Consider the following 72,089-nt stretch of genomic DNA (forward strand, 5'->3'; position numbering starts at 1 on the left):
AGTTTTTAAAACTGCCATCCTGTCTGCCACTGAACTGCCACTCCTAGATGGGCCAGGTGTTTGTGCTGCCCACTTGTGTCACTTAGCTTAGTCATCCAGCGACCTTGGTGCACCTCTTTTTCTCTTGTGTCCAAGAGGATGCTGGGGTCCATTTAGTACCATGGGGTATAGACGGGTCCTTTGGGAGCCACTGGCACTTTAAGAGTTTAATAGTGTGGGCTGGCTCCTTCCTCTATGCCCCTCCTACCAGACTCAGTTTAGAAAATGTACCCGGAGGAGGCGGTCACAGCTAGGGGAGCTCCTAGGAGTTTTTCTAGTTGTATTATTTTTTTCTAAGAGTTATTAGGTACAGGAAGGCTGCTGTGGGACTTAGTGGGGGAGTAGGAACCAACTCTAGAAGTTAATGGTTCTCTATCTCCGCTGACAGGACACTGAGCTCCTGAGGGTGATGCTCGCAAGCCCACGAGGTGACCGCTCACTCCCGCAGCACGGCCGCAACCCCCTAACAGAGCCAGAAGACAGAAGAGTGGTGAGTATGACGCCGGCGGCCCAGGAAGCGGATTGCCAGCGGGAATGGTGGTACAAGGATGGGAGCGCAGCTCTGACAGGCTGTGCTCCGGAATGCTCGGCAGTACTTGGTGTACGGCGCTGTGAGGGGCATCCTGGGCCAGCGCACATACCCTACACTGGTCAAAATATGCTAACAGGGGCTAATCCCGATGTTAGCAGCACAAAACCTCAGGCCAGTATAATCCATTAAGTGCGGAAAGACATGCCATTACAGTGGGCAGAGCTTCTCCTCAGAGCGGATCCAGCACGTTTATTCTATAACTGCCCACTGTGGCGCTGTGTGGCTGGCTCCTTATACTCTGTGACTCTCTGAAGGTACTCTGGGGTAACTGTGTCTGACATTTTCCTGTGTGTGTGTGCGTGCGTGTGTTCATTTATCCCCATTACCATGTCTAAGGGCTCTGTATCCTGTGCTGCAGAGTGTGTATCTTCTCCTGAAGAGTCTATCCCATGTACTCAGGACTGCAATGTGCTTTCCCAACCTGTCAAATCTGAGCACCTATGGGTGGATACTTTAAGGGAAATTATATCACAGATTTTATCTAGGATGTCACAAAATGAGAAAGAAACACAGTTTTTGAGGAAGTCTGTAGAGGGGTTACAGCATTCAGCTCCTACTCCCTCCCATACCCTACCTACATACCCTAAGAAATGTACACTTGCCCAAATAATGCAAGTTGACACTAATACCAACTCTGATACAGGAGACGGTGATGGGGATATGCAGGGGGGGGGGGGTGCATCCCTTGCTAAGGGGGTGCAATTGATCAATGAAGCCATTAGGGATGTTTTGCACATTACTGAGAAGGTACCTGAGCCAGAAGAGGAATCTTATTTTACAGAAAATAAGAAATCCTCTCTCACCTTCCCTGCTTCTAAAGAGCTGAACTTTTTATTTGAAAAATCCTGGGAAAACCCAGAGAAAAAATGTCAAATCCCTAAGAGAATAATCATTGCTTTTCCTTTCACTGAAGAGGATAGGAAGAAATGGGAAACACCACCTATAGTAGACGCTTCTGTATCTAGGTTGTCTAAAAAGGTGGTTTTACCTGTCCCTGGTTCAACTGCCCTAAAGGAGCTGGCTGACCGCAAGATTGAGACTACGTTCAAATCTATATACACTGCTACAGGTGCGGCTTTAAGACCCACTATTGCTTGTGCGTGGATTTCTAAAGCCATAGTGAAGTGGTCAGGTGGGAGCAAAATTTCAGTCACATCTGGGCATCATCAGGCCTAGACCCCTGGGTGATGGAAATTGTTACCCAGGGCTACAGACTGGAGTTTCTGGAACTCCCACCTCACAGATTCTTCAAATCAGGCTTACCAGTTTCGCTGACAGAAAGTGCTATCCTACAGGAGGCCATTCAAAAATGGTCAAAACAGATGTTATTGTCCCAGTTCCACCTACCCTACACCACAGGGGTTATTATTCCAACCTGTTTGTGGTGCCGAAACCGGATGGTTCGGTAAGGCCGATTTTAAACCTAAAATCATTGAACCCCTACTTAAGGGAATTCAAATTCAAGATGGAATCCCTTAGAGCGGTGATATCAGGTCTGGAGGAAGGGGAATTCCTGGAATCCCTGGATATCAAGGATGCGTACCTTCACATTCCAAACTGGCCGCCTCACCAGGCTTATCTCAGATTTGCGCTACTGGATTGTCACTATCAGTTCCAAGCACTGCCGTTTTGGCGTTTTGAGAGTGTTCACCAAGGTCATGGCATAGATGATGCTACTCCTCCGCAAGCAGGGAGTGAACATAATTCCATATCTGGACAATCTCCTGATAAAAGCTTCTTCCAGAGAGAGGTTGTTGCAGAGTATTGCTCTCTCAACTCGACTACTCCAGGGTCATGGGTAGATCCTGAACCTCCTAAAGTTACATTTGGAACCGACAAGGAGACTGCCCTTCCTGGGGATGATACTCGACACGGAGGTGCAGAGAGTATTTCTCCTGGTAGAGAAAGCGTTGGTGATCCAATCAATGGTACAGGATGTCCTGAAGCCAGCCCGGGTATCGGTTCATCAGTGCATTTGTCTTCTGGGGAAGATGGTAGCCTCCTATGAGGCTTTCAGTACGGAAGATTCCATGCGAGGTCCTTACAACTAGATCTCCTAGACAAGTGGTGAGGATCACATCTTCACATGCACCAGCGGATATGCCTGTCACCGAAAGCCAGAATTTCACTCCTCTGGTGGCTGCAAACTTCTCACCTACTCGAGGGCTGCAGGTTCGGGATTCAGAATTGGATCCTTCTGACTATGGATGCAAGTCTCAGAGGTTGTGGAGCAGTCACCCAAGGGGAAACTTTCCAAGGAAAGTGGTCAAGTCTGGAATCCATACTTCCGATAAACATTCTGGAACTAAGGGCCATATACAACGGCCTTCTACAAGCGGTACATCTTCTGCAAGATCAGGCCATTCAGGTTCAGTCGGACAATGTGATGGCAATGTCCTACATAAACAGGCAGGGCGGAACGAAGAGCAGAGTGGCAATGACAGAGGTAACAAGAATCCTCCTCTAGGCAGAAAGGCACACGGTGGCGCTATCAGCAATCTTCATTCCAGGAGTGGACAACTGGGAAGCGGACATCCTCGGCAGACATGATCTCCATCCAGGAGAATGGGGCCTCCACCCGGAGGTGTTCGCAGAGGTGACAAGCCGTTGGGGTGTACCTCAGGTAGACATGATGGCCTCTCGCCTCAACAAGAAGCTTCGCAGGTACTGCTCCGGGTCGAGAGACCCACAGGCAGTGGTGGTGGACGCACTGATAACTCCATGGGTGTTCCACTCAGTGTATGTGTTCCCTCCACTTCCACTTAACCCAAGAATTCTCAAACTAATAAAAAGAACAAGAGTTCAGGCGATCCTCATTGCTCCGGACTGGCCAAGGAGGGCTTGGTATGTGGATCTTTTGGAGTTACTCCTGGAGGATCCGAGGCCTCTTCTTCTTTGCGAGGACCTTCTTCAACAGGGGCTGTTCGCCTATCAAGACTTACCGCGGCTACGTTTGATGGCATGGAGGTTGAACGCCAGATCTTAGCTCGGTAGGGCATTCCGAAAAGGGTCATTCCTACCCTAATTCAGGCTAGGAAGGGAGTTACATCTAAACATTACCATCGCATTTGGAAAAAGTATGTGTCTTAGTGTGAATCCAAGAAGTATCCAACGGTGGAGTTTCAACTAGGACGGATTCTCCTCTTTCTGCAGGCTGGTGTGGATGTGGGCCTACGCTTGGGCTCCATTAAAGTCCAGATTTCGGCCTTGTCCATTTTCTTCCAGAAACAATTGGCTGCCTTCCCTGAGGTTCAGGCTTGCTTGAAAGTGGTTCTGCACATCCAACCTCCCTTTATGCCTCCTACGGAACCTTGGGATCTTAATGTGGTGCTGAAGTTCCTGCAATCAGATTGGTTCAAACCTTTGCAGGAGGTGGACGTCAAGTTTCTTACTTGGAAGGCAGTCACACTGTTGGCATTGACATCTGCTAGGCGTGTGTAAGAATTAGGGGCATTGTCATGCAAGAACCCCTATTTGAGTTTCATTGAAGATAGGGCTGAGCTCAGAACGCGTCAGAAGTTTCTTCCAAAGGTTCTGTCGGCTTTTCATATCAACCAACCTATTGTGGTGCCAGTGGCTACTGACTCCTCAATTACCTCAAAGTCCTTGGATGTGGTGAGGGCTTTGAAGATTTATGTGAAGAGAACCTCTCGTCACAGGAAGTTGGACACTTTGTTCGTCCTTTATGATCCCAACAAGGGCCCTCATTCCGAGTTGTTTGCTCGCTAGCTGCTTTTAGCAGCATTGCACACGCTAGGCTGCCGCCCTCTGGGAGTGTATCTTAGCTTATCAGAATAGCGAACGAAAGATTAGCAGAATTGCGAATAAATAATTCTTAGCAGTTTCTGAGTAGCTCGAGACTTACTCCTACACTGCGATCAGCTCAGCCCGTTTCGTTCCTGGTTTGACGTCACAAACACGCCCTGCGTTCGGCCAGCCACTCCCCCGTTTCTCCAGACACTCCCGCGTTTTATCCTGGCACGCCTGCGTTTTTCCGCACACTCCCAGAAAACGGTCAGTTTCCGCCCAGAAACACCCACTTCCTGTCAATCACACTCCGATCACTTCAACAATGAAAATTTTTTGTTCGGACGTGAGTAAATCTACTAAGTTTTGTGCTAAAATACTTAGCGCATGTGTGCTACGTACCATGCGCATGTGCATTTTTGCCTTAATCGCTCCGTTGCGAAAATCGGCAACGAGTGAACAACTCAGAATGATCCCCAAGGTTGGGTGTCCTGCTTCTAAGTAGACAATATCTCGCTTGATCAGGTTTACTATCCAGCATGCTTATTCTATGGCAGGCCTGCCGTGTCCAAAATCTGTTAAGGCCCACTCTACTCGTAAAGTGGGGTCTTCCTGGGCGGCTGCCCGTGGTGTCTCGGCTTTACAGCTTTGCCAAGCTGCTACTTGGTCAGGGTCGAACACGGTTTCTAAGTTCTACAAGTTCGATACTTTCGCCTCTGAGGACCTAAAGTTTGGTCAATCAGTTCTGCATAAACCTCAGCACTCTCCCTCCCATACTGGGAGCTTTGGTACATCCCCATGGTACTAAATGGACCCCAGCATCCCCTTGGACGTAAGAGAAAATAGGACTTTAATTACCTACCGGTAAATCCTTTTCTCGTAGTCCGTAGAGGATGCTGGGCGCCCGCCCAGTGCTTCGTATTCTTGCACTGTTACTTGGTTCAGTATTGTTATTTCAGCCGTTGCTGAATTGTTCCAAGTTGGTTAGCTTGGCTTTCCTTTTTAGTTATGTGTGAGCTGGTGTTAATCTCACCACTATCTGTGTTTTTCCTTCTCTCGAAGTATGTCGGTCTCCTCGGGCACAGTTTCTAGACTGAGACTGGTAGGAGGAGCATAGAGGGAGGAGCCAGCCCACACTATTAAACTCTTAAAGTGCCAGTGGCTCCCAAAGGACCCATCTATATCCCATGGTAATAAATGGACCCCAGCATCTTCCACGGACTACGAGAAAAGGATTTACCGGTAGGTAATTAAAATCCTATTTTTTCCTTTGCATGATGTGCTCTTTGGGGCCTAGTTTTTAAAACTGCCATCCTGTCTGACACTGCAGTGCCACTCCTAGATGGGCCAGGTGTTTGTGCCGCCCACTTGTGTTGCTTAGCTTAGTCGTCCAGCATCCTCGTTACATCCTTTTGGCCTACAAACAATATTGTGAGGTGTTTAGAATAGACTGGAAATGAGTGGAAATGAATGTTATTGAGGTTAATAATTCCGTAGGATCAAAATTACCCCCAAATTCTGTGATTTTAGCTGTTTTTATGTTTTGTTTTGTTTTTCAAAAATCATCCATATCCAAAACCAAAACCCGAAAGGGTGGTTTTGGGAAAACCAATCCAGATCCAAAACACGAGCGGGGATCTAGATCCAAAACCAAAACACAAAACCCGAAAAGTGTGTGTATATGTAGCTCTAGTGTGTGTGTATATGTGGCTATGTGTGTGTGTGTGTGTGTGTGTGTGTGTGTGTGTGTGTATGTATATGTGTGTGTGTGTGTGTGTGTGTGTGTGTGTGTGTGTGTGTGTGTGTGTGTGTGTGTGTGTGTGTGGCTGTGTGCATTTTCATTTTTCATATGTGGCTGTGTGTTAACTGGGAGTGGCACACCATTGTCTATTTTGTCTACGGGCATCTAGATTGAATTTACACCACTGCCTCCTATCGCAGGTTAAGGTGCGATTAAAGACACCTGGACATGTGTGTGACCTATGTGAGGCAGTAGAAGGGATGAATTAACAGAAGAGCGGTCTTCTGTCAGTCTTCTGGGGTAAATGAGTTATAAAGTATTTACAGATGAGATCTTACTTGCTAATGCGCAATCCACTGGATCGCATGGTGCATATGAAGGGGCATTTTAAGAGAGGAGGGGGCCCATGTGCATACTCCAGGCGGGCCCTCTCCCCTCCGTGGTGCCGGAGTCATCTCCATATCTCCATGGTCCAGAGACTAATTATGTACTGCGTATGCGCTGTGGCCATTTTGGGAGTGATATTTTTTTGCCGTGGCTGCTGCAGCTGCAGCACCCATCGCGGGACTCTGGAAAGATGAGTATTAAAACAATATGGGTGCAGTGTGTGCAGCATGGGCCCCCCTGGACCCAGGGGCCCATGTGCATGCACACATTGCACTCATGATAGAAACGCCTATGTGCGTATGCTCCAACGACTGGACCGCAGCTTGGTGCGGCTAGTCGCAGATTGCAATGTGGCCACTCGTGGGACCCGTTCACGGGTAGGATGATAGTGGCCACATCTGTATTTGCTGAATAACTATGTAAACTTGTACAGTGTCTATATTTCACATTAGTCTCTCAGAATATGCATCCATGCTTTCAACATCTATCTCTCAGATAGCTCAGATTCAACTGCACTATGAGCTGTTAGTGTTCTAGGCCCAAATGTATTAAGCCTAAACAAGAGATAAAGCAGAGATGGAAAAAGAGTGATAAATGACCGGCCAATCAGCTTCCTAACTGCCATGTCACAGGCTGTGTTTGAAAAATGACAGGAGCTTGTTGGCTGGTAATTTATTACTCTTTTGGCGGGATGTACTAAGCGGAAAATGCGGTAAATCCCTGTTTACCGCATTTTCCCAATTTACAAAGCGCTGGCCACCAGGTCAGTGTCGCGGAGAGGGGATCGCCAGCTTTTGCTGGCGATACCTCATAGAAGCCTATGGGCTTCTCTCCGCAGTGCTGGTGTGAGGGATCTGATCAGATCCCTCCCAGCATGCCCTGTGGCCGGCCCCGTCATTCTGCACATGTAGAGATGTGCCCTGTGGGCACATCCGTGGTGCTGTCCCTGGCTGTGGACAGCGCTGGGGCAGCTTGTCTGTCCCCGGCGCTGGGTGTGCGGCGGCGGGTGTCTGGTGCAGGGATCGGATGTTTCCCTGCACCAGGCTGTCAGCGGTGGGTAGCGGCGCGGCGGCGGCGCTTTAAACTTGGCGCCGTTCTGGCCGCCAATCAGAAGCGTCGCCCACGGGTTTTTGAATCCGGCGCCGTCCGCGAGCCAATCGCGGCTCGCGGGGCGCCGGCCAATCAGAAGCGGGCGCGGTGAGCCAATCGGCGCTCGCCGCGTCATAGGCCCCGCCCCCGGCGTCTGACGTCAGACGCCGGGCGGAAGCCAAAGAGAAGAAGCACGCGGAAGAGCGCAGAAGAGCCGGACGGGGAGCGGAGGCGGCGTGGACGAGGAAGACGGCGACCGTGGGGAGAAGAGCTCCGGTGGCCGCTGAAGAGGCCGGAAGACGTCAGCCTGCAGGAGGAAGATGTCCAGCGGCGGCTGGACGCGGAGGAGAGACGGCGGCGCCGCTGGCCAGGACAGGTCAGCGGCAGAAGAGAGTGTCGGAGACCCCACAGATCAGGTGAGGCCTCAGTGAGGCAACTTTCACCCCCTCCCTTTTCCTCCCTAGACCACCGGGTGTTCGGGTATTAGGCCCGTCGGCACAATCAGGCCCTTCCGGCATGTGGGCATTCAGTCGGGCCCTCCCGGCCCGTGGGTATATTTGATCGGCTCCTCTGGGACTGAGGCTGCACGTAGTCGGGGTTCCCCCCCTGCCCGTGGCCCGGTCCGGAGAAAAGGGGCAACATACCCAGTCGGTGGTTTGGGCGTTAGACCCAAGCCACCTAAGCGGCGCAGTAGGCGGGCACTAGGCCCGGGGGCAATCCAGGCAATAGGCCTGTGGGGACATTAGAGGGCATTAGGCCCTAGTGTACTTTGGCCAAGTAGGGTAATATAAGGTGACCCTGGGCACCAGGCCCAGGTCACCCACGAGTGACGAGTTAGGCGGGCACTAGGCCCGTGGGTGAAGTCAGGCCTCCGGCCTGTGCGCAGTCAGGGGGCGCTAGGCCCAGTGAATAAGTGCCCCGAGGTGAATAAAGGTGGCACTGGGCACTAGGCCCAGGCCACCCTGAGGTGTTAGGTAGGCAGGTCCGCTTGACCTGAGCCCCCGGAAGTGTACAGGAGGTGGGCAGGCTGTGTGGCGCCCACCCCCTTCCAGCGGTAGGTAGGGAATTAAAGGGACAGCACCGTTTGATGATGTACTCCGATGTGTGTGTTGTTACCGTGCAGGGCAAAATGTTGTTTTAGAGTTTGTGCATAGTTTGTGTTGCACAACTTACACTTGAGCCAGTTTGAGGGCTTTGTTATGCAGCTAGTGTAGCGGACGCACACTAGGTTAGAGTTAGGCCCTGCACGGCTGTTTCTCTCTTTGCCTCCTTACAGGGACCTGTAAGTGGAGAAGATCGGAGTACAAGACGTAGGACGGTGAGTAACATCGGTCTGTGTGTTCCTTCTGTGTTCGTCCCTATCTGTCTCCCTTCCTTCAGGGCGAGCAGTGAGCCTTGCACGCCGGTGCAAGGTAGAATTTCCACCTGGTGCGAGAGTGCCAATAGGTGAAATTCGGGCTCTGAGGCGGACGCCTGGGATGACCCTCACCTAGCCCGAAAATACTATTTTCCTCGGATCCGGAGGGCGTTTCGTTCCACAGTCAGGAGGACAGCACTCAGCAATCTTTTTCCTCCTAGGTCATCGTGTCCGGGTCCGACGGAAGATTTGCCAGGTCCGTTGAAGGTTCCGGTACCTGAAGGTGAGAGAGAGCGGCGCCTGGTGAGTACCGAAGCTACACCTGCACGGCAGCAGGCACCACCACACGCACCGCCGCACCTCTTATACACATGCGCAGAATGACTCCGGGGGCCGAAACCCTTAAGTGAGGGAGCCACCGGGGATCGCAAAGGACAGCTCTTATTGGGAGAGCTGTCCTTCGCAATACAAATGGCATATGCGATTAGCATTGTGATGATTGGCGGTGATTTCTATTAGTACATCCCGCCCAGGGCCGGTTCTAGACCTTGTGGCTCCCAGGGCGAAAGTTTCCTTTGGCGCCCCCTCCCGACGGCGAAACAGGGTTAGTGCACGCCGGGCGTGGTCAGTTTTGCTCCCTGTAGTTTTGCCCCCTGTAGTTTTGCCCCCAGTAGAGTTGTGCCCACAGAAGCTGTTGTGCCCCCTGCAGCTGTTGTGCCCCCAGTAGCTGTTATGCCCCCTGCAGCTGTGCCCCCAGTATTTGTGCCCCCTGCAGCTATTGTGCCCCCTGCAGCTGTGCCCCCAGTAGCTGTTGTGCTCTCTGCAGCTGTGCCCCCAGTAGTTGTGCCCCCTGCAGCTGTTGTGCCCCCTGCAGCTGTTATGCCCCCAGTAGTTGTGCTCCCGCAGCTGTTGTGCCCCCTGCAGCTGTGCCCCCTGCAGCTGTGACCCCATTACTTGTGGCCCCAGTAGTTGTGCCCCTCTTAGTGTGACCCCTGCAGCTGTGCCCCAATTAGTTGTGGCCCCAGTAGTTGTGCCCCCCTTAGTGTGCCCCATGCAGCTGTGCCCCCAGTAGTTGTGGCCCCAGTAGTTGTGCCCCTCTTAGTGTGCCCATCAGTAGCTGTGCACCTAGTAAAAAAATAAAAAATACTTACCAGCCCCGTTCCTGCTTCCCGACCACTGTACTCAGTCTCCGCCACCGGCGCCGCTCCTCTGATCAGTGGGAGAGACGTCATGATGTCTCTCCCTTAGCGTCGCACAGAAAGGTCCTCTCCGCGAAAGGAAACTAGATGCTACCTCACTGCGTGTCTAGATTCCCTTCGCGGAGAGGACCTTTTCCTAACCAAAGCCGATGCCATCCCAGTTAGTAGCGGCGGCGCCCCCAGGACAGCAGCGCCCCAGGCAAAAGTCCTGCTTGCCCACGGCAAGAGCCGATACTGATCCCGCCCTTTATCTGTCTCCACTTTATCACTTGTTAAGGCTTAATACATATGTTCTAAGCTTGGAGAGAGATAAAGTGGATGGATATAAAGTACCAACCCAGCCAAACAGCTCATAACTACCATGTTACAGGCTGTGTTTGAAAAATGACAGTTGGAGCTGGATGGTTGGTACACTATCTCCGTCCACTTTATCTCTCTCCAAGGCTTAGTACATAGACCCCTCACATAAGATCTACTATAACCCTCTCTCTTTAATTCCCACCTATTTTTCTCACAGTAATGGCCTCACACTTGGGGGGGGGGGGGGATTTATTAAACCTGCTAAAGACAACAAACTTGCTGCTAGCTAATGTTTTTCCAGTACATTCTGGGCCTAATTCAGCATGGAATAGGGGCATTGGGGGGGGGGGAAGGGGTGATCTGGACAATGAAGGCATGTCCAGACTGTTTGCAGAGCAGGCCGCAACAGCTGTGTGACGTCACACGCAGCAACTGCGGCCCGAAACATGTAGCTAAGCAGAGGGCATGGGGCAGATTGTCCATAGGATTCTCAGATGGTACTGCCCATCTGAGGCCACTTTCAGTTCCCAGTAATAGAGTATGATAGCACTACATAAATGTTAAAAAATAAATGAATATACTGTATAGATGTTACAACCAAGAATGATAAAACCTCTTGGTGTCACTGTGCCATTCAAACAGCAGTTGAAAGTTTGAAACAAAATGTAATACCAAAAGCTATATTATACAGTTTTTCTTTTTCTCTGTGGGGGCCAATTTGTTTTCTGTGGGGACCAATGTGTTTGATTTTTTTCTTGTGCAATGTTTTTCCTCAAAGCTTGCATCTGAGTTGCACCGCACGTGCATGCACTGTGATGGTGTTTGTACAGAGTTGCAGTGCAGAGTATACGAAGAAGAGTATTAGAAATAAGCATCTTGCTGAAAGTGGTTACGTATGAGATGTTCATTTGCTCACATTGGGGGCCATACTGAGACAGAGGATCTGCACCTAGCATAGGGCTGGTGAAAGTTACATTGGTTCAGTTGATGGTGGTGTCTAAAGTAGAGATGAGCGCCTGAAATTTTTCGGGTTTTGTGTTTTGGTTTTGGGTTCGGTTCCGCGGCCGTGTTTTGGGTTCGACCGCGTTTTGGCAAAACCTCACCGAATTTTTTTTGTCGGATTCGGGTGTGTTTTGGATTCGGGTGTTTTTTAAAAAAAACACTAAAAAACAGCTTAAATCATAGAATTTGGGGGTCATTTTGATCCCATATTATTATTAACCTCAAAAACCATAATTTCCACTCATTTTCAGTCTATTCTGAATACCTCACACCTCACAATATTATTTTTAGTCCTAAAATTTGCACCAAGGTCGCTGGATGACTAAGCTAAGCGACACTAGTGGCCGACACAAACACCTGGCCCATTTAGGAGTGGCACTGCAGTGTCACGCAGGATGTCCCTTCCAAAAAACCCTCCCCAATCAGCACATGACGCAAAGAAAAAAAGAGGCGCAATGAGGTAGCTGACTGTGTGAGTAAGATTAGCGACCCTAGTGGCCGACACAAACACCGGGCCCATTTAGGAGTGGCACTGCAGTGTCACGCAGGATGTCCCTTCCAAAAAACCCTCCCCAATCAGCACATGACGCAAAGAAAAAAAGAGGCGCAATGAGGTAGCTGACTGTGTGAGTAAGATTAGCGACCCTAGTGGCCGACACAAACACCGGGCCCATTTAGGAGTGGCACTGCAGTGTCACGCAGGATGTCCCTTCCAAAAAACCCTCCCCAATCAGCACATGACGCAAAGAAAAAAAGAGGCGCAATGAGGTAGCTGACTGTGTGAGTAAGATTAGCGACCCTAGTGGCCGACACAAACACCGGGCCCATTTAGGAGTGGCACTGCAGTGTCACGCAGGATGTCCCTTCCAAAAAACCCTCCCCAATCAGCACATGACGCAAAGAAAAAAAGAGGCGCAATGAGGTAGCTGACTGTGTGAGTAAGATTAGCGACCCTAGTGGCCGACACAAACACCGGGCCCATTTAGGAGTGGCACTGCAGTGTCACGCAGGATGTCCCTTCCAAAAAACCCTCCCCAATCAGCACATGACGCAAAGAAAAAAAGAGGCGCAATGAGGTAGCTGACTGTGTGAGTAAGATTAGCGACCCTAGTGGCCGACACAAACACCGGGCCCATTTAGGAGTGGCACTGCAGTGTCACGCAGGATGTCCCTTCCAAAAAACCCTCCCCAAACAGCACATGACGCAAAGAAAAATAAAATAAAAAAGAGGTGCAAGATGGAATTGTCCTTGGGCCCTCCCACCCACCCTTATGTTGTATAAACAAAACAGGACATGCACACTTTAACCAACCCATCATTTCAGTGACAGGGTCTGCCACACGACTGTGACTGATATGACGGGTTGGTTTGGACCCCCCCCAAAAAAGAAGCAATTAATCTCTCCTTGCACAAACTGGCTCTACAGAGGCAAGATGTCCACCTCATCATCACCCTCCGATATATCACCGTGTACATCCCCCTCCTCACAGATTATCAATTCGTCCCCACTGGAATCCACCATCTCAGCTCCCTGTGTACTTTGTGGAGGCAATTGCTGCTGGTCAATGTCTCCGCGGAGGAATTGATTATAATTCATTTTAATGAACATCATCTTCTCCACATTTTCTGGATGTAACCTCGTACGCCGATTGCTGACAAGGTGAGCGGCGGCACTAAACACTCTTTCGGAGTACACACTTGTGGGAGGGCAACTTAGGTAGAATAAAGCCAGTTTGTGCAAGGGCCTCCAAATTGCCTCTTTTTCCTGCCAGTATAAGTATGGACTGTGTGACGTGCCTACTTGGATGCGGTCACTCATATAATCCTCCACCATTCTTTCAATGGTGAGAGAATCATATGCAGTGACAGTAGACGACATGTCCGTAATCGTTGTCAGGTCCTTCAGTCCGGACCAGATGTCAGCATCAGCAGTCGCTCCAGACTGCCCTGCATCACCGCCAGCGGGTGGGCTCGGAATTCTGAGCCTTTTCCTCGCACCCCCAGTTGCGGGAGAATGTGAAGGAGGAGATGTTGACAGGTCGCGTTCCGCTTGACTTGACAATTTTCTCACCAGCAGGTCTTTCAACCCCAGCAGACTTGTGTCTGCCGGAAAGAGAGATCCAAGGTAGGCTTTAAATCTAGGATCGAGCACGGTGGCCAAAATGTAGTGCTCTGATTTCAACAGATTGACCACCCGTGAATCCTTGTTAAGCGAATTAAGGGCTCCATCCACAAGTCCCACATGCCTAGCGGAATCGCTCCGTGTTAGCTCCTCCTTCAATGTCTCCAGCTTCTTCTGCAAAAGCCTGATGAGGGGAATGACCTGACTCAGGCTGGCAGTGTCTGAACTGACTTCACGTGTGGCAAGTTCAAAGGGCATCAGAACCTTGCACAACGTTGAAATCATTCTCCACTGCGCTTGAGACAGGTGCATTCCACCTCCTATATCGTGCTCAATTGTATAGGCTTGAATGGCCTTTTGCTGCTCCTCCAACCTCTGAAGCATATAGAGGGTTGAATTCCACCTCGTTACCACTTCTTGCTTCAGATGATGGCAGGGCAGGTTCAGTAGTTTTTGGTGGTGCTCCAGTCTTCTGTACGTGGTGCCTGTACGCCGAAAGTGTCCCGCAATTTTTCTGGCCACCGACAGCATCTCTTGCACGCCCCTGTCGTTTTTTAAATAATTCTGCACCACCAAATTCAAGGTATGTGCAAAACATGGGACGTGCTGGAATTTGCCCATATTTAATGCACACACAATATTGCTGGCGTTGTCCGATGCCACAAATCCACAGGAGAGTCCAATTGGGGTAAGCCATTCCGCGATGATCTTCCTCAGTTGCCGTAAGCGGTTTTCAGCTGTGTGCGTATTCTGGAAACCGGTGATACAAAGCGTAGCCTGCCTAGGAAAGAGTTGGCGTTTGCGAGATGCTGCTACTGGTGCCGCCGCTGCTGTTCTTGCGGCGGGAGTCCATACATCTACCCAGTGGGCTGTCACAGTCATATAGTCCTGACCCTGCCCTGCTCCACTTGTCCACATGTCCGTGGTTAAGTGGACATTGGGTACAACTGCATTTTTTAGGACACTGGTGAGTCTTTTTCTGACGTCCGTGTACATTCTCGGTATCGCCTGCCTAGAGAAGTGGAACCTAGATGGTATTTGGTAACAGGGGCACACTGCCTCAATAAATTGTCTAGTTCCCTGTGAACTAACGGCGGATACCGGACGCACGTCTAACACCAACATAGTTGTCAAGGCCTCAGTTATCCGCTTTGCAGCAGGATGACTGCTGTGATATTTCATCTTCCTCGCAAAGGACTGTTGAACAGTCAATTGCTTACTGGAAGTAGTACAAGTGGGCTTACGACTTCCCCTCTGGGATGACCATCGACTCCCAGCAGCAACAACAGCAGCGCCAGCAGCAGTAGGCGTTACACGCAAGGATGCATCGGAGGAATCCCAGGCAGGAGAGGACTCGTCAGAATTGCCAGTGACATTGCCTGCAGGACTATTGGCATTCCTGGGGAAGGAGGAAATTGACACTGAGGGAGTTGGTGGGGTGGTTTGCGTGAGCTTGGTTACAAGAGGAAGGGATTTACTGGTCAGTGGACTGCTTCCGCTGTCACCCAAAGTTTTTGAACTTGTCACTGACTTATTATGAATGCGCTGCAGGTGACGTATAAGGGAGGATGTTCCGAGGTGGTTAACGTCCTTACCCCTACTTATTACAGCTTGACAAAGGGAACACACGGCTTGACACCTGTTGTCCGCATTTCTGTTGAAATAGTTCCACACCGTAGAGCTGATTTTTTTGGTATTTTCACCAGGCATGTCAACGGCCATATTCCTCCCACGGACAACAGGTGTCTCCCCGGGTGCCTGACTTAAACAAACCACCTCACCATCAGAATCCTCCTGGTCAATTTCCTCCCCAGCGCCAGCAACACCCATATCCTCCTCATCCTGGTGTACTTCAACACTGACATCTTCAATCTGACTATCAGGAACTGGACTGCGGGTGCTCCTTCCAGCACTTGCAGGGGGCGTGCAAATGGTGGAAGGCGCATGCTCTTCACGTCCAGTGTTGGGAAGGTCAGGCATCGCAACCGACACAATTGGACTCTCCTTGTGGATTTGGGATTTCGAAGAACGCACAGTTCTTTGCGGTGCTACTGCTTTTGCCAGCTTGAGTCTTTTCATTTTTCTAGCGAGAGGCTGAGTGCCTCCATCCTCATGTGAAGCTAAACCACTAGCCATGAACATAGGCCAGGGCCTCAGCCGTTCCTTGCCACTCCGTGTGGTAAATGGCATATTGGCAAGTTTACGCTTCTCCTCCGACAATTTTATTTTAGGTTTTGGAGTCCTTTTTTTACTGATATTTGGTGTTTTGGATTTGACATGCTCTGTACTATGACATTGGGCATCGGCCTTGGCAGACGACGTTGCTGGCATTTCATCGTCTCGGCCATGACTAGTGGCAGCAGCTTCAGCACGAGGTGGAAGTGGATCTTGATCTTTCCCTAATTTTGGAACCTCAACATTTTTGTTCTCCATATTTTAATAGGCACAACTAAAAGGCACCTCAGGTAAACAATGGAGATGGATGGATACTAGTATACAATTATGGACGGACTGCCGAGTGCCGACACAGAGGTAGCTACAGCCGTGAACTACCGTACTGTGTCTGCTGCTAATATAGACTGGTTGATAAAGAGATGTCGTAGTATGTATGTATGAAGAAGAAAGAAAAAAAAACCATGGTTAGGTGGTATACAATTATGGACGGACTGCCGAGTGCCGACACAGAGGTAGCCACAGCCGTGAACTACCGTACTGTACTGTGTCTGCTGCTAATATAGACTGGTTGATAAAGAGATGTCGTAGTATGTATGTATGAAGAAGAAAGAAAAAAAAACCACGGGTAGGTGGTATACAATTATGGACGGACTGCCGAGTGCCGACACAGAGGTAGCCACAGCCGTGAACTACCGTACTGTACTGTGTCTGCTGCTAATATAGACTGGTTGATAAAGAGATGTCGTAGTATGTATGTATGAAGAAGAAAGAAAAAAAAACCACGGTTAGGTGGTATACAATTATGGACGGACTGCCAAGTGCCGACACAGAGGTAGCCACAGCCGTGAACTACCGTACTGTACGGTGTCTGCTGCTAATATAGACTGGTTGATAAAGAGATGTCGTAGTATGTATGTATGAAGAAGAAAGAAAAAAAAACCACGGGTAGGTGGTATACAATTATGGATGGACTGCCGAGTGCCGACACAGAGGTAGCCACAGCCGTGAACTACCGTACTGTACTGTGTCTGCTGCTAATATAGACTGGTTGATAAAGAGATGTAGTAGTATGTATGTATAAAGAAGAAAGAAAAAAAAACCACGGGTAGGTGGTATACAATTATGGACGGACTGCCGAGTGCCGACACAGAGGTAGCCACAGCCGTGAACTACCGTACTGTACTGTGTCTGCTGCTAATATAGACTGGTTGATAAAGAGATGTCGTAGTATGTATGTATGAAGAAGAAAGAAAAAAAAACCACGGTTAGGTGGTATACAATTATGGACGGACTGCCGAGTGCCGACACAGAGGTAGCCACAGCCGTGAACTACCGTACTGTACTGTGTCTGCTGCTAATATAGACTGGTTGATAAAGAGATGTCGTAGTATGTATGTATAAAGAAGAAAGAAAAAAAAACCACGGTTAGGTGGTATACAATTATGGACGGACTGCCGAGTGCCGACACAGAGGTAGCCACAGCCGTGAACTACCGTACTGTACTGTGTCTGCTGCTAATATAGACTGGTTGATAAAGAGATGTCGTAGTATGTATGTATAAAGAAGAAAGAAAAAAAAACCACGGTTAGGTGGTATACAATTATGGACGGACTGCCGAGTGCCGACACAGAGGTAGCCACAGCCGTGAACTACCGTACTGTACTGTGTCTGCTGCTAATATAGACTGGTTGATAAAGAGATGTAGTAGTATGTATGTATAAAGAAGAAAGAAAAAAAAACACGGGTAGGTGGTATACAATTATGGATGGACTGCCGAGTGCCGACACAGAGGTAGCTACAGCCGTGAACTACCGTACTGTGTCTGCTGCGACTGGATGATAAATAATGATATAAAAAATATATATATATCACTACTGCAGCCAGACAGGTATATATATTATATAATGACGGACCTGCTGGACACTGTCTGTCAGCAGAATGAGTTTTTTATAGAATAAAAAAAAAAATACCACACAAGTGAAGTCACACGACGAGTGTTTAACTTTTTCAGGCAATCACAATATAGTATACTACTAACTATACTGGTGGTCAGTGTGGTCAGGTCACTGGTCAGTCACACTGGCAGTGGCACTCCTGCAGCAAAAGTGTGCACTGTTTAATTTTAATATAATATTATGTACTCCTGGCTCCTGCTATAACCTATAACTGGCACTGCAGTAGTGCTCCCCAGTCTCCCCCACAATTATAAGCTATGTGAGCTGAGCACAGTCAGATATATAATATATACATAGATGATGCAGCACACTGGGCTGAGCAGTGCACACAGATATGGTAGGTGACTGTCTTGTACTCCTGGCTCCTGCTATAACCTATAACTGGCACTGCAGTGCTCCCCAGTCTCCCCCACAATTATAAGCTGTGTGAGCTGAGCACAGTCAGATATATAATATATACATAGATGATGCAGGCATGCAGCACACTGGGCTGAGCAGTGCACACAGATATGGTATGTGACTGAGTCACTGTGTGTACCATTTTTTTCAGGCAGAGAACGGATATATTAAATAAAACAACTGCACTGCTGGTGGTCACTGTGGTCAGTCACTAAACTCTGCACTCTCTTCTACAGTATCAGCCTCAGGTCAATCTCTCTCTCTCTCTCCTAATCTAAATGGAGAGGACGCCAGCCACGTCCTCTCCCTATCAATCTCAATGCACGTGTGAAAATGGCAGCGACGCGCGGCTCCTTATATAGAATCCGAGTCTCGCGAGAATCCGACAGCGTCATGATGACGTTCGGGCGCGCTCGGGTTAACCGAGCAAGGCGGGAAGATCCGAGTCGCTCGGACCCGTGAAAAAAAGCATGAAGTTCGTGCGGGTTCGGATTCAGAGAAACCGAACCCGCTCATCTCTAGTCTAAAGATGCACAAAGCATGATTGCAGCATATGCAGACACTGGCAGTGGGCATCTGTCTTTGCATTTTTGGATGCACGGATGCATACCAGGGAATTGCATTGTAGCATCATTAGCATAAAGTCACAGACCCTATGAGGGGGAATCCAGCCCCCAAAACAGACCCCGCCCCCCATTAGGGATGCTTCAATACATTTCCCGCGCTGATTTGCCATCCTTATCCGCCCCTGCAGAGGGCTACCATAAACATGCGAAAGCATCATCGCTTTGTGATGCCTTCGCATGTGTGCAGGAAGGGCTGAATCTGCATTGCGGGGCGGACTTGCCCTTTGCTGGACATCCCCCCGCATTGACAATGCTAAATTCCTTTGTCGTATAACAACCCTTTATGAAGCTAAGAACACTGTACGCTGTTTACTTAAGAAGTACCGTAATGGTACGCTAGTTGCGTAACGATCGCTCAGCCGTAGGCGAGACGCTCAAGCGTCACGTTCGCTCACGGCCCAGCGATCACAGGACACGTTATTGGTTATGTCTAGGGTAATGATTCGCTATGGCGTAGCTTACGCTCGAGACCACGAGGAGGTCACCAGCGGCGCAGACGCTCACAACGCTATACCTTAATGTTTAAACCTTATACCAAAGAAATACACAGAATACCTTAATGTGAGTACAGGGTGTAAGTGCAACCTTGTGTAACCTGACTAACTACAAAGCTGCTTGAGCGTCACCGACACTCAAGTGAACACTTAACACTATAGAGAATACACAGATACTGGTTTAGGTTCCAAAGCCTATTAACTGTATTATATCTAATATACTTGTAAAAGGGGATAACAGTACAAATGATACACTACAATATAACAGAGACTTCCTAACCACAGAACTAAACAATAAATACAAAAAGACAATACTACACTGACCTAAATGCAATACAATACAATACTATCTAATACAATACAATACTAGCCTAGTCTAGGGGAGATATGAGAGAACAGGACAGAGAGAGAGAGAGCGAGAGAGAGAGAGAGAGAGAGAGAGAGAGAGAGAAATTGGCTCACAGAAAGACAATGATTACGGAGAGAAACTTACGCACAAAGGGTATGATCGCCTGCGCCTCGATATCCAGCTCCCGGCTATCAGCAGATAACCGTTGATGAGAGAGTGAGAGCTGGATGTGGTCGGTCTGCCTATTTATGCCCCACACACAATGCAATCTCCTGGTCTTACAATCCCATTGTCCATTGGCCGAAGGAATTCGGCCCTGCATCATAACAAAAGGTCATAGGGTGATTCATACAGGTGGGCTGTGACGATTTCCAACAGCTCAGGTGGGTGGGAAACTGGGTTTCCCGCCGCATACCTGAGTATGTGTAATTAATAGAAATGGACATAAACTTCTTATGTCCATAACTATTCGCACGAGCGATTAATACGCTCCAAACCAACACCGGAATATTGCTAATTAAATACTCTTCCGATGGGTACCAAACACTGCTGTATGATTCCTGTTAGACCCTTCGTACGATATAAAGAGGGATTCCTCAGCTCTGGGACATTGTATTTTAACCAAACTTTCAGAATCTATCAAAGGGACCATGATCTATAAACTACATTAATTGTGAAAACATGTAACGAATGAGTCGCACGCTACGACTATATAAACTCTACCGTAAATACGCATACCGCGCCTGCGAGTGCACGCTATTGCGGGTATGCGCCTCCACGGGAGAGCGTACGCACGCGCAGCGCGGACCAGTGTGTGGTGCAAATATGGCAACGTGCATTGGGACATTTTTCTGACTTTGACAGTCCACCCTTTGGCAGTCAATAATAACTGCCACAAAACATTTAAGGAGAAAAATGTAAGTCAGGGGTTAATTGATTTCCATGGTTGGGTAGGGGAGGAGAGAGGAGAAGGTGTGAAGAGGGTATGACCTAGTGAGATAGCAGAAGCATGTGTGTATGAATCCATGTTTGGGGGGTCATGTATCATCGTGCCGTACGTGTTGTAAATCAAGCTTCGAGGTATTGCGAAGTATACATTTGAATTCCTTCTTATCCTGTGGTACAGGTCTGTGGATGGGCTGTCAAACTTTACCGAGCTCATTTCGGCTGTGGTTGTAACAAAATGGGGATGCACATTTTAGTTGATGATACATGAATGGGGGAGGTATGTGGTTGCTGATATCTGTGCCTGTATTCCCTATCGTCTATGTGTGTCGTTACCTGAGGGTTGTAGAGATGAAGATAAAGAACACTTACGAAAAAATGCAATGATATTCTATGTCAGGGAAATGTACATCTGTTGTTGAAGTTGTGTTCGGTATCTGTTGAGAGTCGTCTTCTTTGCGCTGTTTTGCTCCTTAGGCATGAGCAACAAGCTTTGTCAGTGCCATCAGATTTACAAAAATGTTGGGCTAGCGTGAGTTTAAAAATACTAGGGAAACTGGGGATCCATGGCAAAGTTCATCAAGTGTCCATATTTAAAGTTGTCAAATCTTCTTCTTTGGTCAATCCGTTGTCTGTATACATCTCGTCTCGTCAGCTTCCTCGTCCAAGGGGGTCTTTGTATCTTGGAGAAAAGCAGAAAAACAGGTGAAAGAAACGGACCGTATAATCGCATTTTCATCACATCCTGGTTTCTATCATTGGGTCATAAATCAAATCCAGGTTAATTACGGTTTCCTCACTCCTCAAGCTCATCACTTTTGTACTTTGTTTGCACCTCATTAAAGCCTGCCCGCATCTAAATATCAATCCAATCGATATAACGACACCCAAGATACATAGTAGAAACTTTCCAACATCCATTATGACTCCTTGAGCCCACTCTCCCAAACCGGAGAACCAATTTCGCGGGTTCAACCATGACACCCAACTAGTCAGCTCATTACCTACAGCAGCAAGGGTGAGATTGTGTTTTCGACGAAATTCCCACTTCAATTGGAGAATATCGTCCATCTTTTGGTCTATGACCTCTACCGGATCCTCGGTGCTATTCGTGATATACGTGCAACACTTTATGCCGTACTGTGTTGCCAATGTAACACAATATCCGCCTGTTACTGCTGTAAGATAATTAAGAACCATTCTATGCTGTACCAGTTCTGTTTTGTAAGCTTGAAGTTCTCTTCCAGTGTATCTAAACGTGTCATCATACATTTCAGTGATATTATCTAACAAATTGGCGAGTACGGAAATGTATCTATAATTCATCACCCCTCGAGCGGTACGAGTGAAATCTAACGCTACCAGAACCTGAATCCCAGTGGATTCATGGATAAGATCGGAGGCCGGATGCTCTAATCTTTCTGACAGTTGTCTTTTAACTCGGTGCTCGTAATGAGTGTGAGTATAAGGAGCTTGGGCACCACGGTGTATGTCCTTCATTTTGTCATGTGTAACAGTCATCACTTCAGGCAATACTTTTCCAATATAACACAATCCTTCAGAGTTTGGGGCAAGCCACTTGTACGCCTTTCTCCCGCATATGAAATATGCATCATCGGGGAGAACATAAGGGACGGAGAAGGACATGATCATGTTACAAACCATCCAGGTGAAATCTCCTGACCCTAATTCTTCCATCTGCTTAATGCACGTATCGGTTTGTACGATATGTGCACAGTATCCTGGTGATACCTCTCCAACTCTAGTAATCCTATTTCCTAAGGTATATCGATACCGGAAAGATTTTCCTCTACTGGCTATGTGGCGTACGAGCTCTGTATCTGTAGGCATTCTATCTGCTCTGTGTGAAAAGGTCATGGTAAGGTTGCTCCATGACACTTCCCAATTTCCCGGTTTTCTGGGATTGGAGATGTTAAAACATAAGAGGGACCTATCCACATGGTATTGGTGGAGCTTCAAACTAGGAGGGCTGGAGATGTTAAACCTCCGGTCCACCGGTCTCCCACCACTTAGCTCAAGTACCTCCCCTAACGTTAAAGGAAATGGTACTAGCCCTGATTTGCTGTGACCCTGAGGTACTTGAGAGCATACCCAACAATCTGTTTGGTTTAACACGTTACCCACTAAGGAGTGATAGTCACTCAATGGATGCCGGTCTATATGGATATTAAAACTAGATTGGCATTTCTTTATGCATCCATCTTCAACCAGATTATCACAGAGCCTACAGATACAATTTTCTTCAGCTAACAATCCATCACAATTTCTTCTATCGGATCGTTTTCTGATACTCGCCTTTGCTTGTTGGTTTGGTTGATCTTGGAAAACTACGCCTCCATCATCATAATCGGAACCCATTCCAGAACCTCTTTCGACCTCTATGGTACTCTCGCCGGAACAGACTGCTCTGGTCAACATCATGGTTAACATCAAAATCCGGATCACAGTCTCTTGGGGCAAGTCCATCTTTGAGGAGGAAATAGAGAAGAATGAGAAGGGGGAAAAAGAAATTTTAAGGGAGAGGGGCTGGGAAGTGGAGAAAAACAATAAAAGGGAGAAGGGAGTCGACAACTGCTTTCGGTCTTCAAGGCTCAGGTGCCGCCTCAGTCCTCCTGGAACAGACACTCCAGTGATACAACCTCTACCGTCTGTTCCTTATCACGGGACTTCTCTGGATCGGCCACCTTTTTGCAGTGGGATGAATGGACCCAAGTCTCTCTCTCAGCAACCTTCAATGCTGTGGTGCTAGTCAATAAGACCTGGTATGGTCCTTCCCATCTATCAATAAGACAACCTGAGCGTAGAAAATTTCGTATCATTACATAATCCCCAGGTTCAATGTCATGACAATTACTATCTGGTAAATCAGGAATCATCAACTTCAGATTATCATTTTGATTCCTCAACTGCTTACTCATGTTAATCAAGTACTTTACAGTTACTTCATTGTTACATTTCAAATCATCCTGAGGGTTAATCATGACATGCGGTTGTCGACCAAACAAGATTTCAAAAGGGGACAGATTAAGAGGGGACCTGGGAGTGGTTCTGATGCTATACAAAACAATGGGTAAAGCTTCTGGCCACGTCAATCCTGTCTCTGCCATTACTTTACTCAATTTATTTTTAATAGTGCTGTTCACTCTTTCGACCTTCGCACTCGCCTGTGGACGGTACGGAGTGTGCAGCTTGCTATCAATACCCATCAATTTACACATTCCTTGAAAGACATCACCTGTAAAATGGGTACCCCTATCACTTTCAATGATTCTAGGGATACCATATCTACATACAAATTCCTGCACAATTTTCTTAGCTGTAAACATAGCGGTATTTGTAGCTGCTGGAAAAGCTTCGACCCAATTCGAGAAAACATCTATACAGACAAGTACATATTTCAAATTTCGACATGGGGGTAATTGAATGAAGTCAATTTGTATTACCTGGAAAGGGCCGCCGGCAGGTGGGATATGGGATGGTTCTGTAGGTATTGCTTTTCCAATATTCTTTCTCAGACAGGTAAGGCATGACATTGCTCTTTTACCCGCATGAGAGGAGAATCCTGGGGCGCACCAGTATGCTCTTACCAATTTGCACATCCCCTCCTTGCCTAGATGAGTCAGCCCGTGAGCTGCTTCAGCCAGACATGGAAGGTATGCCCTGGGGGCCACTGGTTTACCATGTCCATCCGTCCAGAGCCCTGAGGACTCCTGGCCATATCCCTTTGCCTTCCAGACTGCTCTTTCCTGTGTGGAACACAAATTCTGCATCTCACACAACTTCTGTGTGTTGATGGTATTAAATACCATCAACTGTGTGGTGTTTGTCCGTGTGGGGGTAGCAGCTGCAAGCTTTGCGGCTTCGTCTGCTCGGCTGTTACCAAGGGATATTGGGTCTTGGCTATATGTATGTGCTTTACATTTGATAACAGCCACTCTGTCGGGTTCCTGTATCGCTGTTAGAAGCCTTTTTATATGAGCTGCATGCGCTATCGGTGTACCAGCCGCCGTCATGAAATTTCTGAGCCGCCATAGCGCTCCGAAATCATGGACTACCCCGAACGCGTATCTGGAATCGGTGTAGATATTGGCTGACTTACCCTTAGCCAATTCACATGCTCTGGTTAGGGCGACCAGTTCAGCAACCTGGGCTGAGTGAGGTGGGCCTAGCGGTTCTGCTTCTATGGTGTCTTGGTCATCTACGACTGCGTATCCAGTACACAAGTCTCCCGAGTCTGACTGTCTGTGACAACTACCGTCCGTGTAGAACGTGAGTTCTGCATCTTCCAGTGGATTGTCACTGATGTCAGGCCTTGCGGTAAAATTTTGGGTCAAATATTCCATACAATCATGTGTATCTTCCTTTGCATTAAATCCTCCTTCCCCATCACTCTCACCTTCCACCCTTTGTGTCTGACCAGGCACACCTGGGAGAAATGTTGCAGGATTTAATGCGCTGCATCTCCTTATGGTGATGTTTACGGGGGCCATTAATGCCAATTCCCATCTTGTAAACCTTGCTGATGAGACGTGTCTGGTTTGGGCAGAATTCAATAAGGCAGATACCGCATGCGGTGTATGGATTGTGAGGTTGTGGCCTAGCACAACATCTTCGCTTTTTGTCACTAGCAATGCTATCGCCGCAACGCTACGCAAGCATGTGGGGAGGGATCGCACTACCGTGTCTAGCTGAGCGCTGTAGTATGCAATTGGCCTGCTGGCATCACCGTGTTTTTGTGTTAGTACACCTGCTGCGCACCCAGCACTTTCTGTTCCGTATAGTTCAAAGGGTTTCCCATAGTCTGGCATACCTAGTGCTGGTGCCTGCGTTAGGCACTGTTTGAGTCTCTCAAATGCTGTTTCAGATTCGTCTGTATGCGAAATCCGATCAGGTTTGTTTGAAGAGACCATTTCCTGCAAAGGTAGCGCCAATATGGAAAACCCTGGGATCCAATTACGGCAATACCCACACATTCCTAAAAACGTCCTGATCTGTTGCTGGGTTTGTGGCAGTGTCATGTCTCTAATGGCTTGGATTCTATCAGCGGTCAGGTGTCTCAGTCCTTGTGTTAGACAGTGTCCCAAATATTTTACCTTAGCTTGGCATAATTGCAACTTGTCTTTGGAAACCTTGTGACCTGTGTCTGAAAGATGAAACAGGAGCTGTTTCGTATCCTTCAGAGATGCTTCCAGTGAATCTGAACACAGTAATAAATCGTCCACATACTGTATCAATACTGATCCACTGTCTGGTTGGAAAGACTGTAAACAATCATGCAAAGCCTGAGAAAATATACTTGGACTATCTATGAAACCTTGGGGTAACCGAGTCCACGTGTATTGGACTCCTCTGTATGTGAATGCAAACAAATATTGGCTGTCAGGGTGCAGAGGTACCGAAAAGAAAGCGGAGCAGAGGTCAATAACAGTGAAAAATTTGGCAGTGGGAGGAATTTGCATTAGGATGACAGCTGGATTTGGCACTACGGGGAACTGACTCTCAACTATTTTGTTAATCCCCCTTAAATCCTGCACTAGCCTGTAACCCCTCCCCCCACTCTTTTTAACAGGGAAGATGGGACTATTTGCTGTGCTGGACGTTCTTACTAGAATGCCCTGTTGTAGCAAGCGCTCTATTACGGGAAAAACTCCTAACTCCACCTCTGGCTTCAGAGGATACTGTGGGATTTTTGGAGCTATCCTACCATCTTTTACTTGCACAACTACTGGAGCTACGTTTGCCATTAATCCAGTGTCCTGTCCATCTTTTGTCCAAAGCGACTCTGGTATCTGAGATGTCATCTCTTCTACTTGGGATGGATTCCTATTTGTCATAATGGAATGTGACATTAATTTTGATGGGGAGTCTAACATGTCTCGTACTTCCTGAGCGTGATTCTCAGGAATGTCCAAGAATACACCTTCAGGAGTACAATAAATGACGCAACCCATTTTACATAGTAAGTCTCTTCCCAGGAGATTAGTTGGTGCAGATGCAGCCAGCAAAAAGGAATGCTTGGTATGCAAAGGCCCTATTGTAATCTCGGCTGGTTTGCTAACAGGGTAGTGCTGGACTACTCCTGTTACTCCCATGGCTGGAATTGTCCTACCAGTGGTTCTCATGCCCACTGTCGAATTTATCACTGACTTGGCCGCCCCTGTGTCTACAAGAAAGTTTAAAGTTTTACCAGCCACATTGATTGCAATCTCTGGTTCGCTTCCAAGACTGGCAATCAACTTAACTGGCTGCAGATTACAGGTATGGCCACACCCCTATTGGGTATGCTGACCTCCCTGAATCCCGCTGGCAGCAACTACTTGTGAGGGAGTTAGCTGGGAACTACCAGAGGCATGCCAATCTCTGTTCGGGGGATATCTTTTTGTTTCCCCTGTATGTGGCTCAAAACTCCGCCTCTGTGGACCCTGCTCCCAATGTCGTGTGTTGTGTTGTTGTCTAGGGGGTTGAATAGATCTTTGTACATTCTTTGTTCTACATTCTCGTGCAAAGTGTCCCGGTCTGTTACAAGAAAAACATGTTATTACACTTGCCTTACCCACAGGATTCGGTGGTACATACGCAGGTTGCCTTGTGGTCAGCGCCTGTATACTTACGGACATCAACTTATCACTTTGCGACTCCCTGTGCCTAGTGATGTTTCTGTCGTGATCAATAGCAGCTTCTCTCAATGTGGACACTGACAGACCTCGCCAACATGGTTGTGTGGTCTGTACCCTAGCTTTTAATGTTTCTTTCAAACCATCCATCAGTACAGATACTGCTACTTCTCGATGGTTTGGGTTGGTCTTAATGTCTTCTATACCAGTGTACTTTGCCATTTCTAATAGTGCCCGGTGAAAATACTCTGTTGCCGTTTCGGACTCCTTTTGCTTAATGGAAAATATCTTGTTCCATTTAACAACGGCTGGGAAATACTCCTTTAGCTGTAAATTTATCCTTTTTACATTATCCTTGTTGTACACGTCTGTAAGCGGTACATCTTTATCCAATGCACAATCAGCTAAAAACTGAGTTGCATCAACATTGGAAGGTAAACAAGCTCTTAGCAGTATCTGCCAATCCTTGTTGTTGGGTTCTACAGTGTTACCTAGATCCCTGATGTATTTTTGGCTAGCAACTAAATCCTTCCTGGGGTCAGGAAATTCGGACACTATTGTTCTTAATTCCATTCTGGAAAATGGAGTGTACATGGCAATGTTCCTTATGGGAGTGGCTCCAGACACATCTGTTTTTCCATTGGGAACTGCTATTACCCTTACAGGAGCAATTCTAACAGCCTCTTCCTGTGTAGATTCTACAGCTTGTTGTGGTACAATTGTTTCAGTGTAGTGCATGGTGCCGTACTTACCCGTTGACACGACCTCACCTATCCCTCCGCTAGGGGCTTTCACTAATCTCGTGGGTGTCGCTGTGCCTACTGTGGTCTCTGCTATGGTGGCTGCAAGAGAGAGAGCTGAAATTGTTGCTGAATCGTCTTCTTGATCACACTCCTGAGGAAGGTTCAAAACAGGGTACATCTTGCACGGGTTATTACTTGCATGAGTTATTTGGTTAACATCATTAACATTTACAGTGTTACTAAGAGTTTGTATTTTACAACCCAGTGCGTTTCTCTCCGCAATCAACCTCTCTCCTGCAATGTATGGTGGAGGAGGAGCTGTGGCAATCAACTTCCTGACTGCCCCAGATCCTGCCGCCAGAGCCAAACCTCTCTGTATCTCACCTTCCTGGTGCCATAACTGTAAACAATCATGATGTTGAATTCGTCTCTTTGTTGATTTTACGAGACATATCCTCCTCCTTAAATTTTGTAACACTTCTGGACTGAAGCTACCTATTCTTGGGAATTTGTCCCTGTCTTGTACAGTCATTCTCTCCCATTCATCACATAAAGATTCGGTGTGAATTCCATATTTTTCACACATTACATATCGTGCCGACCCAATTGGTCGGTTCACAGAATCAACCTGAACCAGGGTTGATCGCCCCCTACCTGAGCAACTGGCCCCCATAGTCTGCAGGTGTTGCTTAGTCCTCCTTGGATCTCTGTATCAAGGTTTTCAGCAAGCCTTTACAGACAACCAAATTACTCCACAGTAGGCCGGCGGTGGCGGTTTACCGAGTACCCCACTCACTCGCCCACCTCGACCAATACGACCTGATCACACCGATATGGTGCTGGCGTACTCGATACAGGGCCCCTATGGAACCTTCAGTTTACTGGAACATATGAGGGTTACCCGCAGGACACTTACTCTTTCCAGTAAAGTTGGGGTTGTTAGATAGTTCCTGAGTGACCAGCGAACTTCCCTTCCAAAAATAAAAAATTACACAAATCACGTCAGAATGTACAGATAGCGTTTGTGACCACTTTACTCTAATGGTATTAGGTCAGATTACTAACTACTGCACACAATTACGTGTGGTCCAATCGTTCAGTACACGAGCACTACTTGTCATGTACTGAAAGATCAATGGAATCGATGTTTCCGGCCGCGATTCCTTCAGCAAGAGCTTATGGACTATATGGGTTCTGCACCAACACCCCAGGCGTTGTGCCACTGGACTTTTATAGCGGACCTTTTACCTTACGACCTCCTGGTCTTGTTACCTTATGACCTCCTGGTCTTGTTACCTTATGGTCCGCTATACTCTAATGCTCAAATATTATTTAACCAGGGATGCCTCCCTAGCCACCGTATATGTCACTTACACGTATGTCCCTTGACGAGTACCCGGCTTTCCTTTTGGTTCCACCTTAAAGTTATATAAACTTTTGTATACAAAACACACTCACTCAACACATGTACACTTTTGTTTCTATATCTATTTCTGCGCAGAAATTGTCTTTAGGCCAAAAGTGTTACCAATTAGGAGCAGGATCTGTTAAACTAAATTTCAGATTTTTCCAAAAATAGATTTGCGTTATTTACCGCGTCGCGTTATCTACCGCTGTGCGTTACTTATCGCCTTTGCGTTACTTCACTTTATCACAGCTTGAGCTACGTGGGCGTAACCGGACGCTACGTTGCGTAATGAACGCTGCGTGCGTCTGCCTTTGGATTGCGTACGCTAGTCTTTGTTAGCGACACGTGTACGCAATATAAAGATCCACCGTAACACAATTTCTATTTTTATCAATGTAAATGATCCCTGATCATCTACCGCAATCCACACTGACTGCCTTGTATCTCAGACAAACCGTGTGTTGTTCTATACTTTAACTATTACCTCTACTATTAAATAACAGCAAATCTCTTTTTAGCACTTTCTATCAACTATAAAATTGGCAAACAGGAATAGTGATATACGAAAATGAAACAGAAATGCAGATATATGCGTGCGTACGCAAGACAAAAGAAAAATAAACAGTTTTAAAAAGACACAAGCGTTTTGTTCTTACTTCCGGTTCCCGGATTCCTTCAGCACTCTTTATCTAAGCGAAGCAGACGCTTATCCCGCCAGCACTATGAGACAACCTCCCACCCTTTGCTGGAGGGATAATGTCTGCTGATCTACCTAGTGCAGATATGAGAAGGATAGGACGAGTCCCCAATTGACAATGCTAAATTCCTTTGTCGTATAACAACCCTTTATGAAGCTAAGAACACTGTACGCTGTTTACTTAAGAAGTACCGTAATGGTACGCTAGTTGCGTAACGATCGCTCAGCCGTAGGCGAGACGCTCAAGCGTCACGTTCGCTCACGGCCCAGCGATCACAGGACACGTTATTGGTTATGTCTAGGGTAATGATTCGCTATGGCGTAGCTTACGCTCGAGACCACGAGGAGGTCACCAGCGGCGCAGACGCTCACAACGCTATACCTTAATGTTTAAACCTTATACCAAAGAAATACACAGAATACCTTAATGTGAGTACAGGGTGTAAGTGCAACCTTGTGTAACCTGACTAACTACAAAGCTGCTTGAGCGTCACCGACACTCAAGTGAACACTTAACACTATAGAGAATACACAGATACTGGTTTAGGTTCCAAAGCCTATTAACTGTATTATATCTAATATACTTGTAAAAGGGGATAACAGTACAAATGATACACTACAATATAACAGAGACTTCCTAACCACAGAACTAAACAATAAATACAAAAAGACAATACTACACTGACCTAAATGCAATACAATACAATACTATCTAATACAATACAATACTAGCCTAGTCTAGGGGAGATATGAGAGAACAGGACAGAGAGAGAGAGAGCGAGAGAGAGAGAGAGAGAGAGAGAAATTGGCTCACAGAAAGACAATGATTACGGAGAGAAACTTACGCACAAAGGGTATGATCGCCTGCGCCTCGATATCCAGCTCCCGGCTATCAGCAGATAACCGTTGATGAGAGAGTGAGAGCTGGATGTGGTCGGTCTGCCTATTTATGCCCCACACACAATGCAATCTCCTGGTCTTACAATCCCATTGTCCATTGGCCGAAGGAATTCGGCCCTGCATCATAACAAAAGGTCATAGGGTGATTCATACAGGTGGGCTGTGACGATTTCCAACAGCTCAGGTGGGTGGGAAACTGGGTTTCCCGCCGCATACCTGAGTATGTGTAATTAATAGAAATGGACATAAACTTCTTATGTCCATAACTATTCGCACGAGCGATTAATACGCTCCAAACCAACACCGGAATATTGCTAATTAAATACTCTTCCGATGGGTACCAAACACTGCTGTATGATTCCTGTTAGACCCTTCGTACGATATAAAGAGGGATTCCTCAGCTCTGGGACATTGTATTTTAACCAAACTTTCAGAATCTATCAAAGGGACCATGATCTATAAACTACATTAATTGTGAAAACATGTAACGAATGAGTCGCACGCTACGACTATATAAACTCTACCGTAAATACGCATACCGCGCCTGCGAGTGCACGCTATTGCGGGTATGCGCCTCCACGGGAGAGCGTACGCACGCGCAGCGCGGACCAGTGTGTGGTGCAAATATGGCAACGTGCATTGGGACATTTTTCTGACTTTGACAGCATGTTTGTGTGACGAATTGTAGATGTGTGATTTATCTATAATCTGGATGATTATTATGAGCATGTCCTCCACCTTTAATGTTATGCAGGTAGGGGATTACTTAAAATATCATAGCGATATCTACAGACCATTCAGCTAAAAGATAATATAGATGTTTTAAAACAACTATTGATATAATAATTTTGAAAAGTACTATATGTGTGACACCCCATCAGGGTTGCCATGGACATTTAACTTATTTCTGTGTCCTTCTTTCCCCCTCTACAAAATGCAGCCTGGCTAAAAGCTTTGAAACTTCAGCAGGGAAAGGGTTAAGGACATTTTCTATGCTGTAGCTATCATGCACTGGGACAGTTTACCACTGTGTGCCAAGTGTGTTGGCAGTTGGGCGGCGGCCCTCTTAGGAGGATGAGCAGACAGGAACAGCACCTTGGAGCAGAAGGAGCTGAGGTGTACCTAATTTGATGGGCACAAAAGTGGCCCCACCTTCATTAAATCAGCTGGTGAGCAGTGAGGAGGAAGAGGCTCCTTATCAGAGTCCAGCAGCTGACTAAAGGCCCATATAGACGGGCCGATGCGGGAGAGATGTGTGCTGAGCAAACCGCTCAGCACACATCTCTCCCGCCACTCAGCACTGCGTGATCTGTGCTGAGCGTGCGGGGGGAGATGGGGGGGCCGCTCATTTCACCCAGTTGGTGAAGTGAGCGACCTGCTAGATTGGCCTGCATGCAGGCCAATCTAGCACCAGCGATAGCGATGCGCGGGGTTGCACATCGCTATCGCTGTAGGGGCTACATACAGAGCGATAATGCTAAAATTCTAAGCAATCTAGTCAGATTGCTTAGAATATCGCTCCGTGAGTGCCCCCCTTTAGAGAGTGTCTATGGAGCGGTGAGCAGATTACGTCAGCCCTGAGGCAAAATAGCCATTTCTAGTGAGATCCAAGAGCCCCATTGCAGACATTCGCACATTGTACATTCTCACACTCCATAGCAGGAGTCTCAGTAATTATTGATGCCTCTATTTGACTGTCACAGACTCCCTGCTGAAATACCCTTGAATACAAGAGAACACAGTTTTATACAGTAAATTAGCCAGTTTCTATATTACCAACACCCTTAATGAGACTGATAAGAGCTGTCAAATAGCAGTAAGCACCTCTGTGCAGAAGCAGACAGCCACGTGCTCCATTTTTATCAGCACACAGCCAGAACTCTGTAGTACAGTAAGGAACAATACTGTCTTAGTTACTCAGAAAGCTTAAAGGGGCCTGCAGCTGATTTTGTACTGTTCTCAGTCAGACAGAGCAGAGGCTAAATGTAACAATTCAGCACAGTAACTTCGTAGAGGTCAGTAGCCCTGTTTCTCTAACTACTGTACTCATTGCAAGCCCTTCCAGAGATAGAGACAGTGCACATAACAGGGACAGAGACACCTTAGCTGCCTGTGGCCCTCATTCCAAGTTGATCGCTAGCTGCCGTTGTTCGCTGTGTAGCAATCTTTAAAAAAAATGGCAAATCTGTGCATGCGTATGGGACGCAATGCGCACGCGCGGCATACGGGTACAAAGAGCATTGTTGTTTTACACAGGTTGTAACGACGATTCCATTTGCACAGCCGATGTCAAGGAGATTGACTGGAAGTGAGAGTTTATGGGTGTCAACTGACAGTTTTCTGGAAGTGTTTGGAAAAACACCGGCGGGTCCAGGTGTTTGCAGGGCGGGTATCTGACATCAATTCCGGGACCTTCATTGCAGCAATCATCACACAGAATAAGTAACTACAGGGCTGGTCTTGTTCTGCACAAAATGTGTTTGTAGCCGCTCGGCTGCACAGGTGCTCGCACTCTTGCAAAGCGAAAATACACTCCCCCGGGGGCGGCGACTATGCATTTTCACGACTGCAAAAAGTAGCTACCAACTCGGAATGAGGGCCTATATTGTGTTTAAGGATGAGTCAGGATCAAGTGGCACAGTTTTAAACCTAGTTATTCCCTGACACAGCAGCATGGATATTGCAGAGAGCCTCCTTTAAGGAAATAGTACCTATAGTACAATCAGTTAATACAACATCCAGACTAGCAAGATAGACCAATAGTTGCCTAAAAATATTGTGCTGCACCATAATAGAAGGTGCAAAACCGCCTGTTTGGAAAGAACCAGCTATACTTTATTTGCTGTAATCCATCCATTGCTACATTCATCCCAGACTTTTATTAACTATTCTCAGGATATAACTTTCCTAGAAAGGTGCACTAAACTCAATATAGCTAGCTGCAAAACTAAAGGTTTTTATGGGGCCCCAATTATAAGAGTATTTTACCAGTGATTGTTTAAAACTTTGTATTGGTGTGTTAAGGGGGGTACACATGGAGAGAACCGTGCTCAAAATCTAAGCAATCTTGCTAGATTGCTTAGATTTTAAGCACGGATCTGCCGTGTGTATGCCCTCCAGCGATAGCGATGCGCGGCCCCGCGCATCCCTATCGCCGGTGCTAGATTGAGCCTGCATGCAGGCTCAATCTAGCGGGTTGCTCACTTCACCGTTGTGTGAAGTGAGCGGCACCCCGTCGGCTTTCCCCCTCGCTCAGCACATTGCGCTGTGCTGAGCGGGGTGAGAGATGTGTGCTGAGCGGTCTGTGTTAAGATCGCTCCGCACACATCTCTCCCGTGAGTACCCCCCTTAAGGCTTGTCAAATGTTGATATTGTTTCTTGTGCTTTGTTGTTCTTTGCCTGAAAATGGTATGTGACTAACATTCACATTGAGGTTAATATAAATTGCCATTGTATGAGATAATCTCAAATTCCTACAGCTGAGAATAATTTATAGAAGTGTTTCAATTAAATAAAATTCCTATAGAGAAATTGTGTAATTAATGTCTGGGTGTAATATATCCTGAACTTTATCGTGAGTTGCTGGTGAAACTTATTCCTGTTAGAAGCTACATACACTAGGGGGCTAATTCAGACCTGATCGGTGCAGTGCGCGTTCGTACAGCAGCGATCAGGCCTGAATTCCGCATGCGCCAGTGCCACAGTGCACCGACGCATGCCAGACAGCCGACTGCTGTCTTTAGCTAACTATCGCCTCTGCCTGATAGGTAGAGGTGTTTGCTGGGCGGGAGGGGGCGGGATGGTGGCATTAAGCCTCCATTTAAGGGGCATGGTCTGGCCAATGCAGGCGTGGCCGGACCATGCCGGGGGTGGACCGCGGAGACTGCATGACTTCAAATGCAGCCGCTGCGACCTGGGCAGCGACGAGTAGCTCCCCCTGAAGTACAAAAGCATTGCCACTGTGCTATGTTTTTGTACTTCTGGGACGGGGCAGGGACTGACATGCGGGGCGGGCTAGACTTGTGCTGGGCGTCCCCCCTCATGTCAGTGTGCCTGATCGTAGCTGTGCTAAATTTAGCACAGCTACCATCAACTCTGAATCACCCCCTAGGTCCAGGTGAGGAACACCAGAAGAGATAAAATAACACATTAAACCAGGGGATCAGACTTCCTAATACTTACCTGTACATTGTTAACTGCAGTGATACCTACTTCAGTGTGTCACATATGCATTGTATGTGCAATGCTAGTAGAGTATACTCATCTAACAATGTAATGGTATTCTGGGAAGTGACAAATATGCGGTGTAAGGCTGCGTACACACCCGACCAAAACATCAGTGGACCCACCATTGCACCGACTGCGCGGCCGATCAAGGTAAGTATACACACTTACCGATTAGCTGCTTGACATATTGGTCAGGAAACCCAGCTGGGAGGGCATTTGAATTTGCCTTGCCAGCTGTGACATCAGCCCCCTGCAGAAAGTGTACAGGTGGTTGGCGGACCAGCTGTACACAAAGCCAGATGCACCAATATATCTGAAGATATATCAGCCATCGGCTGTGCTGCACAGCCAACGTGCTATGTCTGTGAACTACATAATTCACAGATATATCTGGAGTACACACCTACCAACGTGCTGGTGATATATCACCCATTCAATCAAACAGCCGATATATCTTCAGTGTGTATCATGCTTTAGATATTGCTTCATGGGAAGAATCATAAGGTTACATTTCTGTTAAGTCATAGATACCTTAAATGAGATGCTGCAACTAACTAGGCTTATACATTGGTCAAATACTACATTTCATGACAAACACATACACGGGTGCCAGAATGAGCTATTATGGTGTCCTGCAGACGTAATAGATGCTTGGCAAAAACATTTGTGCGAGGTACCGTGAATCTATGATGGGTAAACAAGTCAGCAACACGGCCTGTAAAACTGCATATTTTTATATGATCTGGAGAATAACACAAGACAGACTGTCCATCTGGCAGGAAGCTTAGTCTTTTACAGCCCTGCAATATTCATTAAGTATGACCCTGTGCTGAGTAATATTCCAGAGCCGCAGAGTTAACATTTATTAAAAAGGAGTGTTTAAATGCAAAAAGCACACTAGTATAACATTCAGTAACATTGTCATGATGGGAACCATAATGCTCCATGATATCGTGCTGGATGCAAAACCACAGCAGCAAAGTGACCCCATAAAATATTTCAAAATGTTGGCAACTAAGGAGTCTATTCATAAAGCAGAGAAAAACCCTGTTTTTGCGGAAAGCAGGGTTTTTTCTGCATTGGGTTATTCATAGAGCGGGTTACCATGGAGAAGTTCCTGACTTCTCCAGCAGTACCCTTGCTCCATGCCTGAACCGCATCACCATACTTTTGTATGATGAGTACGATTCATGCGTTCCATTTCTCCATGGAGTTCAGATTCACGACCTCAGGGTGGCGCAGCCTGAACTGCGGTGCGGCAACTGCAGGGAAGCTCAATCCTTGCCTGCTCTATGCCTGGCACCTGTGACCTACCGGCAGCTCCTGCAGCCTCCTGGGAGCTCAGCTGGCATATGCGCAGAGGGACTCACCTGCTGACTACAATCACTGGAGAGGGGACCGCCGGAGAAGGCCTCATTGCTGAACCCCAGGATACCGGATCACCGGAGAACTGAGTATACATTAATTGCTTCTTACCAAATATATATATATTGCATCAAACTGATGCAATGTATAGTAATAAGTAAAAATTCATGTTTATTTTTTACATGAATATACCCCTAACTAATATGTAGTGATTGCTCTGAAATACTGCTCAACAGTGGTGTGGGGATGGGGGCTGGGAAAGTGTAGAAGGAGGGACTGCTACCCCTGATAATTAACTGGCATCTGCCTCGGTCCCATCACACTTTTCTTTTTTTCTTTTTAATCAGCCAAACAAGGGGTACATTTACTAAGATGGGAGTTCTATTTAAGATGGGATGTTGCCCACAGCAACCAATCAGATTCCAGGTATTATCTTCTAGAAGGTACCAGATAAATGAGAAGTAGAATCTGATTGGTTGCTATGGGCAACATCCCATCTTAAAAAGAACTCCCATCTTAGTAAATTTACCCCCAAGTGTGTGGGGAGGGGGTGGGGCAGGCCTGGTTAGAGTACAGTCAGTTACATCAACTGTCATTAAAACACACATCTCTCAGTAATGTTGCAGCCAGGACCAGTGGTGAATTTCTCATTAGGCACATAAGGCATGTGCTTAGGGGCGGCACTTGTTAGGGGTGGGACTTGGATGCTTGTTTAGTACTGTTGGACTTAAATATACCAGTAACTGCTAAATATTTATAACCAGTCAACGAATATAATAAAATTAGGCAGAGGGGGCAGCTATTACTGTAATGCCTGGGGGCGCCATGACTTACACATTGTTTTGAAAGTGGAGTGTGCTGCTTCTTAGACTCCACTCTCCTACTCCCACAGGGAAGCTTCATTACCTGTAGCAAGATAGCTGCCAAGGCTACTACTGAGCATGTGCAGACTTATCTTAGGACTCACACAGAGCGTGCCAGAGTGGCAAACAGTCATCTTCCACTTAGCGCCTGTGATTACCTGCTGTTCTAAATACTGTTCCAACATCCTACACTACTATCTGGAACCAAGATACATTCACCGCCAGTGACTATGGCTGTACCTGTATTATCTTCAATAAAACCACTCCACTGGTTATGTAACTGCTTAGGGCATCCACTGGTGTGTCATACCTCCCAACTTTAGAAAGTTGGGAGGAGGGATACAGAAATACGCCGAAGGCCACGCCTGAAAATACGAGGCGTGGCCTCATGTGTAGGGTGCATGGCCTTGCGGAAGTGTCATGAACGTGGGTCACGCCCCCCGTTTTCGCGGCTGTGGGGGACATGCCAAGCGCTCTGTCAGCTGCTGGCATGCCCCCTGTCCCTCTCTCCCAGTGAACAGATGCTGTGTGCATATGCACATCATCTATTCACCACTGGCCTGCTTAGCAAATGAGAGGTCTCCCATATGTCCTCCCCCCACCGCGGGACACTGCGACCCGTGGGTGGGAAAGTGGGACAATCATAGAAAAAGGGGACGGTCCTGCCAAAATTGGGACAGTTGGGAGGTATGGTGTGTAGAAAAACTCTATCTCCTCAAGCCCGTGTAGAATCTGCTATTGGAAACACCACTTTTCATTTTTAAAATATCTAGTAAATATGAAACATAGAAACATAGAATTTGATGACAGATAAGAACCACTTGGCCCATCTAGTCTGCCCCTTTTTTACCATATTTTTTATCTCAAACCTTATTTGAGCTTTATTTATTTCTAAGGATATCCTTATGTCTATCCCATGCATGTTTAAATTGCTCTACTGTCTCAGCCTCTACCACCTCTGATGGGAGGCTATTCCACTTGTCCATTACCCTTTCTGGGAAGTAATTTTTCCTCAAATTTCCCATGAACCTACTAGAGATGAGCGGGTTCGGTTCCTCGGAATCCGAACCCCCCCGAACTTCAGCCTTTTTACACGGGTCCGAGGCAGACTCGGATCTTCCCGCCTTGCTCGGCTAACCCGAGCGCGCCCGAACGTCATCATCCCGCTGTCGGATTCTCGCGAGGCTCGTATTCTATCGCGAGACTCGGATTCTATATAAGGAGCCGCGCGTCGCCGCCATTTTCACACGTGCATTGAGATTGATAGGGAGAGGACGTGGCTGGCGTCCTCTCCGTTAGAATAGATAGAGACACTTGAGTTGATTACTTAGTAATTTTGGGGAGCATTAGGAGTACTCAGAGTGCAGAGTTTTGCTGATAGTTAGTTACTAGTGACTGACCACCACCAGTTTTATTTATTATTTAATATAATCCGTTCTCTGCCTGAAAAAAAAGATACACAGTCACATACCATATCTGTGCTCAGCCTCAGTGTGCTGCATGATAATATCATCTATGTATATCTGACTGTGCTGAGTGCTCACTGCTCACACAGCTGAATTGTGGGGGAGACTGGGGTGCAGTTATAGCAGGAGTACAGTGCACACTTTTGCTGCCAGTGTGACTGACCAGTGACCACCAGTATATTGTCTGCCTGAAAAAGTTAAACACTCCTGTGGTGTTTTTTTTTTTATTCTATAAACGCATTCTGCTGACAGTGTCCAGCAGGTCCGTCATTCATTATATTATATAAATATTTACCTGCAGTAGTGTTATATTTTTTTTGTTCATCTCTATCATCTTTATCAACTCTATACTAGCAGACGCAGTACGGTAGTCCACGGCTGTGGCTACCTCTGTGTCGTCAGTGCTCGCCCATAATTGTATACCTACCTGTGGTGGGGTTTTTTTTTCTATCTTCTTCATACTAGTAGTTTAGGAGTCTGCTGACAGTGTCCAGCAGGTCCGTCATTATATTATATATACCTGCAGTAGTGATATATATATATTTTTTATATCATTATCATCTCTATACTAGCAGACGCAGTACGGTAGTCCACGGCTGTGGCTACCTCTGTGTCGTCAGTGCTCGTCCATAATTGTATACCTACCTGTGGTGGGGTTTTTTTTTCTATCTTCTTCATACTAGTAGTTTAGGAGTCTGCTGACAGTGTCCATCAGGTCCGTCATTATATTATATATACCTGCAGTAGTGATATATATATATTTTTTATATCATTATCATCTCTATACTAGCAGACGCAGTACGGTAATCCACGGCTGTAGCTACCTCTGTGTTGTCAGTGCTCATCCATAATTGTATACCTACCTGTGGTGGGGTTTTTTTTTCTATCTTCTTCATACTAGTAGTTTAGGAATCTGCTGACAGTGTCCAGCAGGTCCAGTCATTATATTATATATACCTGCAGTAGTGATATATATATATTTTTTATATCATTATCATCTCTATACTAGCAGACGCAGTACGGTAGTCCACGGCTGTAGCTACCTCTGTGTCGTCACTGCTCGTCCATAATTGTATACCTACCTGTGGTGGGGGTTTTTTTTTCTATCTTCTTCATACTAGTAGTTTAGGAGTCTGCTGACAGTGTCCAGCAGGTCCGTCATTATATTATATATACCTGCAGTAGTGATATATATATATTTTTTACATCATTATCATCTCTATACTAGCAGACGCAGTACGGTAGTCCACGGCTGTAGCTACCTCTGTGTCGTCAGTCACTCGTCATCCATAAGTATACTAGTATCCATCCATCTCCATTGTTTACCTGAGGTGCCTTTTAGTTGTGCCTATTAAAATATGGAGAACAAAAATGTTGAGGTTCCAAAAATAGGGAAAGATCAAGATCCACTTCCACCTCGTGCTGAAGCTGCTGCCACTAGTCATGGCCGAGACGATGAAATTCCATCAACGTCGTCTGCCAAGGCCGATGCCCAATGTCATAGTACAGAGCATGTAAAATCCAAAACACAAAATATCAGTAAAAAAAGGACTCAAAAATCTAAAATAAAATCGTCGGAGGAGAAGCGTAAACTTGCCAATATGCCATTTACCACACGGAGTGGCAAGGAACGGCTGAGGCCCTGGCCTATGTTCATGGCTAGTGGTTCAGCTTCACATGAGGATGGAAGCACTCAGCCTCTCGCTAGAAAAATGAAAAGACTTAAGCTGGCAAAAGCACAGCAAAGAACTGTGCGTTCTTCGAAATCACAAATCCACAAGGAGAGTCCAATTGTGTCGGTTGCGATGCCTGACCTTCCCAACACTGGACGTGAAGAGCATGCGCCTTCCACCATTTGCACGCCCCCTGCAAGTGCTGGAAGGAGCACCCGCAGTCCAGTTCCTGATAGTCAGATTGAAGATGTCAGTGTTGAAGTACACCAGGATGAGGAGGATATGGGTGTTGCTGGCGCTGGGGAGGAAATTGACAAGGAGGATTCTGATGGTGAGGTGGTTTGTTTAAGTCAGGCACCCGGGGAGACACCTGTTGTCTGTGGGAGGAATATGGCCATTGACATGCCTGGTGAAAATACCAAAAAAATCAGCTCTTCGGTGTGGAAGTATTTCAACAGAAATGCGGACAACAGGTGTCAAGCCGTGTGTTGCCTTTGTCAAGCTGTAATAAGTAGGGGTAAGGACGTTAACCACCTCGGAACATCCTCCCTTATACGTCACCTGCAGCGCATTCATCATAAGTCAGTGACAAGTTCAAAAACTTTGGGCGACAGCGGAAGCAGTCCACTGACCAGTAAATCCCTTCCTCTTGTAACCAAGCTCACGCAAACCACCCCACCAACTCCCTCAGTGTCAATTTCCTCCTTCCCCAGGAATGCCAATAGTCCTGCAGGCCATGTCACTGGCAATTCTGACGAGTCCTCTCCTGCCTGGTATTCCTCCGATGCATCCTTGAGTGTAACGCCTACTGCTGCTGGCGCTGCTGTTGTTGCTGCTGGGAGTCGATGGTCATCCCAGAGGGGAAGTCGTAAGACCACTTTTACTACTTCCACCAAGCAATTGACTGTCCAACAGTCCTTTGCGAGGAAGATGAAATATCACAGCAGTCATCCTGCTGCAAAGCGGATAACTGAGGCCTTGGCATCCTGGGCGGTGAGAAACGTGGTTCCGGTATCCATCATTACTGCAGAGCCAACTATAGACTTGATTGAGGTACTGTGTCCCCGGTACCAAATACCATCTAGGTTCCATTTCTCTAGGCAGGCGATACCGAAAATGTACACAGACCTCAGAAAAAGACTCACCAGTGTCCTAAAAAATGCAGTTGTACCCAATGTCCACTTAACCACGGACATGTGGACAAGTGGAGCAGGGCAGACTCAGAACTATATGACTGTGACAGCCCACTGGGTAGATGTATTGACTCCCGCCGCAAGAACAGCAGCGGCGGCACCAGTAGCAGCATCTCACAAACGCCAACTCTTTCCTAGGCAGGCTACGCTTTGTATCACCGCTTTCCAGAATACGCACACAGCTAAAAACCTCTTACGGCAACTGAGGAAGATCATCGCAGAATGGCTTACCCCAATTGGACTCTCCTGTGGATTTGTGGCATCGGACAACGCCAGCAATATTGTGTGTGCATTAAATATGGGCAAATTCCAGCACGTCCCATGTTTTGCACATACCTTGAATTTGGTGGTGCAGAATTATTTAAAAAACGACAGGGGCGTGCAAGAGATGCTGTCGGTGGCCAGAAGAATTGCGGGACACTTTCGGCGTACAGGCACCACGTACAGAAGACTGGAGCAACACCAAAAACGCCTGAACCTGCCCTGCCATCATCTGAAGCAAGAAGTGGTAACGAGGTGGAATTCAACCCTCTATATGCTTCAGAGGTTGGAGGAGCAGCAAAAGGCCATTCAAGCCTATACAACTGACCACGATATAGGAGGTGGAATGCACCTGTCTCAAGCGCAGTGGAGAATGATTTCAACGTTGTGCAAGGTTCTGCAACCTTTTGAACTTGCCACACGTGAAGTCAGTTCAGACACTGCCAGCCTGAGTCAGGTCATTCCCCTCATCAGGCTTTTGCAGAAGAAGCTGGAGACATTGAAGGAGGAGCTAACACTGAGCGATTCCGCTAGGCATGTGGGACTTGTGGATGGAGCCCTTAATTCGCTTAACAAGGATTCACGGGTGGTCAATCTGTTGAAATCAGAGCACTACATTTTGGCCACCGTGCTCGATCCTAGATTTAAAACCTACGTTGTATCTCTCTTTCCGGCAGACACAAGTCTGCAGGGGTTCAAAGAACTGCTGGTAAGAAAATTGTCAAGTCAAGCGGAACGCGACCTGTCAACATCTCCTCCTTCACATTCTCCCGCAACTGGGGGTGCGAGGAAAAGGCTCAGAATTCTGAGCCCACCCGCTGGCGGTGATGCAGGGCAGTCTGGAGCGACTGCTGATGCTGACATCTGGTCCGGACTGAAGGACCTGACAACGATTACGGACATGTCGTCTACTGTCACTGCATATGATTCTCTCACCATTGAAAGAATGGTGGAGGATTATATGAGTGACCGCATCCAAGTAGGCACGTCAGACAGTCCGTACGTATACTGGCAGGAAAAAGAGGCAATTTGGAGGCCCTTGCACAAACTGGCTTTATTCTACCTAAGTTGCCCTCCCACAAGTGTGTACTCCGAAAGAGTGTTTAGTGCCGCCGCTCACCTTGTCAGCAATCGGCGTACGAGGTTACTTCCAGAAAATGTGGAGAAGATGATGTTCATTAAAATGAATTATAATCAATTCCTCCATGGAGACATTCACCAGCAGCAATTGCCTCCACAAAGTACGCAGGGAGCTGTGATGGTGGATTCCAGTGGGGACGAATTGATAATCTGTGAGGAGGGGGATGTACACGGTGATGAATCGGAGGATGATGATGAGGTGGACATCTTGCCTCTGTAGAGCCAGTTTGTGCAAGGAGAGATTAATTGCTTCTTTTTTGGTGGGGGTCCAAACCAACCCGTCATTTCAGTCACAGTCATGTGGCAGACCCTGTCACTGAAATGATGGGTTGGTTAAAGTGTGCATGTCCTGTTTATACAACATAAGGGTGGGTGGGAGGGCCCAAGGACAATTCCATCTTGCACCTCTTTTTTCTTTCATTTTTCTTTGCGTCATGTGCTGTTTGGGGAGTGTTTTTTGGAAGGGCCATCCTGCGTGACACTGCAGTGCCACTCCTAGATGGGCCAGGTGTTTGTGTCGGCCACTAGGGTCACTGAGCTTAGTCACACAGCTACCTCATTGCGCCTCTTTTTTTCTTTGCGTCATGTGCTGTTTGGGGAGTGTTTTTTGGAAGGGCCATCCTGCGTGACACTGCAGTGCCACTCCTAGATGGGCCAGGTGTTTGTGTCGGCCACTTGGGTCGCTGAGCTTAGTCATCCAGCGACCTCGGTGCAAATTTTAGGACTAAAAATAATATTGTGAGGTGTGAGGTGTTCAGAATAGACTGAAAATGAGTGGAAATTATGGTTATTGAGGTTAATAATACTTTGGGATCAAAATGACCCCCAAATTCTATGATTTAAGCTGTTTTTTAGGGTTTTTTGAAAAAAACACCCGAATCCAAAACACACCCGAATCCGAAAAAAAAAATTCGGTGAGGTTTTGCCAAAACGCGTTCGAACCCAAAACACGGCCACGGAACCGAACCCAAAACCAAAACACAAAACCCGAAAAATTTCCGGTGCACATCTCTAGAACCTACGTCCCTCCAGTCTCAGTGCATGTCCTTGTGTCCTATTTCTTCTCTTAATTTGAAGAATGTTTCCCTCCTGGACTTTGTTAAAACCATTGATACTATATATTTGAAAGTTTCTATCCTGTCCCCCCTTTATCTTCTCTGCTCCAAACTATACATATTGAGATTTTTTTAGTCTTTCTGGGTATGTTTTGTGATGTAGGCGATGCACCATTTTAGTTGCCCTTCTTTGTACACTCTCTAATGCAGTGATTTTCAACCTTTTTTTACTCGCGGCACACCGAACAATATTTTAAATTTGTCAAGGTACACCATCAGTTCCCCACAGAAAAAAACAACACACACACATTGGCCCTCACAGTAAAAAAAAAATCCACACATACATTGGCCTACACAGAAAAAACAATCACATTGCTCCCCACATAAATCATGTTGCCCTACATAAATCATATTGCTCCATACATAAATCAATCACATTTCTCCCAACATAAATCCTATTGCTCCCCACAGGAATTATTCACATTGTTCCCCCCATAAATCCATACATTCTTATTCCCCCCACATAAATCCTATTGAAATCCTATTGTTCCCCACAGGAGAAATAAAATAACAAATATTATTATCAGCTGTCCTCCCCCCTATCCCTCAGTGGCAGGGGTTGTTCATAGTGGTGTTCTGCGAATACTGAGCAGCGGGCAGGCAGGCAGGTGTGGATGTGGGTTGGCAAGAAAAGCTATGTATGCTGGCGGAAACTGGAAGATGTGTATGCAGGCAGGTGGGCTGGCTGGGTGGTGAGACGTGGCAGCCATGACCTATGATATCACACCGTTTTCAAGGCATAGGTCACGGCCGGATCACCACTGATCCTCTAAGAAGAGCCTGGGCCAACAGTTCACTCTGAAGGTGCAGGAAGCTACTCTGGCTCCGTGGCACACCTTGCAACTGGTCGCGGCACACTGGTTGAAAAAGCCTGCTCTAATGTATTAATATACTTTTGAAGATATGGCCTCCAGAAGTGAATACAGTATTATTACTTCTTTCTTTCTGCTGCCGATTCCTCTCCCAGTGCAGCCAAGCATCTGACTAGCTTTGTTACATTGCTTACCTACCTTTTAGTCACCTGAAATAATGACTCCTAGATCCCTTTCCTCCTCAGTAGTTTCCAGTATAGTGCCATTATTACTGTATTTAGCCTTTGGATTTTTGAGACCCAAGTGCATGATTTTGCATTTTTTGGCATTAACCTGTAATTGCCACACTCTTGACCATTCCTCTAGTCTATATAGATCCTCAGTCATTTGTTTTACCCCTCCTGGTGTGGCTACCCTGTTACATACCTTTGTGTCATCTGCAAAAAGTCATACTTTCCATTTAATGCCATTTACAATGTCACCAATAAAGATATTAAAAATCACTGATCCAAATACAGATCCCTGGGGTACTCCATGTGTAACATTTCCCTTCTGTGAATGCACTCTATTTACCACAATTCTCTGTTGTCTATCCTGCAACCAAGATCCTATCCATTCAATAATCTTAGTATCCAATCCCAAGCTTTCGAGTTTATTTAGCAGTCTGCAATGTGGAACAGTGTCAAAAGCCTTACTAAAGTCTAGATAAGCTATATCTATTATCTATTACTTTAGTCACACAGTCAATAAAGTCGATAAGATTTGTGCGTGTGTGTGTGTATGTATAAATATTTATACACACTGCTCAAAAAAATAAAGGGAACACTAAAATAACACATCCTAGATCTGAATGAATGAAATATTCTTATTAAATACTTTGTTCTTTACATAGTTGAATGTGCTGACAACAAAATTAAATCACACAAAAATTATCAATGGAAATCAAATTTATTAACCCATGGAGGTCTGGATTTGGAGTCACACTCAAAATTAAAGTGGAAAAACACACTACAGGCTGATCCAACTTTGATGTAATGTCCTTAAAATGAGGCTCAGTAGTGTGTGTGGCCTACACGTGCCTGTATGACCTCCTTACAACGCCTGGGCATGCTCCTGATGAGGTGGCAGATTGTCTCCTGAGGGATCTCCTCCCAGACCTGGACTAAAGCATCCGCCAACTCCTGGACAGTCTGTGGTGCAACGTGGCGTTGGTGGATGGAGCGAGACATGATGTCCCAGATGTGCTCAATTGGATTCAGGTCTGGGGAACGGACGGGCCAGTCCATAGCATCAATGCCTTCGTCTTGCAGGAACTGCTGACACACTCCAGCCACATGAGGTCTAGCATTGTCTTGCATTAGGAGGAACCCAGGGCCAACCGCACCAGCATATGGTCTCACAAGGGGTCTGAGGATCTCATCTTGGTACCTAATGGTAGTCAGGTTACCTCTGGCGAGCACATGGAGGGCTGTGCAGCCCCCCAAAGAAATGCCACCCCACACCATTACTGACCCACTGCCAAACCGGTCATGCTGGAGCATGTTGCAGGCAGCAGAACGTTCTCCTTGGCGTCTCCAGACTCTGTCGCGTCTGTCACATGTGCTCAGTGAGAACCTGCTTTCATCTGTGAAGAGCACAGGGCGCCAGTGGCGAATTTGCCAATCTTGGTGTTCTCTGGCAAATGCCAAACGTCCTGCACGGTGTTGGGCTGTAAGCACAACCCCCACCTGTGGACGTTGGGCCCTCATACCACCCTCATGGAGTCTGTTTCTGATCGTTTGAGTAGACACATGCACATTTGTGGCTTGCTGGAGGTCATTTTGCAGGGCTCTGGCAGAGCTCCTCCTGTTCCTCCTTGCACAAAGGTGGAGGTAGCGGTCCTGCTGCTGGTTTGTTGCCCTCCTACGGCCTCCTCCACGTCTCCTGATGTACTGGCCTGTCTCCTGGTAGCGCCTCCATGCTCTGGACACTACACTGACAGACACAGCAAACCTTCTTGCCACAGCTCGCATTGATGTGCCATCCTGGATGAGCTGCACTACCTGAGCCACTTGTGTGGGTTGTAGACTCCATCTCATACTACCACAAAAGTGACCAAAACATCAGCCAGAAAGCATTGGAGCTGAGAAGTGGTCTGTGGTCACCACCTGCAGAACAACTCCTTTATTGGGGGTGTCTTGCTAATTGCCTATAATTTCCACCTGTTGTCTATTCCATTTGCACAACAGCATGGGAAATTGATTGTCAATCAGTGTTGCTTCCTAAGTGGACAGTTTGATTTCACAGAAATGTGATTGACTTGGAGTTACATTGTGTTGTTTAAGTGTTCCCTTTATTTTTTTGAGCAGTGTATATATATATATATATATATATATATAGCAAGAACAAGGTGGTGCGGCACTCCAATGATTCACAAAGGCAGAGGATTTTAAATTGCAATTAAAATCCTCTGCCTTTGTGAATCATTGGAGTGCCGCACCACCTTGTTCTTGCGGTCTAATCCTTGTGAGGGCACCCGATGTACTAAATTTGCATAAGTGGCCGTGCCGGACCCACTCCGCTCTTTTATATATATATATATATATATATATATATATATGTCAAGCAATGTCCGGCACTCCCCACAAACAGCAGAAACAAGACGCCGGGTGCCCTCCTCGTGTTAGGTAGATATGTAAGGGATTCAGGCGGCACTCACGGACTCACTCACAAAAGACCTGGGACCCCCAAGTCTTAACAACAACGTTTCGGATTTATTATCCTTCGTCAGGTATCAAAATACAAGTTACAAAAGCTTACCTTTATACCAGTGCAAGAACGTGAGAGTGTGATCGGTGCACGGCTTTCCGCTGACGTCATCACAGACAGACGGCGCCGGGCGGAAGCAGGAACACTGAACTGTGCAAAATCCATCACCATGGAAACTGTATACAAATCATATCACAGCGGTTACAGATACATTAGCAAGGATTAAGGAACATCAATGTACAAATGATGCAATGTCTATTACAACTCATAAAAAACAATTCATAAAAAACAATTAAGGGAGAGCACTTCATTTAGACCATGCGGGGCAATCGTATTCAGGAGGTGGATCCATTTGGCTTCACACTGTAAAAGTGCTTTAGCTCTGTCACCCCCTCTTTTATCTTCACTTATGTGATCTAACATCTTGTAACGCAAAGATGACAAAGTATGCCCTCTGGTCTTAAAATGTTTGGCAACCGGTTGGTCAATATTCTTGCCCTCGATTGATTGCTTAATAGCACTGCGATGCTGTGCCATTCTTTCTTTAAAATGGCAGACAGTCTTCCCTATATAGTATAAACTGCAAGGGCATTTAATACAATAAACAACATATTTGCTAGAGCAAGTGAACACATGTCTGAGTTTGATCTTTTTTCCATTATGAGGATGCACTATGTAATCCCCCGTCTCTAGATAAGAGCAGGTTGTGCATCCAAGGCACTTATAGTTGCCAGGTCTCCTTGTCATAAAGTGCTCACCACTATTGCTTGCTGCTCCTGTTATGTCAGCATGAACCACATAGTCCCTAATATTCTTCCCCCTGGTGTAACAGGGGAGTAATTTACATTCAGATAAATCTGGTAAATCAGGGTCCGACTGTATTATGGGCCAGATTCCTTTAGCGGTAGACACTAATTTTTTAGTTGCCACTGTATAGTTATTCACCCAAATGATAGATGAATCAGCTTTACTTTCTAATGGAAGAACTCTGTTGATGACCTTAGGTGCCTCTAGTGCTTTACTTTTGGCTCTTTGCAGATCTTTGTGGTGATAACCCCTCTGCAAAAACCTTTTGGTCATAGCCTCCATCTTCACAGCCTCATCCCTGGTGTCACTGCAAATGCGGTGCACCCGTAGATACTGTGAATATGGAAGTCCCCTTTTAAGAGACTCAGGGTGATGACTGGCAGCCTGCAATAAATTATTGCAGTCAGTGGGTTTCTGAAATATTGACGTGACAAAACTAGACTCCCTGACCCTGATTTCTACATCCAGAAAGTGAATTAATTCCTTCTGTATGTCATAGGTGAACTTGATATTCAAATCTGAGGAATTAATATCCTTCATCATGATGTGTAACATCTCTTGTGACCCTGTCCACAGGAAAAAGATATCATCAATGAACCTGGTATATAAAGGAATATACTCTGCATAACCTTTATCAAAAAATAAATTATCCTCTACAGAAAACATAAACGCATTAGCGTAGGTTGGTGCGACACACGCACCCATCACACATCCTTGTCTCTGCAAAAAAATTCATTATTAAAGAAGAAATAATTCCTCTCAAGTACCAGGCTCAATAGTTTCAAAAAGAAATCAACATCGGGACCCTTATACAAAATGTTGCCGGTTATGAGCAGTCGCACAGCTTCTATACCCCTATTGTGGGGTATATTGGTGTACAGACTCACCACATCGGCTGTACATAACCAGCAATTTGTAGGGACCATACCAAAATCTCGTAATTTCTGTAAGAACATAGTAGTGTCCTTCAGGTAGGTAGATCTGTCCTGCACAACAGGCTGTAAATAATAATCCAAAAATTTGGAAACCTGAAAATAAAGAGAATCTCTGGCAGAAACAATAGGTCTACCTGGCGGGTTGTGTGCATCTTTATGAATTTTTGGTAATAAATTAAACACTGGAACACGTGGACAGTCCTTAATCAGGGCCTTCATCACAGATTCAGGGATGATCCTTTCCTCCAACGCCATTTGTAAGATCTCCTTAAGTTCCATCTGAAACTCCTCAGTGGGGTCCGTTCGTAAAGTGGTGTAGATTGATTCATCTCTCAATTGCCGATAAGCCTCATTCTTATACGCCTCCAAATTCTGTACCACAATACCCCCACCCTTGTCGGCAGGGCGTATCGTGATGTCTTTGTAATTAGATAAATCATGCAGTGCTCGTAATTCATTGGTAGATAAGTTCAGTCCAGGTACATTCTAGGTGTAAAAGTAAAGAAAAAAGTGAGACTCCTTTGTTTTAAGACTGGTGATATTGTTGGGAAAAGGGTGATTTGTACTAGCACTTATATGTACTGATATCACGGTTGTTCTTGTATACAATAACGAATACAATGGGCTAACTCCGCCCATATAATGACGTAATAATGACGCAATTTTGGCGCGTTTTTTTGAATGATGGGTATTTAGGGAGCCGGTGAGGCTTGGTCAGTTAGGCTGCTGATGTTCTAAATATGATGTGACAGCTCTCTGATGCTCTCTGTGTCCCCTGATGACGGTCTGGATATGGCCGAAAACGTTTGGTTTTTTACAAAGATATTGGACTGTAGCAAACAGTCATGCTGTGCTGTCTATGCTGTCTGGAGAAATAAAATTTTGTTTTGATATTCATATCTATGAAAAGACTGGTGAGTGCTCCATTTGCTTTTTTCTATATATATATATATATATATATATATATAGCATATGGAACTCGGCACTCTGTACCTTAGAAGTCAACTCGCCCGGTGCCCTCTTAAACAGCTCTGCGACTGTAACATAGCCAAACAATCATAAGCGGGACTCCTCAGATGAACGGGTCTGACACCCCGATATTCAGCAACGTTTGAACGTTGAAGGTTTGAAATAAAACCAAAACGTTGCTGAATATCGGGGTGTCAGACCCGTTCATCTGAGGAGTCCCGTGAGTGCCGCTTATGATTGTTTGGCCATTCTGACAGTCGACTTGTGGTATGGCACATTATATAAGTGGAAGAGCACTTTCTTGGCTGTTATTTTTCAGCTGTTCTATTAAATGGTCCAATAATGTTGTGTAGTTATTGTCTTACCCTTTGGTAGTACTCAATTATGATAATTTCTTGGAAATTCCACAAAAAAAATGGTCATCATCTTTCCAGCCAACAAAACAGTCTTCACATTATTCAGTGGACTTTCATCAGGTATTGAAACGTTCCATTGCGTGCATTTTGATTGAGAGTCAGCAATCACGGCAGCCATCGTGCACACAGCTTTTTCATATGCAATTTATCGTGCAGAATGTTAAGGACTTGTTCCGACGAGATGCCTATGGCCTCTGCAATCTCACACACCTTCACTTGGTGACTGTACATAACAATACCATGAATTTTTGCCAACCTATCTGACATGGTGATCTCAAATGGGCATCCAGAGCATGCTTCATTATCATTGTAGGTATGGCCACATTTAAATTCAAATAGACGGTCTTTAACACAGGAGCAGAGTCCCATGAGCTTCGTCTAACTCTGCTTTGATCTGTGCTGTTGTCCACTTTTTTAAATAAAAGTGTTTTTTCACTACATGGAATTCGTTGTTGTTCATTTTTGTGGCAACTGCTAAACCGCTCAGTTCAAACGACTACGAAAAATTAACAACACTTCACTTCTGGCTGCAATTTGGACTGGGGGGAGTTAGTAGAGTGGAACTTTCGAGGCATCACATCACCCCTCTGGCACAGTCTCATAGAAATTTACCACACTTATCAAATGACCCATAGGTTGCACTCCTCCTCCTGCCCAGCTGCTCACATATAAATACAGGATAAATAAAATGCTTAGAAGACAACATCACTCAGAATATATATATATATAAATATATATATATGAGAGCAATAGAGGTAAAGCGCCATTGACAATAACCAAAAACACTCCCTTAGTTATAGGGCGTCAGCTATCCCATAAATATTTAGCATAGGTAAAATACTGTACAATTTAAAATATGTTGTGGGGAATAAGGGTCCAAGCGACCAACGGTGTTAATGAAAGATTTTAAGAAAACAATATCTTATGATATAACATAAGGCTGGGATATGGCTAATTACTTTTCAAATAACATTTATTTATAGAGGACTAAAAAAAAAATCACATAAAAGGAGGTTCTTTACCCAGAAATTAAAATAATTATTTTAAATGAACAAAAAATAAATAAATGCAGATTTTAAGAGAAACAATTGTTTTTTTTGTATGAAAGAATTAGCTTATCTTAGTATGGAGAGTCACATGAGAGATCATCCAACACGTTTCGTCAGTCCGACTTCATCAAGAACCTTCTTTTATGTGAATTTTTATTGTCCTCTATAAATAAATGTTATTTTAAAAGTAATGGACCCTTATTATCCACAACATATATAGATAGATAGATAGATAGATAGATAGATAGATAGATAGATAGATAGATAGATAGATATAAATACCCTTAATAAAATATATCTGTATATATTATATATTGCTCATATATGAATACCGGATACATAATATGCTTAGAAAACAAGAGCACGCAATATATACTGTATATTGAGAAGATCCGGGTAGTGGTTGGGTAGGTGAGCACCCCCAAACACACAGTAGCCAGGAAAATTGCACACCAGTCCAGGTATTTTCATTTAATCTAGCTATGGCTAGTTTTATTGTGCAGTGCATAAAATAAAACATAAAATAAATCCTAGTCCATCTGGGCAGTAACTAAACATCATAGAATTTCTTTCCCATGGTGGTAGGACCTAATGCCCTTACCACAAACACAGACACATGCACAGTACTTACAGTCAGTACATCACAATGTCTTATCACAGGCCTGCTGTCTGTTTCCCCAGGTAGTCAGACCCTGAGCCAAGCCCTGACACAGCTTTTATCAGCATCTAACAGTTGCAGGCACTAATTAATTTGGTCTCAGGCTGAAGGCCTAAAGATCTGAAATGGGCCTTGTGGATGGAGCCCTCCCTTATCTCTCACATCCACACCCACAGGACCCATTTCCGGCTTTTACTAAAAGTCCAAACTCTAATCAATTCTGTTTAGCAAAACAGACATTTCTTGGGGGTTTAAAATATATAGGCCAGAAACAGGGACACAAACATATCTCCTTTTTATCACTTTAGCAATGCTTCTATCACATATCCCCCTCCTCCTGTGTTTTGACCTGTGGGGTGGAACAAATGCAGTCCCCAAACCAAACACACGAGACAAAGCATCTACATTGGCCAGTTGGTTTCCCGGCCTTTGCTCTACTGAAAATGTAAAGTTTTGCAATACCATGAACCACATTGTTATTCTCCCATTGCTCTCTTTATTCTCAGACATCCTTTTCAATGGGGCATGATCAGTGATCAACCTAATGCCTACTTTATTGCCAATGCTTCTTTCTTGACAGTGGTGATTCTCTCATGTATATTTCACTTTCTGGTTACACAAAAAAGAGGACGTTCTTCACCCTCTTTGTTCTGGGACAGGACAGCACCTATCCCTACATCCGGTGCATAAGTTTGCACCACAAATTCCCTTTAAAAATCAAATGTCATCAGAACTGGTTGGGTACACAATATTACCTTCAATTCCTGAAAAGCCTTTTCTGCTTCAGTACTCCAATTAACCATAGTTTTCTGTTTGCCCTTGGTAATATCTGTCAGTGGGACTGCAATGGTGGCAAAATAGTGTATAAACCTACTATAATGCTCCGTGATTCCTAAGAATGCTCTCGACTGCTTCTTATTTAAGGGTCATGCCCAATTTTTTATTGCCTCAGTTTTATTAAGTTGGGGATTTATGAAACCTCTGCCAATGGTGTATCCAAGATACTTTACTTTTTCCATCCATAGACAACATTTTATTAGGTTGGCTGTCAATCTTGCATTATGGATGAAGTCCAACACTGCTTGTACTCTGGGTTAGTGAGACTGCCAATTGAGGCTATACTGTAGATGATTACATCATCCAGATAAGCAGCAACATACTGTCTATGGGGCCTTAGAATTCTATCCATCCTCCTCTAAAAGGTAACAGGTGTCCATGTAACCCAAATGGCAACATTTTGCATTGGAACAAGCCTTCTGGTATAGAAAAAGCTGTCTATTCTTTGGCATTCTTGGCTAATGACACTTGCAAATACCCTTTGGTTAAGTCTAGAGTGGTCAGGTACCTTGCTGTTACTAATCTTTCAATAAGCTCATCCTCTTGAGACATTGGGTAGGCATCAAATTTGGCACATTATTCAACTTACGGAAATCATTGCGGAAGCACAAACTCCCATCCGACATAGGAATAAGCACAATTGGACTTAACCACTAACTATGTGACTCTTCTGTTACCCCCAACGCCAACATTTTTTTAAATGTCTTTAGACTCTGATTACAGTTGGGCTTCTGGTATTCTATAGGGCATTAGGTTAACCTTATTCTGGGTTACCTGTTATGTCTGAAAACAAACCTCTATTCTTATGAGAAATTCTTTAGCCTTCTGCTGTTCAACAGTTGAGAGGGTTTTAGCTTTAGTTTCTTTGGGAGCCAAAGGCACAGGGTTTACTAGAGGGACTGGAATGGCTGACATAGCCTCTCTATACTATTACAAGATTAACATGGTAGATGTATTCTGTCTTTTTTTCCCAAGCTGGTACACTTTATAGTTAACCTCTCCCACTTTTTCTAGGATTTCAAAGGGTCCTTGAAACTTAGCAAAAAGTTTATTTTCTACTGTGGAAACCAAAACAAGCACTCTGTCCCCAGGAGCAAAGACATGCAAATACGCATTGCGATTGTACACCCACTGTTGTGCCTGTTGGGCCTGTTCCAAGTGTTCTCTCACTATCGGCACAACCGCAGCAATCCTTTCCTACATCAGAGAACCCCCCCCCCCTTCATGTCTCTTTGGCAATGTCCAGTAATCCCCTTGGGTGTCTCCCGTACAACAAATCAAAAGGTGAAAACCCTGTGGAGGATTGGGGAACCTCTCATATGGCCTGCAATAAGTAGGGTAGTAAAGAAGCCCAAGCTCTTCTATCTTTATCCACCACTTTCTTTAGCATGTTTTTTTAAAGTTTTGTTAGACCTCCCAACTAACCCATCAGTCTGGGAATGATACACGGAGGTTCTTGACTGAGTAATTTTAAACAGACAGCATCATTTTTTTCATGATTTTTGACATAAATGGGGTACCCTGGTCAGTTAGGATTTCCTTTGATATTCCCTACCTGCTAAAGACATGTACTAGTTCTCTACCAGTGGTCTTTGTTGATGTAATGTGTAATGGTATCACTTCGGGGTATCTGGTAGCGTTATCCATTATCCCCAAAATATATTGATGGCCCGGGCGGATTTTATTAGAGGCCCAACAAAATTCATATCTATTCTTTCAAATGGAACCTCAATAATGGGTAATGGGACAATCTGACTTTTAAAATGTGGTTGTCAGGGCTTAGTCTTCAGTGAGTGGATACTCACTGGGATGCCATGCTGCTCTGTCCTGGCAGGGGTCTTATGGCATCTTCAGGTGGTGCATCTCTGCTAAGGTCCTGGTGAGGAGGCAAATTCAGGGCTCAGAGGTCCAGTGGTGCTTCTGACAGTTCCCCGGTCACTGGGCACTGCCATGTTGACTCGGTTAGCTGACTGCTGATCCACCAATGGGAATCAGGCTATGGTCCAGCCTACTGTGCACTCCAATCCCGGCTCGGCCCAGGGTATAAATATCTCAAAAGGTGAAGTATTAAATTGGCTGGGCTACATTGCACTACCAGCCACTACTAACCCGGTACCTGTCTAATATTTGTTCCAGACCAGTTCCTGTCTACTAGCTGGTCCAACTCAGTTCCTGTGTACTAGCCAGTCCAGCCCAGCACAAGAGCAATACCAATTCCAGCCTGGTTCTTGTCTACTAGCTGTGCCATCCCAGCACAAGAGCAATTGTGGTTCCAGGCCAGTTCTTCAGTTCCTTTCTAATACCGGTTCCAGCCTTGGAAGATAATAATAAAATAGGAATAATGGGATGTGCTGGAAACAAGAAGTGATGGACCTCTCTGGATATGGCCCCCACATCTAATGCATTATCAAGCAGATTTTCAAGCTCTAGAAGTAAAATCTTAGTCGGATCCCCAGGTAGTTTATTATAGTATACTTCATCATCCAGTTCTCAGGGATTCTGTGATTTAATCCTTTCTATCAAGAATCACCAACCCCCCCCCCCCTCTCCCCCCTCCTTATCTGCCTCTTTCATAACTAGGGAGGTGTCTTTATACAAAAATTCCTGACATACTGCCATGGGAGGATACAACAACCGACTATCCTGGTATACAGGGAGTCCATCAATCACTTTTACATTCTCTCTAGCTATGACCAGAGTAGGGTCTTATAAGTGATCTAAGGCAAAGATCTCATTTCTGACTTCAAGATCAGGCAGGCGAACAACTGGATATGAAATGGTACCGGCGCTATTAGTTGTTGTTCCAAAGCAAATATGTACGATGGATCAATTGCATAAAAATGTTTTAATTTAAACAAAAATAAACACATACCGTATATACTCGAGTATAAGCCGACTTTTTCAGCACTTTTTTTGTGTGCTGATAAAGCCCCTTTGGCTTATACTCGAGTCAGTATTTAGGAGGGACACGGAGGGCACAGCAAGCGGCTCTCCTGTGTCCCTCCTGCGTCTCAGGCGGCAGCGGCGTGTGTGTGTTAAAGGAAGTGCACGAACCGGCACTTCCTTTAACATACACACGCCGCTGCCGCTGGAGACGCAGGAGGGACACAGGAGAACCGCGCGCTGTGCCCTCCGTGTCCCTCCTTCAGAAGACAGCGCGGGAGCGACGGAGGGTAAGTACGGTAACTGGCACTGTGGGGCATATCAGGCAGCATGAGGGCACATCTGGCACTGTAGGGCATATCTGGCAGCATGAGGGTATATCTGGCACATCTTGCACTGTGGGGCATATCTGGCATTGTGGGGCATATCTGGCAGCATGAGGGCATATCTGGCACTGTGGGGCATATCTGGCAGCATGAGGGCATATCTGGCACTGTGGGGCATATCTGGCAGCATGAGGGCATATCTGGCACTGTGGGGGTATATCTGGTAGTATGAGGGCATATCTGGCACTATGAGGGCTGTGTACGGCTAGAGCTGCATTTCCCACCCTAGGCTTATACTCGAGTCAATAAGTTTTCCCAGGTTTTTGTGGTAAAGTTAGGTGCCTCGGCTTATATTCGGGTCGACTTATACTCGAGTATATACGGTATGTAAAAATACATATTAAAAAAAAAAAGAATATTCTGGCACCGTCTCCAAGAAAGACAATAATTTTACACCATGCTGATGGGGACAAAGTCCATAATCAGGATCCCGGACTATTATAGAAGCATGGACTGTGTTCTATCCTCCATAAACTAGAGATGAGCGGGTTCGGTTTCTCTGAATCCGAACCCGCCCGAACTTCATGGTTTTTTTCACGGGTCCGAGCAGACTCGGATCCTCCCGCCTTGCTCGGTTAACCCGAGCGCGCCCGAACGTCATCATGACGCTGTCGGATTCTCGCGAGACTCGGATTCTATATAAGGAGCCGCGCGTCGCCGCCATTTTCACACGTGCATTGAGATTGATAGTGAGAGGACGTGGCTGGCGTCCTCTCCATTTAGATTATAAGAGAGAGAGATTTACTGGAGCTTAGGACTAGGAGGAGTACTGTAGAAGTGTAGAGAGTGCAGAGAGTTTACTAGTGAGTGACCACCAGACAGTGCAGTTTATTTAATATATCCGTTCTCTGCCTGAAAAAAGCGATACACACAGTGACTCAGTCACATACCATATCTGTGTGCACTGCTCAGGCTCAGCCCAGTGTGCTGCATCATCTATATATATTATATATCTGTCTGACTGCTCAGCTCACACAGCTTATAATTGTGGGGGAGACTGGGGAGCACTGCAGTGCCAGTTATAGGTTATAGCAGGAGCCAGGAGTACATAATATTATATAGTGAGTGACCACCAGACAGTGCAGTTTATTTAATATATCCGTTCTCTGCCTGAAAAAAGCGATACACACAGTGACTCAGTCACATACCATATCTGTGTGCACTGCTCAGGCTCAGCCCAGTGTGCTGCATCATCTATATATATTATATATCTGTCTGACTGCTCAGCTCACACAGCTTATAATTGTGGGGGAGACTGGGGAGCACTGCAGTGCCAGTTATAGGTTATAGCAGGAGCCAGGAGTACATAATATTATATTAAAATTAAACAGTGCACACTTTTGCTGCAGGAGTGCCACTGCCAGTGTTGACTGACCAGTGACCTGACCACACTGACCACCAGTATAGTTAGTAGTATACTTATATTGTGATTGCCTGAAAAAGTTAAACACTCGTCGTGTGACTTCACTTGTGTGTTGTTGTTTTTTTTATTCTATAAAATTAAAACTCATTCTGCTGACAGACAGTGTCCAGCTGGTCCGTCATTATATAATATATAATATATACCTGTCCGGCTGCAGTAGTGATATATATATATTTTTTATATCATTTATCATCCAGTCGCAGCAGACACAGTACGGTAGTTCACGGCTGTGGCTACCTCTGTGTCTGCACTCGGCAGGCAGTCCGTCCATAATTGTATACCACCTAACCGTGGTTTTTTTTTCTTCTTTATACATACATACTACTACGACATCTCTTTATCAACCAGTCTATATTAGCAGCAGACACAGTACAGTACGGTAGTTCACGGCTGTGGCTACCTCTGTGTCTGCACTCGGCAGGCAGTCCGTCCATAATTGTATACCACCTAACCGTGGTTTTTTTTTCTTTCTTCTTTATACATACATAGTTACATAGACATCTCTTTATCAACCAGTCTATATTAGCAGCAGACACAGTACAGTACGGTAGTTCACGGCTGTGGCTACCTCTGTGTCTGCACTCGGCAGGCAGTCCGTCCATAATTGTATACCACCTAACCGTGGTTTTTTTTTCTTTCTTCTTTATACATACATAGTTACATAGACATCTCTTTATCAACCAGTCTATATTAGCAGCAGACACAGTACAGTACGGTAGTTCACGGCTGTGGCTACCTCTGTGTCTGCACTCGGCAGGCAGTCCGTCCATAATTGTATACCACCTAACCGTGGTTTTTTTTTCTTTCTTCTTTATACATACATAGTTACATAGACATCTCTTTATCAACCAGTCTATATTAGCAGCAGACACAGTACAGTACGGTAGTTCACGGCTGTGGCTACCTCTGTGTCTGCACTCGGCAGGCAGTCCGTCCATAATTGTATACCACCTAACCGTGGTTTTTTTTTCTTTCTTCTTTATACATACATAGTTACATAGACATCTCTTTATCAACCAGTCTATATTAGCAGCAGACACAGTACAGTACGGTAGTTCACGGCTGTGGCTACCTCTGTGTCTGCACTCGGCAGGCAGTCCGTCCATAATTGTATACCACCTAACCGTGGTTTTTTTTTCTTTCTTCTTTATACATACATAGTTACATAGACATCTCTTTATCAACCAGTCTATATTATTAGCAGCAGACACAGTACAGTACGGTAGTTCACGGCTGTGGCTACCTCTGTGTCTGCACTCGGCAGGCAGTCCGTCCATAATTGTATACCACCTAACCGTGGTTTTTTTTTCTTTCTTCTTTATACATACATAGTTACATAGACATCTCTTTATCAACCAGTCTATATTAGCAGCAGACACAGTACAGTACGGTAGTTCACGGCTGTGGCTACCTCTGTGTCTGCACTCGGCAGGCAGTCCATAATTGTATACTAGTATCCATCTCCATTGTTTACCTGAGGTGCCTTTTAGTTGTGCCTATTAAAATATGGAGAACAAAAATGTTGAGGTTCCAAAATTAGGGAAAGATCAAGATCCACTTCCACCTCGTGCTGAAGCTGCTGCCACTAGTCATGGCCGAGATGATGAAATGCCAGCAACGTCGTCTGCCAAGGCCGATGCCCAATGTCATAGTACAGAGCATGTCAAATCCAAAACACCAAATATCAGAAAAAAAAGGACTCCAAAACCTAAAATAAAATTGTCGGAGGAGAAGCGTAAACTTGCCAATATGCCATTTACGACACGGAGTGGCAAGGAACGGCTGAGGCCCTGGCCTATGTTCATGGCTAGTGGTTCAGCTTCACATGAGGATGGAAGCACTCAGCCTCTCGCTAGAAAAATGAAGACTCAAGCTGGCAAAAGCAGCACAGCAAAGAACTGTGCATTCTTCGAAATCCCAAATCCACAAGGAGAGTCCAATTGTGTCGGGTGCGATGCCTGACCTTCCCAACACTGGACGTGAAGAGCATGCGCCTTCCACCATTTGCACGCCCCCTGCAAGTGCTGGAAGGAGCACCCGCAGTCCAGTTCCTGATAGTCAGATTGAAGATGTCAGTGTTGAAGTACACCAGGATGAGGAGGATATGGGTGTTGCTGGCGCTGGGGAGGAAATTGACCAGGAGGATTCTGATGGTGAGGTGGTTTGTTTAAGTCAGGCACCCGGGGAGACACCTGTTGTCCGTGGGAGGAATATGGCCGTTGACATGCCAGGTGAAAATACCAAAAAAATCAGCTCTTCGGTGTGGAGGTATTTCAACAGAAATGCGGACAACAGGTGTCAAGCCGTGTGTTCCCTTTGTCAAGCTGTAATAAGTAGGGGTAAGGACGTTAACCACCTCGGAACATCCTCCCTTATACGTCACCTGCAGCGCATTCATAATAAGTCAGTGACAAGTTCAAAAACTTTGGGTGACAGCGGAAGCAGTCCACTGACCAGTAAATCCCTTCCTCTTGTAACCAAGCTCACGCAAACCACCCCACCTACTCCCTCAGTGTCAATTTCCTCCTTCCCCAGGAATGCCAATAGTCCTGCAGGCCATGTCACTGGCAATTCTGACGATTCCTCTCCTGCCTGGGATTCCTCCGATGCATCCTTGCGTGTAACGCCTACTGCTGCTGGCGCTGCTGTTGTTGCTGCTGGGAGTCGATGGTCATCCCAGAGGGGAAGTCGTAAGCCCACTTGTACTACTTCCAGTAAGCAATTGACTGTTCAACAGTCCTTTGCGAGGAAGATGAAATATCACAGCAGTCATCCTGCTGCAAAGCGGATAACTGAGGCCTTGACAACTATGTTGGTGTTAGACGTGCGTCCGGTATCCGCCGTTAGTTCACAGGGAACTAGACAATTTATTGAGGCAGTGTGCCCCCGTTACCAAATACCATCTAGGTTCCACTTCTCTAGGCAAGCGATACCGAGAATGTACACGGACGTCAGAAAAAGACTCACCAGTGTCCTAAAAAATGCAGTTGTACCCAATGTCCACTTAACCACGGACATGTGGACAAGTGGAGCAGGGCAGGGTCAGGACTATATGACTGTGACAGCCCACTGGGTAGATGTATGGACTCCCGCCGCAAGAACAGCAGCGGCGGCACCAGTAGCAGCATCTCGCAAACGCCAACTCTTTCCTAGGCAGGCTACGCTTTGTATCACCGCTTTCCAGAATACGCACACAGCTGAAAACCTCTTACGGCAACTGAGGAAGATCATCGCGGAATGGCTTACCCCAATTGGACTCTCCTGTGGATTTGTGGCATCGGACAACGCCAGCAATATTGTGTGTGCATTAAATATGGGCAAATTCCAGCACGTCCCATGTTTTGCACATACCTTGAATTTGGTGGTGCAGAATTTTTTAAAAAACGACAGGGGCGTGCAAGAGATGCTGTCGGTGGCCAGGAGAATTGCGGGACACTTTCGGCGTACAGGCACCACGTACAGAAGACTGGAGCACCACCAAAAACTACTGAACCTGCCCTGCCATCATCTGAAGCAAGAAGTGGTAACGAGGTGGAATTCAACCCTCTATATGCTTCAGAGGTTGGAGGAGCAGCAAAAGGCCATTCAAGCCTATACAATTGAGCACGATATAGTAGGTGGAATGCACCTGTCTCAAGCGCAGTGGAGAATGATTTCAACGTTGTGCAAGGTTCTGATGCCCTTTGAACTTGCCACACGTGAAGTCAGTTCAGACACTGCCAGCCTGAGTCAGGTCATTCCCCTCATCAGGCTTTTGCAGAAGAAGCTGGAGACATTGAAGGAGGAGCTAACACGGAGCGATTCCGCTAGGCATGTGGGACTTGTGGATGGAGCCCTTAATTCGCTTAACAAGGATTCACGGGTGGTCAATCTGTTGAAATCAGAGCACTACATTTTGGCCACCGTGCTCGATCCTAGATTTAAAGCCTACCTTGGATCTCTCTTTCCGGCAGACACAAGTCTGCTGGGGTTGAAAGACCTGCTGGTGACAAAATTGTCAAGTCAAGCGGAACGCGACCTGTCAACATCTCCTCCTTCACATTCTCCCGCAACTGGGGGTGCGAGGAAAAGGCTCAGAATTCCGAGCCCACCCGCTGGCGGTGATGCAGGGCAGTCTGGAGCGACTGCTGATGCTGACATCTGGTCCGGACTGAAGGACCTGACAACGATTACGGACATGTCGTCTACTGTCACTGCATATGATTCTCTCAACATTGATAGAATGGTGGAGGATTATATGAGTGACCGCATCCAAGTAGGCACGTCACACAGTCCGTACTTATACTGGCAGGAAAAAGAGGCAATTTGGAGGCCCTTGCACAAACTTGCTTTATTCTACCTAAGTTGCCCTCCCACAAGTGTGTACTCCAAAAGAGTGTTTAGTGCCGCCGCTCACCTTGTCAGCAATCGGCGTACGAGGTTACATCCAGAAAATGTGGAGAAGATGATGTTCATTAAAATGAATTATAATCAATTCCTCCGCGGAGACATTGACCAGCAGCAATTGCCTCCACAAAGTACACAGGGAGCTGAGATGGTGGATTCCAGTGGGGACGAATTGATAATCTGTGAGGAGGGGGATGTACACGGTGATATATCGGAGGGTGATGATGAGGTGGACATCTTGCCTCTGTAGAGCCAGTTTGTGCAAGGAGAGATTAATTGCTTCTTTTTTGGGGGGGGTCCAAACCAACCCGTCATATCAGTCACAGTCGTGTGGCAGACCCTGTCACTGAAATGATGGGTTGGTTAAAGTGTGCATGTCCTGTTTTGTTTATACAACATAAGGGTGGGTGGGAGGGCCCAAGGACAATTCCATCTTGCACCTCTTTTTTCTTTTCTTTTTCTTTGCATCATGTGCTGATTGGGGAGGGTTTTTTGGAAGGGACATCCTGCGTGACACTGCAGTGCCACTCCTAAATGGGCCCGGTGTTTGTGTCAGCCACTAGGGTCGCTAATCTTACTCACACAGTCAGCTACCTCATTGCGCCTCTTTTTTTCTTTGCGTCATGTGCTGTTTGGGGAGGGTTTTTTGGAAGGGACATCCTGCGTGACACTGCAGTGCCACTCCTAGATGGGCCCGGTGTTTGTGTCGGCCACTAGGGTCGCTAATCTTACTCACACAGCTACCTCATTGCGCCTCTTTTTTTCTTTGCGTCATGTGCTGTTTGGGGAGGGTTTTTTGGAAGGGACATCCTGCGTGACACTGCAGTGCCACTCCTAGATGGGCCCGGTGTTTGTGTCGGCCACTAGGGTCGCTAATCTTACTCACACAGCTACCTCATTGCGCCTCTTTTTTTCTTTGCGTCATGTGCTGTTTGGGGAGGGTTTTTTGGAAGGGCCATCCTGCGTGACACTGCAGTGCCACTCCTAGATGGGCCCGGTGTTTGTGTCGGCCACTAGGGTCGCTAATCTTACTCACACAGCTACCTCATTGCGCCTCTTTTTTTCTTTGCGTCATGTGCTGTTTGGGGAGGGTTTTTTGGAAGGGACATCCTGCGTGACACTGCAGTGCCACTCCTAGATGGGCCCGGTGTTTGTGTCGGCCACTAGGGTCGCTTATCTTACTCACACAGCGACCTCGGTGCAAATTTTAGGACTAAAAATAATATTGTGAGGTGTGAGGTATTCAGAATAGACTGAAAATGAGTGTAAATTATGGTTTTTGAGGTTAATAATACTTTGGGATCAAAATGACCCCCAAATTCTATGATTTAAGCTGTTTTTTAGTGTTTTTTGAAAAAAACACCCGAATCCAAAACACACCCGAATCCGACAAAAAAAATTCGGTGAGGTTTTGCCAAAACGCGTTCGAACCCAAAACACGGCCGCGGAACCGAACCCAAAACCAAAACACAAAACCCGAAAAATTTCAGGCGCTCATCTCTACCATAAACATGAGCCATCAATCACATAGTCAGCTGGTAATACCCTATTAATGAACTCACACACAGTTCCACGAGATGGTTGCTGTTTTCGCTTGTCTGTGTAGGTTTGGGGTTTCCATAAATCGCTAGATAGGTTGGTTTAAAACAGAGGTTTCAGTCCTGACAAAAAAGTTCTATGTGTAGAAATAAGTCCTTATCTGGATTCGATCTTAATGGTAGATATTCAAAGTGTCCTCAGCAGTATACTTAGCGCGTTTCCCTGAGCAAGGCCAGTCAGCTTCTCCAGAAGTAATTCTCAGAGTGGCTAGTAGCCATTTTTATACCTCAAACAAGTAAAACAGTGCCAGCTGTGTTCACATTAATCAGCTGATCCATCGTACAAAACATAATATACCGTATATACTCGAGTATAAGCCGACTTTTTCAGCACTTTTTTTTGTGCTGAAAAAGCCACCTCGGCTTATACTCGAGTCAGTGCAGGCAGAGGCAGAGCAGTGTGAAGGAGGGACATGGAGCGCACAGCGCGCGGCGCTCCTGTGTCCCTCCTGCATCTCCGGCGGCAGCAGCGGCGGTTCTATTACAGGAAATACCCGTTCGTGACCTCTGATCACGAACCGGCACTTCCTATAATAGACCCGCCGCGGCCGCCGAAGATGCAGGAGGGACACAGGAGAGCCGCGCACGCTGTGTGCTTCGTGTCCCTCCAGAAGACAGCGCGGGATCGACGGAGGGGTAAGTAACAGCACTGTGGGGCATACCTGGCACTTGGGGAGGGAACGTATCTGGCAGCACTGTGGGGGCATATCTGGCAGCACTGTGGGGGCATATCTGGCAGCACTGTGGGGGCATAACTGGCAGCACTGTGGGGGCATATCTGGCAGCACTGTGGGGGCATATCTGGCAGCACTGTGGGGGCATAACTGGCAGCACTGTGGGGGCATATCTGGCAGCACTGTGGGGGCATATCTGGCAGCACTGTGGGGGCATATCTGGCAGCACTGTGGGGGCATATCTGGCAGCACTGTGGGGGCATAACTGACAGCACTGTGGGGGCATAACTGGCAGCACTGTGGGGGCATATCTGGCAGCACTGTGGGGGCATATCTGGCAGCACTGTGGGGGCATATCTGGCAGCACTGTGGGGGCATATCTGGCAGCACTGTGGGGGCATAACTGGCAGCACTGTGGGGGCATAACTGGCAGCACTGTGGGGGCATATCTGGCAGCACTGTGGGGGCATATCTGGCAGCACTGTGGGGGCATATCTGGCAGCACTGTGGGGGCATATCTGGCAGCACTGTGGGGGCATATCTGGCACTATGAGGGCATATCTGGCACTGAGGGCTGTGTACGGCTAGAGCTGCATTTCCCACCCTAGGCTTATACTCGAGTCAATAAGTTTTCCCAGGTTTTTGTGGTAGAATTAGGTGCCTCGGCTTATATTCGGGTCGACTTATACTCGAGTATATACGGTAATTTACATTCTAATGCAGGCAGTCTTGTTGTTTTCAATTTGATATCATAATAAAACATAAAAACAGAAGAGTTTATAAATAAATAGGATGGTCATGTGACCATAATAACTCACCGGTGTCATTAAATATTCAACAGTTGTATGTGGGACCGGTGATTGGTCTGTAGTGTCCCAGAATTCACTGGGACGCCCACCTGTGTCACGTCCCCACTTGTGTATAGCCGCATTCCGCGGGAGCCGGGAGCAAACACGGAAGTCGCCCGTGAGCCGCACAGGTGGAACACACTCATTGCATTTTGGGGCCACGTCACGTGTCCCAGAATGGACACGTGATCGGGCCAATTCACCGCTCCCATTCAATGTGGCGCTGGACAGAGCTATCTATTATTAATACGTTGCTTGGGAACATAACGTTTCGTAAATACTCGGCGAGCTTTGAGGCCATATCACGTGTTCCAGAATTAACATGTGATCAGGCCAATTCACCACACTTATTGGATAAAGCACTAGACTACAGTTCCTATTTTTTTGTATGTTTCTTAGGAACATAAATAATTTATATGACAGCGGGGAATGAGATAGGAGGGAGAATATTTACTAATAAATCCATGTACATACACAAACCACAATGGGGGTAATTCAGAGTTGATCGCAGCATCAAATGTGTTAGCAGTTGGGCAAAACCATGTGCACTGCAGGGGGGGAAAGGTATAACATGTGCAGAGACAGTTAGATTTGGGTGGGTTATTTTGTTTCTGTGCAGGGTAAATACTGGCTGCTTTATCTTTACACTGCAATTTAGATTTCAGTTTGAACACACCCCACCCAAATGTAACTCTCTCTGCACATGGTTTTGCCCAACTGCTAACAAGTTTGCTGCTGCGACCAACTCTGAATTAGGCCCAATATCTCCAATTTAATCTGTATTTCCTATGTATTGGTGAGAGTTGGTTTTACAAAATCCTGCTGCAGATAATGCAGAAGATATAACAATAATGGACAAAATATCATGCGAGAGATTCAGAAAGGACATAGAGGTCACTAATATAATACGTATAGCTAAATATGCATATATACATCTCTAACGTTTCAAACAGACAACATGGTAGTATTCTAGTACAAACAAGGTTGTATTGATGATTAATTATATAATTGAGTACAATTCCATATTTTCATTTAAGCCATCAGGATACAGAGAATTAAATTGCAGCATCCAAAAAAACCCTCCCTTTTGCAAAGGTTGGTTTATCTATCTCCACCTCTAATAGTAGGTTGTATAGTTTCTAAAGCTGTAAGGGTTAGGGTTTTTGGGTCACCGCAATGACTTTCACAGAAATGTCTTGAGACATTGTGTTTCATATATTTCTTTGGTATGTTTCTTCTATGTTCTAAGAAACGTATCTTTAATGATCTTGTAGTGCGTCCTATGTAAAAAAGGTTGCAACTGCACGAAAGTAGATAGATCACATAGGAGGAGTTACAATTGATAAAAGTTTTTATGGTATAATTTTCATTTTTGAAAGGTATTTCTAAATGTGTAGTCCTTCTTTTAATGTACTGACATGTAATACATCTTTCATGACCACAGCAGAAAAAAACACACGATTTTTCAACCGTGGTTAGCCAGTTTGAGCCCTTATTTGTTTCTTTCTCATCTTTTTTATTCTTCAGATGGCTAGGTGCTAGCATTAATTTTAAAGATTTATTCCGCTTATACATAATTTGAGGTGTAGTTGGGAGAATGCCCCCTAATATGTTATCTTGCCACAAAATGTTGTAATTTCTTTGATTTCCCCTACACATGTATTATATTTACAAACAAATGATAGACTTTTGACCCCCTCCCCCCTTCTTTTTTTGTATCGCTATCTAGTGCTTTCTTTTTCTTTTTATTTGTTAGGATTGTAATACTATCAAGATCCAAAGTTTCTTTTAGTGCTTTTTGTAATAAATGATCTGGGTATCCGCACACATGGAATGATTGTAGTAAATAATTTGCCTGGTGACTAAATGATTCAATCGCCATACAATTATGATGAAGTCTCATTAGTTGACTTTTGGGTATATTTTGTTTCCATGGTTTGTGGTGGGCACTATTAAAATGATGATACAAATTAGTATTAGTCTCTTTTGTATATGTTGAGGTAATGATTTTATCATCAATTATCTAGAGGGCCACATCCAGAAAGGTGATGTTGAAAGTGTAGAAGTGTGACGTGAAGGATAAATTATAAGTGTTGGTGTTTAGGGATAAAACAATAGAAGTGGCGGCAAAAAAGTCCCCATCCCAAATGAAAAAAGGTCATCAATTAACAGCCATAGAAGATCAGGGATCCCGACCAGCTACTCCCCCACACATGGGTCTCCTCAAAGTCACCCATCTAAAGGTTAGTGTAGCTGGGTGCGAACCTGGTCCCCATGGCCATCCCCACTACCTGTAAATAAAAAGTGTCAAGAAATATAAAATAATTGTGTGAGAGGATAAATTTGATGGAGTCCACTAAAAAACCTTTTTGTTCCTCACTGAGGTCTCCATCTTTTAAAAGTCTTCTAAAATTATATCACACTCTTTGTTGTGTGGGATGTGTGTATATAGGGCTGAAACATCTAAAGATAGGAAGGCGTATGAGTCTTTCCATTGTATGGTGGTATATTGTGTAAGGAAATGTGTGGTATCTTTCAAATATGACCTCAGTGAGGAGGACACTCCTGATTGTAAAAAAGAATCAACATAAAAAGATAAATTTAAAGTGAGTGAATTAATTCCAGAAATTATAGAGCGACCAGGTAGTGAGGTGAGGTGAGGGACTTGTGACTTTATGGAAGATAATAATAAAATAGGAATAATGGGATGTGCTAGAAACAAAAAGTGATGGACCTCTCTGGATATGGCCCCCACATCTAATGCATCATCAAGCAGATTTTCAAGCTTTAGAAGTAAAATCTTAGTCGGATCCCCAGGTAGTTTATTATAGTATACTTCATCATCCAGTTCTCAGGGATTCTGTGATTTACTTTCTATAAAGAATCACCAACCCCCCCCCCCCTCCTTATCTACCTCTTTCATAACTAGGGAGGTGTCTTCATACAAAAATTCCTGGCATACTGCCATGTGAGGATGCAACAACCGACTGTCTTGGTCTACAAGGGTTCCATCTCTCACTTTTACATTCTCTCTAGCCATGACCACAGTAGGGTCTTATGACTGATCTAAGGCAAAGATATATCTTCTGACTTCAAGATCAGGCAGATGATCACCTGGGTCAACAACATTTTCTATTTCAGTAGGAGGTATATTATTTTGTGCCCCACTACCGTTCTCAACTTGCACTACTATTCTCAACTCTGGGTTATTTACTTATGTAATAAACCAACTTTCCCATGGCTTCCAGAAGTGGTCAAAGTTTCTACCAAATATTGCATCATACATCGAGCCAGGAATCAAATCCACAGAGACTACAGTGGAACCACACTGTGTTTCTAAGTTTACCTCCACAGTAACATAATACTGACTATCTCCATGTATGCAAGTCACAGTTTTCTCCTTACGGTTTAGGTGTTTACTAATTCGGCTTTCATAAGAAAAGGTGAAAGCCGGCAGCAAGAAAAGATGAGGAGGTGGATCTCATTGTCCATCTAGGGACAAATGACCTGGCTAATGCTGAAATAATTGCCATAAAAGATGAATTAGTGGCAACCACTGTAACTTTTTCAGAAGTATTGCCAGTACACAGAGGGGAAGACAGAACTCATCGCATAAGAAACTTGAATGTTTGGCTAAGGACATGATGCAATGAGGACAGATTTGGATTTATAGGCCATAGTCACATCCTCTGGTAAGATAGGAGCTTATACAAAAGTGATGGCCTACACCAATCTTCGGGGGAATGAGAATACTAACTGAACAGTTTGGATGCTTCATCAAGAACTATTTAAATTAGCAGAAGGGGGCAGTGATCCAAATAGGAATAAAACAATCTGCTCCCCCAACCCATAGGTATTGTTTCTGCAGGCAAAGGGAATAGGAAACATATCCACAGCAACATAAGATAATTTAGATCAAAACCAAATAAACATAGGCAGAGAGATGACCATAGCTAGGAATAGGAAAAGCATGAACAAAACTCTAAAAGCTATACTGTATGTGCAAATTCTAGGAGCTTAGGAAATAAAATCCCAGAACTACAGTAAGTGCAATAATGACAAGGAGTGGTCTAGATATTGTGGCTACTACAGAGTCATGGTGCAATGAACATCATGACTGGGACATATGTATACTGGTATATACTTTATTTAGGAAGAACAGAATGTGAAGAATCAGAGGAGGGGTTGCAATGTATGTAAAAAAAAAAGCATAAATACTACCTTAATACAAAGTATTGAAGGAAAAACAAGCCCTTTGAGTGACCATAGAAACAGGTGTCAAAGTCGAAAAATATTGCAGTACACACATCACGTACAAACTACACACAGATGGCCTCCCTGCGTGCACTTGTTCTGTCGTGCGTGCGCATATCCGCAATTTGCGTATGGTTGCTCCCGCGGTCCTGCGCATTTGTGCGTGGTATGAGTATTTACGGTAGAGTTTGTGAACGCACGGAAGGCTATCAAAACACATTACATATTTAATCCAAATAGTGCACAATGTACACATAGTATCCCTGCACCACATTAGAAAGTAACAACAGTTTAAATGGTAACAGAACAAAGGGATTCACCTTTACAGAATAGGAGGGGACAGAACAAGGTCATAAGGTGGTGTTTGGTATCCAGCTGAAAGGTATTTTAAGGGTAGCATTCCGGTGTTGGTTTGAGAAAGATCGCATGTTCCCGTGGATAGTTATGTGCAGGAGCAGAATATAGATATAAACTGTATTTACTGTACATTATATATGCGGCGGGAATCCAGAGGAGACCACCCACAAGAGCAGTTGGGAAAGACATCACCTACCTATTCAAACCGACCTATGACCTCTCCTGTACTGTAAATGTGCATTCCTGTGTCCAATGGACAAAGAGATTACAGTATCTATTGTATTGCTTTTTGGAAGAATTGTATAAAGAGAGCTGCTGCAGGCCTGGTCTGACACAAGACTCACAAAGTTATCTATCAGATGACCGAGGACCGGGCCGGGAAGCGCAAGCGAATCTACTCACATAGGTATCATTGAATGTAGCCATTTACTCTGTTATATTATATTGTATTGTATTGTTTGTATTGTAACCCCCCTTTCAGCAATAATCCACTGTGGTGTCGGAACCCAGCGGTAAAATCACAATTGGTGTCGTGTCTTCATTGTCCTGCTAAGGTTTAAAGCGTATTTTCATTGCATTGCATAACTGTTCAGGGTTTGTGGTGTATCTCTGGGTGTGTACGCGCTGTGAGTACTTTGTACCGTCAGCGCGGCGTTTGTACGTGAAGTCCATACGCAGTACGAGACTTTGTACGCTGATAGCGTACAAAGTGCGCAGAGTGTGTGTTAAGTACAGCGGCCGCAGCGGCTCCCTGGTAAAGTGTATTTAAGGTGTGTTTAAGGTATAGCTTTCTTTCCTAAGGATATTTCAGCATTATCACAGGGGAGAAGTCAATTCTTCATATTGGGGTGATATACAGGCCACCAGGTCAGGAACAGGAACTGGACAAGAACCTATTGCAGGACATCACTGAAATTTCATTAAAAGGAGAGGTAATAATCATGGAAGACTTTAATCTTCCTTATGTAAACTGGGAGGTGTCTGTTGCTAGTTCCACTAGAAGTAGGAACATTTTGAATTCCTTGCAGATAGCATCCCTCCACCAATTGGTGAGGGAACCCACTCAGAAAGACGCAATATTAGACTTTATACATACAAATGGAGACAGAATATCGGATGTAAACGTTTGTGAAAACCTGGGATCCAGTGATCATCAAACAGAATGGTTCAGCATAAAGACAGAGACTGAGTCATCCCATACAAAAACAAAGGTGTTAGATTTTAGGAAGGCTGATTTTGTAGGGGTGGGAAAATGTGGCTTTGGCAGAGTGGAGGAACTTGGAAGGAGTACAGAAGAGGTGGGACACATTAAAAAGTGCAATATTTAAGGCAACAGACCTTTGTATCAAAAGTGTTAGGAAAAACACAAGTAAAAGGAAGCAAGTGTGGTTTGTGAAAGAAGTAGCAAGTATTGTGAAAGCAAAAAAAGCTGGCTTTTAGGAAATATAAGCAGACCAAAGGTAAAGAGATATATCTTGTTAGACAGAAGGAGACTAAAAAGGTAATCAGATGTGCAAAGACAAAAGCTGAGGAGTAAATTATCCAGTCAGTGGGTAAAGGAAGCAAAACCTTTTTCTAGGTATATAAGCGTAAGGAGAAAAACAAAAGGCGGAATAATAAGACTAAAGACAGAGACTGGGAGTCTTGTTGAGGGAGACAATGTAATAGCGGATCATCTTAATAATAATTTTTGCTCAATATTCACTACTGAAGGAGAGGGGAAGGGGCCACAGTTAAGTTGCAGGGATATTCGGAAAAATGAAACAAGTACATTTACAGAGGAAAAGGTCCTAACAGAACTCTCAAAGCTGAAAGTGGATAACTCAATGGGGCCAGATGGGATAC

Source organism: Pseudophryne corroboree, chromosome 2 (genome assembly GCF_028390025.1).
Source record: "Pseudophryne corroboree isolate aPseCor3 chromosome 2, aPseCor3.hap2, whole genome shotgun sequence".
Lineage (NCBI taxonomy): Eukaryota > Metazoa > Chordata > Amphibia > Anura > Myobatrachidae > Pseudophryne > Pseudophryne corroboree.